At 37.0% G+C, this 72,089-nt stretch overlaps 2 protein-coding genes and 5 long non-coding RNA genes across 14 annotated transcripts in view; 5 read left to right on the top strand and 2 right to left on the bottom strand.

The window, feature by feature from the left end:
- The window catches only part of LOC141358890 (uncharacterized), a 6,312-nt gene extending 1,657 nt beyond the window's left edge, over positions 1-4,655 (top strand). The window contains exons 2-6 of the mRNA XM_073860774.1: positions 1-22; positions 1,847-1,954; positions 2,179-2,386; positions 2,503-4,436; positions 4,597-4,655. The exon at positions 1-22 is cut by the window's left edge and continues 147 nt beyond it. Coding sequence (XP_073716875.1) covers positions 1-22; positions 1,847-1,954; positions 2,179-2,386; positions 2,503-2,970 — 806 coding nt within the window. The 3' untranslated portion in view covers positions 2,971-4,436; positions 4,597-4,655. The remainder of the gene's footprint in view (positions 23-1,846; positions 1,955-2,178; positions 2,387-2,502; positions 4,437-4,596) is intronic.
- A 1,392-nt stretch (positions 4,656-6,047) lies between these two features.
- LOC141358889 (coiled-coil domain-containing protein 106-like) lies at positions 6,048-16,564 on the top strand. Its single transcript, XM_073860773.1, has 4 exons — positions 6,048-6,338; positions 6,499-6,666; positions 10,457-10,593; positions 15,599-16,564. The coding sequence occupies exons 1-4, from the start codon at positions 6,209-6,211 to the stop codon at positions 15,779-15,781; spliced, it is 618 nt and encodes a 205-aa protein (XP_073716874.1). The 5' UTR covers positions 6,048-6,208; the 3' UTR covers positions 15,782-16,564.
- Positions 16,565-27,446: 10,882 nt separating this feature from the next.
- Positions 27,447-31,940, top strand: LOC141358806 (uncharacterized). 8 transcript variants are annotated; one of them, XR_012365248.1, is made up of 8 exons: positions 27,447-27,583; positions 28,059-28,134; positions 28,695-28,817; positions 29,077-29,101; positions 29,186-29,268; positions 29,373-29,447; positions 31,514-31,586; positions 31,835-31,940. It is a non-coding gene; the product is annotated as an uncharacterized lncRNA (long non-coding RNA). The 8 variants fall into 8 exon arrangements; XR_012365247.1 differs by lacking the exon at positions 27,447-27,583 and having other exon boundaries at positions 27,994-28,134; positions 28,695-28,814; XR_012365246.1 differs by lacking the exon at positions 27,447-27,583 and having other exon boundaries at positions 27,994-28,134; positions 28,695-28,814; positions 29,186-29,283.
- Positions 28,122-34,088, bottom strand: LOC129440709 (uncharacterized). Its single transcript, XR_008643216.2, has 6 exons — positions 33,970-34,088; positions 31,844-31,898; positions 31,502-31,570; positions 31,324-31,361; positions 29,195-29,248; positions 28,122-28,869 (listed from the first exon to the last, which is right to left on the bottom strand). It is a non-coding gene; the product is annotated as an uncharacterized lncRNA (long non-coding RNA).
- Positions 33,796-34,418, top strand: LOC141358805 (uncharacterized). The gene is made up of 2 exons (XR_012365243.1): positions 33,796-33,864; positions 33,983-34,418. It is a non-coding gene; the product is annotated as an uncharacterized lncRNA (long non-coding RNA).
- A 480-nt stretch (positions 34,419-34,898) lies between these two features.
- LOC129440708 (uncharacterized) lies at positions 34,899-38,369 on the top strand. Its single transcript, XR_012365242.1, has 4 exons — positions 34,899-34,987; positions 36,040-36,366; positions 36,511-36,681; positions 38,041-38,369. It is a non-coding gene; the product is annotated as an uncharacterized lncRNA (long non-coding RNA).
- A 5,764-nt stretch (positions 38,370-44,133) lies between these two features.
- Positions 44,134-61,011, bottom strand: LOC141358814 (uncharacterized). Its single transcript, XR_012365265.1, has 8 exons — positions 60,869-61,011; positions 60,345-60,434; positions 59,997-60,029; positions 56,461-56,650; positions 54,859-54,964; positions 49,468-49,627; positions 44,805-44,948; positions 44,134-44,571 (listed from the first exon to the last, which is right to left on the bottom strand). It is a non-coding gene; the product is annotated as an uncharacterized lncRNA (long non-coding RNA).
- Positions 61,012-72,089: the final 11,078 nt, after the last annotated feature.

Genomic DNA, 72,089 nt, shown 5'->3' with positions numbered 1-72,089 from the left:
CTACAAGACTTGGTTATAGGTGGTAAGTATATAAGTAAATGTGTACATGATTTGCTTAGTTGTGGAATATTGATTTCCCTTTTCATGTATTAGTGCCCACAGTTTAGATAAACAGTGTGCATGCTACATCAGTTTTTCTAATTCTGACACAATGTCATTGTATGGTGACGTATCATGATCTGTCCTTCATAAGGTTACAGATAAAGCCAAAATTATTAATTAGATGAGTGTTTAGAAGCAAGGTGTCTATAGTAAAAATATTATGCTGTGGAAGATTTTGATTGGATTGCACAAAACCAAGAAATCAACCCCCAGGATTAAGATCTGTCCATACTGGAATAACCAAACCTGTTCATTCCATTTAGAGAGAGAAACATACACACATACACACAAATAATAAATATGTATTTACAACATTGTAGTAACGGTTATGTTTGTATGCAGTATATCACTGAGTATATTTTTCCTCTAACCCCGGCAATATATAAGCAGCTAGGCTATAAGTAAGCAATAAGGTACGAGAGGCTGTGCTGTATCGTGAATAAGTAACGGCTGAAGGGCGTTGTTAGGCACAACGCGAAGCGGAGTGCCTGCAACCCCTTCAGCCGTTACTTATTCACGATACAGCACTTGCCTCGAGTACCTTATTGCTTTTATAAAACGGTTACCACACAATATTAAAGTAAAAAAAATATTAGTGCAACTTTCATGAAGTTATATCAATAAAAGCATTCCTTCCGCTAGAAAAAATAGTGCCTGTCGCGAACAACAACATGAAAGCTCAAATAAAAACAACAAACTGTTCTCAGACTTTGTCTCATTATATGTTTATCTGTTGCTAAGGGTGTTGCTAAGGGCGCAGTGATATTAAATAGAACCGTCGGGTAAAGCGGTCATAGCAGTGTTTTATTGTGAATAAAGCACACCTGTTGACCAATCAGAATCAAGGATTGGAACTAGCCGTTTTATAAAAATAATAATAAAACGGTTAGTTCCAATCCTTGATTCTGATTGGTCAATAGGTGTGCTTTATTCGCGATAAAACACGCTTCACCCAACAGTTCTGTTTATCACTGCGCCCTTAGCAACACCCTTAGCAACCACACGTATCGGTTTGTTGTTTTTATTTGAGCTTTCATGCATATTACACATTGGAACTTTGTTGTTAACAGTCAGGGACTATTTTTTCTAGTGGAAGGAATGTTTTTTTATTGATTTAACTTCATGAAAGTTGCACTAATATTTTTTTAACTTTAAGATTGTGTGGTAACCGTTTAATAAAAGCAATAAGGTACTTGAGCCAAGTGCTGTATCGTGAATACGTAACGGCTGAAGGGTGTTTCGCGTTGTGCCTGCAACCCCTTCGGCCGTTACTTATTTCACGATACAGCACAGCCTCTTGTACCTTATTGCTTACAGAAATATTATTTATGCATGCGTGTCAGACAGAACAGTGTTAGGAACAGAGAGTTGGAAATTTTGTATCTGTCAGTGGAAACTTAGTTCCTTAGTGCACAGGCAAATATTGCTCAGATTTGTCATATGTGTCTTAACATTGTGTGGCACTGTCTGTATAGATCATGATTTTGGACTTATTTAAATATTCTTTTTAATTTAAATTGTGGATTTTCACCACCATAGAGTTGATTTTTCATGAATACATACCTTATTGTCGAAAGAGATGCAGCTCATACAAGGATAGCTTATTTGTGTAATATGATATAAACATAAAACAATATAAACTCTTTGAATCCTTGTTAAGGTTTATCTAAGTTGTATGCAATATCAAATGGTATGTTTTTATTATTAATATTATTTTCACATTTTTGTTTAATGATTTCCACAGGAGGTGTCGAAGAAGCTGCCACGGGGACATTTCAAGAACCATAAAGAAGGGTTCAGTTTTTGAAGGTTCACACATGGATCTGTCAACCTGGCTCAAGATTATGCACAAGTAAGCGTTTTTTTATTTTATTTTTATGAATGGACTTCAATGCATTTTTAGCATTTTTATGTGAAACAATAGTTATATTTTTACCTTTAGAGAATTGTATACTTTAGCTCAATTTGTCTCACAACCCTCTGACACAGCACATTCATTAAATATTATTTTTAATTCAACAATCACTAGATACATTATATGCGTATGGATTAACAGTATTCATTTTGAATTGTCAGTTTTGCTCAAGGTCTCAGAAAAAGACATGTGGACATGATTGAGGAAGGGGTTATTGGAAGCAGTGCATCAATCACTAAAGTGTATGATACACTTCGCCACTGCTGCGTTACTGCCATTCAACGACTTAAGAAGAGAAAAAAGATGAGAATTGGTGGTAGACACTCTTTTGTTGTCATTGATGAAAGTAAATTCTGCCACAAAAGAAAGGTACAACACTGAATGTCAGATGATGTTGACAAGCGGGATAAAAATATTTAAAAAATAATTTTCTTCCATTAATTAATAATAACATGGCTGTTTCATTTTTATTTGACTATTTGTAGTACAACCGTGGACGATTTGGGAGAGCCTGGAGACGACAACGTACATGGGTCTTTGGATTGCTGGAGGTGAGGGCTGCACGTCGAAGACCAGTTTTGAAGTTGGTCAAAAGCCGTTCCAGAAGGCATCTGCTACCCATTATACAAAAGTATGTAAGAACTGGGAGTCAAATTCTCAGTGATAGCTGGAGAGCATACAATACCTTGCAACAGCAGGGTTACATTCACTATCAGGTGAATCACAGACGCTTCTTCGTCCATCCACAATCGGGCGCACACACACAGCACATGGAGCGTGCATGGCGCTCATATAAAGAAAATATATATCGCTACAGGGGAAACCTCACTGAACATTCATTACAAAAAAATCTTTGTCTGATTGAGTGGAACTATTGGCTTGGGAAGAATCACAGACATGGACCCATTGGCCGCTTACTTCATGACATTAAAAAGGTTTATAAATTGAAATGAGACAAAACAAGACTGGTCATAACCAGAAGACAGTTGTTCGTCCTTGTGTGATGTTTTTGTAGGGTGGCCTTTCGTTTGGACTTTAAGCCACTTCATTTAATCTTGAATCATTTAATTCTGCATGTACAAAAGAACAGGATTTTATATAAAGTGCTGTTGTCGCTTGAGCTGCTGCAGAAGGTGAACTTCTGCGTTAAGAATTAAAAATTTGATTTTATTTACTTTTCGCATTCATTATTTGTTTATTTATGTATTTCTTTTATTATAGAAGTCCAGAAATGTTATGTTTTAGGGCACTGTGTACTTTGCAAGGTTCATCTCAGTTGTCAGTTTTTTAAACATACATCACAATGTCTTGAATAAATACAAATATTGTGAGCAAACACATTTTTGCAAAACTTGAATATTGTTCATTTATTTCAGTAATTCAATTTAAAAGGTGAAACTTATATATAGACTCATTACCTGCAAAGTGAGATATTTCTAGGAATGGAAAAAATTGTATTGTAGTTGCGAGTACACCTGAGTATTATGCAATTATTCTTGCCTCAGTAAGTACCGCAAAGTGTCCTCCTTTTTGGTGTTATGGTAATGGCCACCCTGTGTTCTCGGTTGTAATCATTATACATGTACTGTACAAAACTGTACTCACCCCAGTTAAAATGTTTGGTTAGTGTTATTTCTTGTACTAATTTTTTATAACGTTGTTTTTTACTTAAAATGCCAAATTACAGTAAAGTTGTGTAAAAACCAGAAATTATGAGTGTAATTTCATACACCATACAAACCTTTAACATGACATTTGAATCCTGGCATTTGAATTGTGATGTCTACACTTGTTGTTTATAAGTATGTGAATATTGCATTCATATACAAAATGAGTAAAGTACAGTGTTACACTAGTAAATTTATAGAAATAATAAACAGGCACAAGGCATGTTAATATAATTTGCTTTGGTCTGTTTTATAGATTTTAGTCAAAGTGCAGTTACTTTTGAATACTTAAGGTCAAATAATAAACTCAGATTTAACTGGATGTTAACACTTTCTGCTTTAACCTAGAGACAGTTTTTTTCAATTGAAACTGTATTATTCCAATACATTACAATTATTTAATTTTTTGGTTTAAACTTTTTTTTAACTTTTTCAACCTAGTTTAAAACTTTTTAAACATAGTTTAAAGGTATTTAAACATTTAGGTAAAATCGTTGCCCCCTGCTGGACATTATTTGATTACATGATTAGTAGTTGGAACGAGATCATGGAAACGCCAAAAAATATAATTGCGTTGCTGCGTGAGTCACAGATTCGAGGGGTAGGTCTGCATATTTTGCGCGAAACAGTCTGGGAAAACAATGATGAGGGAAGCGATATTACGCATTTTCTCAAAGTGAGGATTCCAGGAGACCGTGGTGAGTCCGTGATCCCCGTACTCCGGCCCACAGACATCGAAGCTTTGAAAGCAGGTAAGACGTTTTCTACACGGAGTAACACGTGCGTTGCTTGCGCTTTTCATTTTTTGTGTGCTCTAATTTAGCTGGATGCAAAAATTTTTTTTTATAAAATTTACTTTGAAATAATACATTTTTAAAAGTGAGATAGACAAGTTGTGGCATGTCATTGCAGCAGAAACAGTTCGTGAGGCCATTCCGGTTGACGACAATCGGTGAGTAAAATTTTGTTAGCCTTAGCATTTCTATATCGAATGTTGTTAAGAGGTTACATTAGCAACAGCAGATAATACAGTAGTGTTTATGATATTATATTTTTTGTTGTACCACATTATTTTAATTACTAATTAGCTGTTGTATGTTGTCTACGTTACATGCAATTAACGTTACCTAAATTAGGTTGAGTTATCATGACAGCAACTGTAAAGTTGCTTACTCCAGTAAGATAAGGCCAACTGGTTAGTGATTAACTTAACAGTTTCAGTCTTTTCAGTAGATTTACGATGGGGGACAGTGCACAAGACAATCCAGAATACTCCACAGAAGGTAAACAAGATGCTAATTTACATGTATTTCCAAGAACAGTACGCAATGCCACTACTTATTGTTATTATTATTATTGTTGTTAGCTGTGTCTGAAACGGCTCCCTATCCACTATATAATGCACTATATCGGGTGTCGGCCATTTTGTAGTGGTGTCCGAAACCCCAGTGAACAACTTTATTCCCCACATTCATTCACTACTTTTTACCCACAATGTACTCTCATTCGATGTACTTTCGTTCACTCATATTTCCCATGATGCAACGGGAGACGAACGCCTAACTTGAATCAGCTGAAGGATACTGACAGTAAACACCAAACATTTAGGTTTATGGACCATTTCAAAAGATGTAAACAAGCACTTCCTGTTTCAGTTTTTTAACACTAGATAAACATTGGATAAAATAAACCAACGGAACATATAAACCTGAATTAACTGAAGTTAAACAAACATCTTAAGGGTAATGATATGTGAAATAAAAAATAACTGTCACAAACTGTAACATGAAGTGTTTCTGGACCAGTGTTGTTTACATCATTTGAAATGGTCTATACACTTGTTACTTCTTTTTGTCAGTTATTTTCTAAATTGAAAATAAACAGATGTAAAATAATTGCGTTATCTTTTATTTAAAATCTGAAACACATTTTTATTAAACAAATATTTTAAATAAACAGCAGTAAATAAATATTATAAGCAGTTGTTTTGCTCTCTTTATTATAAACTAATAGAATAAACATGACAAATGTGGATAACAGTAAGAAAGTAAACTTTACCATTTCACTGCGCAATCAATAAAGCCACATGAATCTCTGTGACAGTTCTCTGACACATGATATTTACGTCAGTGTCCGAAATTGCTCACTCATTTTCATTTGCTTCTTCCCCATATAGTGGACTCAATTGTTATTCCCCATATAGGGAATAGTGAATGATTGAACAAGGGAACGGTTTCAGACACAGCTGTTGTTTTTCGTGTGTGTGTGTGAGCGCGTGCGTGCGTGCGTGTACATTATGTAAGTCAGCTTTTGTAAACATTTGCTGCCAATATCTAATTGTGGTCAAAAGTTTAAAAAAAAAAACATTTTCCAAGTGACAAAAAAACAAATTAAGATGGAGGCTAGTCAAAGCTGGTCATTAACAGGAGCTGTTATAACCAGTTGATTCCTCCTCCCCCCAGCAGTTGCATCTGATGAGGGAAGTACTCTTGCTCCTACTGGCTCTGTTCTCTTAAAAAAACTGATGGAAGAGAAGAGTGTGTTGATGGACCAGAGAGATAAGTTGAGAACAGAGCTGAATCAGTTGATGGATTCTGCTGCTGCTGCATCTGCCCCTGCTCCATCAACTGCACCTGCCCCTACTCACAGCTACAGTAAGTTAGATTGTTGTTTTTAAACATGATGTGCTTTAAAAATATTTATATTTCAAGTTTCCCCTACATGCTTTTGTATTGGTAGTTGATTTTTTTTTTAAATACATGTAAAGAATTAGTTTAAAAGAGGTTAAAGCAGAGTACATTTATTTTCTTTTAGAGAAACCAACAAAGAAAAGGATTAGCTCCTCATCATCTTCGTTGTCCACTTCCTCCTCTTCCACATCTTCTTCAACATCTTCTTCTGAGGCAGAAAAGAAGAAGAAGAAGAAGAAGAAGAAGAAGAAGAAGACAAAAAAACCCAACGAAAGAACATTTGGGAGAAGGAGTAAGTTGAAATTATAAAATGCTACTTAGCTAAAACCCTGTCAACTTCTTCACCTGCATTCTGCAAATTTTGGACATGATTTCAATGTTTCATTTTTTGTCACTGAAAAATTGTCAAACATTAATAATTTCTCACTGTGTATTTTTCAGCAACCCCCTAATAAGCGGTTTGGAAAAATAGATGTATTGTGTTAGGGTTTCCACATTTATGCTATACTCGGGGTACCACAATGTTTTAAAGGGTTAGTTCACTTTGCTGATAATTTACTCATCCCGATGTCACCCAAGATGTACATGTCTTTCTTTCTCAGTAAGAAATTAAGGACATTTTTGAGGAACACAATCCAGGATTTTTATTCCTTTAATGAACTTCAATGGCAACCAAATATTCCAATGTTCAAAGAAGGTTCAAATGCCTGTCTCAATGCAGCTTCAAAGTCTCTACATGATCCCAGTCGAGAAATAAGGGTCTTATCCAGTGAAACAATAGGTTATTTTCACCCAAAAATTCAATTATATACTTTTTAACCACAAATGCCCATGGTGTACCATCTCTGAGATGCGCCATGCACGCGTCATCATGTTGGAAAGGTCACGCGTCACGTCATCTGTCTTAAGTTATTTGTCTATTGTACTGTGGTGTGGTGAAGTATTGAGCCCCCCCCCCCCCAGTTATTGCGTCCCACATAAGGACCCTAGTAGTATGTCTGATCTAAATCTGTTATCATGATAACGTGTAGCTAATGTGAGCTGTTTTAGGGTTACATGGTAGCTTTATGTATATTAAAATGCTATATCCCGCTGCTATGAAGGCCTACAGTTAAATCCTGATGCTGTGTGCAAGATTATGTAAAACTAAAAGAAAAATCAGTTTGTTGCCATCAAGTAATACATTATTTTATAGTGCTTTTCATAGTAGGTTTGCCTGCATCAATAGCAGATGAGAAAGTCCGCAAAATTTAAAAATACTACTGATATTGTGTCATGAACTGTAGTTTAAGGAGTTTTTCAGTCGAGAATGTAGTTGTCTGAAGCGCAAATCTGTGGTTTATTTATAAAGATACCACCTTACCTAGGGTAGTCCTCCTGATGTTTGCCGCTGGTACTGAATCATTTACCTTTTAAGCTACTTATACTGTTATACTTTTAAATTCACAATATATAACTTCAGTTATATACTATTATATGAAACATATAAGTTAAAATACATTAATGACTCGTTATAAAGTAGGTCAAATGACATATTTGATTATGTGATTTGTCTGATTTGTAAACGGGCACTAAAGCGATTACCCTTTAAACGTGCTTTGAACCAGTTGGATTGCTTGGGTCCTTTGTTTTTTTTTTTTTTAGAAAATGACACATCGCTTCGCTGGATATGACCCTTATTTCTCGACTGTGATCGTGTTGAGAGTTAGGGGCCAGTCACACCAAAAGCGCTTTAAACGCTTGCAAACGCAAGGCGCAACGCACTGCCTTTTTTTAAAAAGAGCAGTGCGACGCGGCTTTTCATATTGCTAAGCAACCACCGAGTCAGCTGTCTTGTCAATCAAATATTGAAGCGTGAGCGCTCTTTTGCTGTTAACTGTCATATTAGCAGAAACTTTAAAAAGAGGGTGCTTGCTCTGACCTTGTTTGAGGGTGATAGGTGCACAAACACGCAGGAGAGAGTGAGCGAGTGGAGTCCGGTTCTTCAAAGCAACTGTAAACTTCCCTCACAACAACGTAAGGCCCGCCTCTCCCCTGATTCGATTGGACAATGGAAGACGCGAATGACGTCAGGCGCTTCTCCGCTCTCAGCGCTCCTTCAAAAACGCGTGTGCGGCAGGCGGCAAAAAACCGCAAGGCGCTCGGCGCGCATAAACAGCGCGCAAACGCGCCCTGCCCATAGAATATCATTCAATAATCAGCAATTTATTTTTTTTAAGCGAACTAATTCTTTAAAAGCATCAAATCTGTATATATATTTGCACTTGCATACACTGCACAAACATCCTCTTACCTTTACTACTTTTTCTCAATTTGAAATATCAACTTCAAATTAATATAACTTCAGGCTCTAAATAGGTGAAAGTGAAAACAAATTCTTTGTGCCGTACTGCTTAAATTTATCCAGCAGTAGGTCTCTGAATTAGAGTGTGAAGCTTGCACTGATGGTACAAAGTAGTCTTTAAACTATTTTATTTATCTTTAAACATGTTTAGCAACACCGTGACATCTCAGACGGGCCATTTCTGCTTCCTGCTTGTCATGACTCTTAATGACTGCGTCATTAATGAACATGCACAGAACATCCTCGTTTTTGGAAGCAATACGATCAAGTGTATACATGGCTAATGTTTTCTTAAAGGCGGAGTCCACGATATTTGAAAGCCAATGTTGATATTTGAAATCACCTAAACAAACACGCCCCTACACCAATAGAATCTGGACCCTCTGTTGATAGACCCGCCCCACACATACGCAACCCGGCAAGGATGTCAGTTAGTAGACATGCTCCTTACTGCTGATTGGCTATAAGTGTGTTTTGGTAGTCGGCCCGTCTCCTTTTCCAAAGCGTTTTTCAAACATTGTGGACTCCGCCTTTAACAAATGGATAGCAAAAGGTGGTCCCACTTTATATTAAAAGTGGCTTTAAGTACTATGTACTACATCGAAAAATAAGTACAATGTACTTATTGTGTTGTTGATGTATTGTAAAACACTTTTGCTGCTAGTGAGATGTGATACAGGTAAGGTTAGGGACAGGTGTGGTGGAAAGTTATAAGGGTAGGGTCTAGAGACTTGGGGGTGGGGGCGTTTTGAACGGGCCAGAGAGAGCTTTCGAAAGACACCAGCCCCGAGTCTCTACTCAAGTGTACTTTTTTCTCTGGACTCTCTGTGATTTCAGATGCTTTGCCGCGTCGGGGTCATTGCCTCGATCGCAACGAGGTAACTTTCGAGATTGTGCGACAAAGTTTGAAAATAACGGGCAAATGTAGGAAAAACGGGGTTGTGTACTTTTGGGGGGGGGGGTTCGGTAAGGCCCCCCATGCAAATAATGGGCAAATGTACGAATAACGGCTCCGTGTCATTTGGGGGTTGTTAAGGCCCCCCATGCAATAATGGGCAAATGTACAAATAACGGCTTTGTGTCGTTGGGGGGGGGGCATGGGGACGCCTCAATACGGCACCACCTGACCCGAAGGTCTGCCCAGAGGCGGCCCATTGGGCATGAAAAATTTTGGAAGGCCGGTGCGCAGCTGACACAAACCCGCATACTTTTCCAATTACCTAACAGGCTCATGTCACGGATTCCCTAGGCATGTAAGGGTCAACTGTGTAATTGCAAATGTAATTACATAATTTAATTAAACATGCTGGTATTTTTAATATATGTACAATGTAAAACATGTATGTACACTAAGTCCATTGTTTAAAATTATTAATTTCAATGTAAGTACATATAACTTAAAGCTACTCAATATAAAGTGGGACCCAAAAGGTTTATACCACCACTTACAATCCGAATAAAATTGCGTTCATATTGATGTCATTGGGATTATTAATGGCATTTACATGGTTTTCAATCAAATTGTGGTCTTAACCCAATTACTAAAGGATTATAAAGGTCCATGTATAAATCCACTGAGTCAGTGCAAAAATGCCTAGTAGGAAATAAAACACTAATTGATAACACTGTGATATCAATGTGTATGGACTCCATAATGTTATACAGTTATCAAACAACAACACTGTGCCGAAGAGCTGATAACAGTTGTAATAATGACTGAAAATGTCTCTCTGTCTAGTGACAACCCCGGAGCAGGTTACACACCGGTACCTGCAAATTCTGACAACATTCAGAAAAACAAAGAGCATCCCTGAATCCTTAAAAAAGCACAAGGTTGACAAAACTACCTTGGCCTTAACAAATATCATTGCAGAGGTATGTATCAGTAAATATGTAATCGTAATTGTACTGTTACTGTTACACAGCTTGCTGTCATGTATAACTGCGACCACTTACTACTATTACAATGTTAATATTAGTTACACTTAGTAAAAACTAATGCGGTCTAAACTAAATTATTTTTAATAATTTTAACTATTGTAGTCCTGTAATAAATCCTCCTTAATGAAGGTGTTAATTTTTAGGTTTTTTTTCAGATCATTTTTGATATATCTTGATTTAAACTGCATAATCATATTCGTAAATTGTAGGCCTACATAGTATTGGTGTTGAATTACAGTGTTATGTTAAAGGCTTCCCTATTGTTTTTAGGGGCAGTAGAAATCTCGTTTCAGGTCCTGGGGCCCTTTATGGTGCTTTTCTATTGCATAGTACCCCACGGTTTGGGTCAGCTCACCTCACTCTGGCTTGGTTAGTTTTTCCATCGAGTTTAGTAACACTTGAGTGGGAGGGATTATAGGCCTGTAGTTATATTTGCGCTACCTACTGCTGTGACATCATACATGTGAGAGTGTCGTTGTACATTCCCATACATTAATTTATTTCTCAGTCCGCCACAAAATTAAAATTGACCACAAATAGATGTTTGCACGTTGCATTTATCACTACCTCTGTCTCACATGACAGTCGAGGCACTCCACTGAGCCTCATTTAAGTTGCATTTGCGAACGTACAACTCGAATGTGCCGCCACGAACTGCAAGTCTGGAAAAAAACTGGTTTGGGGTTCCTGCAGGGTTTCCGCGGGGTTGTAAAAAGTAGTAAAAGGTAGTAAATTAAATTATGCCAAATTAAGGCCAGTAAAAAGTAGTAAAAAGTAGTAAGCGTCATCTAACGAGGTCGTAAATTTTCGATTGCCTTTTGTAATGTTATGATGCCTGGAAATTAGTTCAAATCACCTGCATATCTGGGCAAATAATCAAAGATCTTTCGTCTCTGGGATGTAATCAAAGCCTGGAGTGGAGCCAAATCACGTTCCTCTCTCCGCTGTAAGCGTTCTGTAATCACTACGGACCAGATCCACTCCGGGTTTTCTGACTGTATCACGTAAAGCTGAGGTAAAACTTTTTCAGCTAGCATGGTCAAACTTATAATGCAGGAAGGCTCCGATGTTTTGAAGATCGATAAAGGTGTAAAAGACGATTGACTTGGCTTAGCGAAATAATGAAGATTGGCAAGCCTTTCAGTTCGTGGGATAAGAAAACCAAACAGGTAATTGCGTGTCTTTGCACAGTATGACTAACGTAAGGGGTCCTGTATTTTGGGGGTAAATGATTTCTCACGTTACTGATCATCCGCGGCACGCTTTTACATGCTATGCTGATATAGCCAGTGGCTGGTACAACGGGTTTGTTTAACTCGTGGGTAAACATCATGTGGATCCACAAGAACCAAGAGGCAGATGACATCCAAATCCTGTGAGAGCGATTGACGAGGAATCATAAGAGGAGACTGCTTCCGAAATGCTCTCGCGGTACTTTGATGTCATCCACCTGTCGGTTCTTGCAGTTGCATTTGCGTGTGGTCACAAAAACGTAACATTTGTACATATATTTAAGCACAGCAATTTAAAAACAAGTGATTTTAAGCCATTCAAACACAAACAACAGTGCGTCCGCTGTTTCTGTGTCAGAGGAGCACGCAAGCCGCGCATTCGATTCTCATTGAGCATGTGTTGTACGTATTTTTGCCGCTTTATTGGCCTTAAATAACACATATGCGTCAAAAATCCCGTCTTTGCAAATATTCTCATATAAACACGACCATTTAGGTCTTAGGAGAAAGTAAACAGCAGAAACATTGCGAATAAACTAGCAGATCAGCGCTGCCTCTATTGTAACATAATATTTTGTTGATAAATGTACAGTCCTTCAATTAACAACATTCACTATGGTTACAGACATCCTGTGCGAATTCTACACGAGTTTGACTCGAGTTACTCGTTCAGGGTTTATATTCATACATAACGTTACTGTATTAGAGCTGTGACTGTAAGCTGTTGTGTGAACAGAACAGACCCTTGATTATTTGTTTATGTGTACTGAATAACATGATATTAAAAAGTTGTATTTGTTCACATTAGTAAATGCATTATATAACAAACAAACAATGAAAAATATAGAGTATATAAGCATTAATTAATTCTTGTTTATGTCATTACAGTAATTGACGGTGGTTCATGGTGCATTCATAATGTTAACAGTTTCAACTTTGATAAAAAAATTATTAGTAAATGCTAAAATAAATACATTTACAATTAATAAATAATTAATAAAAGATTCATTAAAGGTGGTGATATTCATGTTTTCTTTTTATACAGTATAGTGAGTTATTTAGCTGTTTCGCCTTAATCTGAAATGCCCTGCAAACTACAGCTACCTATATGCCACATGAGACTTCAATATGGAATTTATGGCAAAAAATCTCCCCTTAAAATGCTATTGGTCTCGCCTACATAAAGTGTTAGGTAAAGGAATATGACTTGCCTGAAAAATATTTCAGTCAGAAGAATTTTTTCACTTTAATTCTTTTTTTGTATGTAATATATTTCAAAATCTGTGTAAATAATAGAAAGGTCGCTGATTAACACTTGCAATTCAGTGTCGTGATGGTTTTAAAAAATATTCTGAAGGTAGTAAAAAAGGTAGTAAAAAGTAGTAAATTTAACTTAAGGATTTCTGTATAAACCCTGTCCTGATTCTCAATCTGTGGATGTTTTTCATCGCTAAAAGGGAGTTTGGAAACTTACAACAACGCACAGATGACAACATGCTCAGGACCGCGTAAGCTAGCTAACACATAGGTAAAGCTAATCTTTTACATTATAGCGATGACGCTGGCAGTGACGATTCTCTCAGACAAATCAGTGATCTACAGTGTTTTCGCGTCATGTTTTGGTATCAGCACAGCTCTCTTGGAACCCCAACCGAGGTGGTACTAAAAAAAGTATTGGGTACTACGTACTGCAACCAGTGGAAAAGCTCCCAAAAGTAAGCTGACCGACCCAAACCGTGGGGTACTATGCAATGGAAAAGCGCCAAATAGGCCCTCCTGGTCTCAGGGCCCCCTGTACACACTTCCCCTTCTCAATCTAAGTATTTTGAGTTTAAAAAGCTGTTCCAATATTTAAATGTAAAAATATATTAAGTTAAAGGAATAGTCTACTCATTTTCAATATTAAAATATGTTATTACCTTAACTAAGAATTGTTGATACATCCCTCTATCATCTGTGTGCGTGCACGTAAGCGCTGGAGCGCGCTGCTACACTTCGATAACATTTAGCTTAGCCCCATTCATTCAATGGAACCATTTAGAGATAAAGTTAGAAGTGACCAAACACATCTACGTTTTTCCTATTTAAAACATGTAGTTATACGAAAAAGTTTGGTGATACAAAATAAAACGTAGCGCTTTTCTAAGCGGATTTAAAAGAGGAACTATATTTTATGGCGTAATAGCACTTTTGGGAGTACTTCGACTCGCCTGAAAAGTCCGCTCCCCTTCTCACTCTCATAATGGGAGAGGGAGGGTGTTACTGCGGCGAGTCGAAGAAAAGCGCTACGTTTTATTTTGTACCACCAAACTTGCTCGTATAACTACTCGTCTTAAATAGGAAAAACATTGATGTGTTTGGTCACTTCTAACTTTATCTCTGAGTGGTACCATTGAATGAATGGGGCTAAGCTAAATGCTGTTGAAGTGTCACAGCGCGCTCCAGCGCTTGCGTGCACGCACGCAGATGGTGGAGGGATGATTCAACGGTTCTTGGTTAAGGTAGTAACATATTTTGATGTTGAAAATGAGTAGACTATTCCTTTAAGTTAATTACATTTTTGCATTTTTAACAAGATGTTTTCTTGCAGCGTTTCACATAGTTCATTTTATGATAGAACATGGGTGTCCAATCCTGCTCCTGGAGGGCTACAGTCCTGCAGAGTTTTGCTCCAACCCTAGTAACACACAACTGAAAGTCTTCAGGATTACTTTGAAAATTATGTGTTTTATCATAAATCAGATTAAATGATTGCTTAGTAATGGAGCTAAACCGTGCAGGACAGTGGACCTCAAGGGATTGAGTTGCCCACCCCTGAGGTATATATCTATCTATCTAATTATTTATTTTTGTTTATTTGAAGTTTACATTCCTAACCTGAATACAGAGAAAGCATTTTGTAACACTTAACATATTAAAGTTTAGGGCTGGGTATTGTTAGGAATTTCACAATTCGATTCAATTTCGATTCTTGAGGCTTCGATTCGATTCAATTCAATATTGAATTACTTGCTTTGATATCGATTCAATAATAAGTAAATACACAAGCAATTAAGTACCTGAGTATATTTTTAAATAATGTGTGTAGTATTACTAATGTTTGATCACGTTGATGGTGAAGGCTTGAAAGAAGTGCTGCTGTTTGCCATCTTTGATCTTTCTGTTTTGATAAAGCGCGTCTTGTACAACCCTGAATGCTCTCACTAGAGTGTTGCCACTTGCCGGGGGGGCTGAATCGATTCATAGGATTTGATGAATCGATATTGAATTGAGAAACAAATAATTGCAATGCATTGATGAATCGATATTTTTACCCAGCCCTATTAAAGTTAAATAAAAATGTAATAAAAATAAAAAGCAAAGCTTTATCACAGCTTAATCCATCTGTATTAAACATTTTATTTCAGTCTTTTGACTCATTTCTGCATTATGGTAACATCCGTACCTGTGTGTGTGTGTGTGTGTGTGTGTCTGCCTGTCTGTCTGTCTGTCTGTCTGTCTGTCTGTCTGTCTTGCACTCTTGATGCTTTAGAGTTTCACCCATTCATTCATGCTGTGTACTTATCGTGGCTGATTTGTGAATTGTACACTCACAAAAACATTTTTTTTCCATATTTTGCCTTTTTATTTCCTATTATTGTACTAAGTTTTTTCTTTTTTGACATTCTGCTAAATATCTAAATATTTCTCTCTTTGTGTGATTACAGGTGGCAATTGCATCAGATGGAGAGGACTTCACAGTGCCTCCCTATACTGCAGGGACAACCTTGCAGTCATATGCAAAAGATTTGCTGAAATTTCTTTCATCCTGCCCCCAGCTGAAGTCAAAAATTGAAAAAATGAAGGCAGCAAACAAGCTGTTGCCTATAAAAAACAAATTTAGGGGTTAATTATTTTCAAATAATTAAATTGATGTTCTTTTGTTAAATTGTTCATTCATCGTTAGTTGTTTTTACAGTTTCTTGTTATTCTTTTAAAATTGTTAGTATTTAATATGTTACAGTTTGGATAAATATTTTTGTTTTAAATAAACTTGTTTTGGGTTCAATTAAGGTGTTTCTACTATGCTTTTAAATTTGTAATTTAGTTCTTTGTTGATAACTTTGGCTGAAATTAGGTTTATCTACACCAGTACTCTAATATTTAATTTACCCTATAACTACACAGAACAAAGGGGTAACAAATGCCACTTTAATTTACAGCCCCGCAGATGTCGTACTTACTCTGTAACTATGTGAAACAAAGGCGTAACAAGTGCCACTTTAATTTACAGCCCGCAGTTGTCTTACTTACTCTGTAACTACGTGAAACAAAGGCGTAACAAGTGCCACTTTAATTTACAGCCCGCAGTTGTTGTACTTACTCTGTAACTACCTGAAACAAAGGCGTAACAAGTGCCACTTTAATTTACAGCCCGCAGTTGTCGTACTTACTCTGTAACTACAGGAAACAAAGGCGTAAAAAGTGCCACTTTAATTTACAGCCCGCAGATGTCGTATTTACTCTGTAACTACCTGAAACAAAGGGGTAACAAGTGCCACTTTAATTTACAGCCCGCAGATGTCTTACTTACTCTGTAACTACCTGAAACAAAGGCGTAACAAGTGCCACTTTAATTTACAGCCCGCAGTTGTTGTACTTACTCTGTAACTACCTGAAACAAAGGCGTAACAAGTGCCACTTTAATTTACAGCCCGCAGTTGTCGTACTTACTCTGTAACTACAGGAAACAAAGGCGTAAAAAGTGCCACTTTAATTTACAGCCCGCAGATGTCGTATTTACTCTGTAACTACCTGAAACAAAGGGGTAACAAGTGCCACTTTAATTTACAGCCCGCAGATGTCTTACTTACTCTGTAACTGCCTGAAACAAAAGCGTAACAAGTGCCACTTTAATTTACAGCCCGCAGATGTTGTATTTACTCTGTAACTACCTGAAACAAAGGCCTAACAAGTGCCACTTTAATTTACAGCCCGCAGATGTCTTACTTACTCTGTAACTACCTGAAACAAAGGTGTAACAAGTGCCACTTTAATTTACAGCCCGCAGATGCTGTTCTTACTCTGTAACTACGTGAAACAAAGGGGTAACAAGTGCCACTTTAATTTACAGCCCGCAGATGCCGTATTTACTATGTAACTACATGAAACAAGGGGGTAACAAGTTTGACTTAGACTGTAACAACACAAAATATTGTATATTTACACAGTAACTACAGAAAATAGTTCTATTTTTGCTTGCTTTGCTTTCACTATAGTTGCCTTGCCTATTTTTAATTTTGCTTGATGACCCAAAAAATTTCTGTACTCTTTTTCTTAAGGTAAGTAACCTTTGTAATATTAAAAATATAGGAATTTATAACTTCGTCACAATCCCCATTTCCATACTCTACCATCTGCATTACTGATAGTAATCACAGACTATTGTCACAGCTGTTTATTCAATACAGTGGGGTTAAAGGTTTGGTCTTCTGATTGGTCAGTTTAAATGTATCATGTTAGGTTTAGTCACATGGTCAAGGGATAGAGAATAAAGGTCTTGGTTTTCATGAGCTCTGGGCTTTTGCTTGCTGCCCTCTGCTTTTCTTCTTTACCTGAGTTCTTGAGTTTAGGCCATTAGGCCAAGATTTCGGTTCTTAATGGTGATTCTCTTTCTTCTAAACTTTCTTTCTCTGTTCTCTATCTTATCAGGTAATATCTCACATACATTGGAAACAGTTAATTGTTTGTATTAAGTACCATTTCATGCATTTATAGTGTAATCATTTCAATTGTTACTTTAAGTAAGTACTGTTACTAAACCTTTTCATTTACAAATCTGTTGTTTAGTTTTGATTTAGTGTTAATACTTAAATGCTACATATTGCAATTCAATATATTTATATTCTAGCAATGCTCTCCCACATATCTTGCTATTATAACTGCACTTATTTCCGTCATTAGTAGGTTGCAGAAGGGTGATAATTGACCAGAAATAAACAGTTTTATAATATCTTGCTGTTTTAACATTTCTCAGTCATTTCGGCGTTCCTACAGACTGAAACACTGTAGTGAATCCACCCTTACACCTTTATTGAAAATTCTAAATAAATTGTATTGTACTAATAAATAGCATTACACTTTAACTGAATTTCAAGTTTTCTTGTTCAGTAATCTCCATCATCATGCATCATGAAATTATAAAATATGGTACCCCGTGGTTAAAAAAATACTAAGCCTAAATATATTTTATTACCTATATTATTTCAAAAATATATGTGGTGTATGACTATGATTGAATGAAGACCCAGCGTACGTTACAACCATCTCAGAGGTATCTTCTGAATCAGCGCAGTTTGTGGAATCCATGTGAAAGCAGATGACGCCAGTGTGATCACCACGCACCAGCTATATGTGGAGAGGAGTGTGATCGAGCCAATTCAGTGAATGTGTTTTCTCGCTAAATTACTCTCAAACATAAAATTGTTTTGCAAGTAGCTTACGCCATATCACGTAAGCCTAATATTTGAATCGTTAGCCAGAGGTTACTTACTGTATAAATAATTTGCAATTTCCCACGTCTTTAGCATAATATGTAATATTACATAATGCCATGTAATATTAAAATAATTAGCCCTTAGTTATAACATACTTACTGCATATATTATTTGTATTTTTACTGGTTGTTACCCCTTTGTTCCCCAAATATTATAAATTGTTCCCTTATAATTACACGTATGCACTTCATAAGTAAACTATAATTACAGAAATGTATGCTGTAAATTCGCTGTACTTACGCAGTACTTTACTGCATATATCCTGGTTTTTACCCCTTTATTCCCCAAATATTATAAATTGATCCCTCATAATTACACGTATGCACTTCATAAGTAAACTATAATTACAGAAATGTATGCTGTAAATTCGCTGTACTTACGCAGTACTTCACTGCATATATCCTGGTTGTTACCCCTTTATTCCCCAAATATTATAAATTGTTCCCTTATAATTACACATACCTACTTCATAAGTACACTATAATTACAGAAACATACGCTGTAAATTCGCTGTACTTACGCAGTACTTTACTGCATATATCCTGGTTGTTACTCCTTTATTCCATAAATATTATAAATTGATCCCTTATAATTACATGTATGTACTTCATAAGTAAACTATAATTACAGAAATGTATGCTGTAAATTCGCTGTACTTACGCAGTACTTTACTGCATATATCCTGGTTGTAACCCCTTTATTCACCAAATATTATAAATTGTTCCCTTATAATTGCACATACCTACTTCATAAGTAAACTATAATTACAGAAATGTATGCTGTAAATTCGCTGTACTTACGCAGTACTTTACTGCATATATCCTGGTTGTAACCCCTTTATTCACCAAATATTATAAATTGTTCCCTTATAATTACACATACCTACTTCATAAGTACACTATAATTACAGAAACATACGCTGTAAATTCGCTGTACTTACGCAGTACTTTCCGGGCTGTAATCTAAAGCGTTACCGGTTAATCTCATATGGAACAAAGGCCATAGCCCCAGCACACCTAGAAGGCATAAGTAAAGCACCATTGCCACAAAAAGTAGGACAGATGATGACTTTTTTGGGCATGACAGGTTTCAATGCTGATTGGATAGAAGATTATGCAATCAGAACAGCACCATTGAGAGACATTATGAAACAGGCTGGGCTACAAAATCTTAGTGCTCCCTTAAAGTGGACTACAGATGCATTAGCAGCCTTTGAGTCAATTAAACAGGAGCTTCAAAAAGCACCAGCTTTAAGTACACCTGATTATACTAAACCCTTCCACCTGTTTGTTGCCAACAGAGCTGATGGATATGCTTCTGCAGTATTAATGCAAGAAACCTGCAGTGGTAGGAAAAAGCAACCAATAGCATACTACAGTACTAAACTAGACAATGTAGCACAAGGATATCCACCTTGTTATCAGCAAGGTCTGGCAGCAGTATTTCAAACATATGAAAAGGCCTCTTCAATAACTATGGGGTATCCAGTTATCATATATACCCATCACAAAATTGCAGAGTTAATTGAACAGGGAAAATTTGTTTTGACACAAGCCCGTATTTTGGCATATTCGTTACTACTGACACATCCAGATGTAACAATTAAACGGTGTAACACGGTGAATCCTGCAGAGTTGATTCCTTTGGCTTATGAAGGTGAGCCACATGAATGTGTTGCTGACTCGTTAGCATTCACCAGGTTACGACCCGATCTCGAATCTACCCCAATTACTGAAGCAGAAGTCACTTACTTTGTGGATGGATCAAGTTTCAGGGATCATTCAGGAATTCACACTGGTTATGCAATAGTGAAAAAAGAGGGAGAGGATTTTGTGTCTGTACTGTCCCAACACTGCGCACACCCGTGCTCAGCTCAATTGGCAGAATTAAAAGCTCTTACAGCAGCATGCAAATTGGCAAAAGGGCAAACAGCAAACATTCTGACAGACTCAGCCTATAGCCATGGCGTCTGTCACCACTATGGGGCAGTATGGAAACAAAGAGGTTTTAAAAGAAGTGATGGCACACCTATTCAACATGCTGAACAGATAGTTGAATTAATCTCAGCTATGATGTTGCCAAAAAGACTGGCCATTATCAAATGTCAAGCTCACAAAAAAGGAAATAGTTATGTCATCAAGGGTAATAATGCAGCAGATTTAGAGGCTAAAAAGGCCTCCGGGTGTCAGGTGGCAATAATAGCTCCAGAAGTTCTTATTGAACCCAACCCAACCATTGATGATATTGCTCGGATTCAACAACAGGCAGGACCATATGAGCAATCTATGTGGCACCGAAGAGGGGCCACAAAAGACTCCCAAAACATTTGGCGGTCGCATGAAGGTCACATTGTTGCACCAACAGCACTGTTAAATGTTCTAATCACAGACGCGCATGGATTTGACCACTGTGCTCGAGCAGAAGTGATTAGAAAAATTAAAGAACAAGGATATTGGTCTCCATACTTGTATGCAACAGTAGAGGAGTTTTTGTCAACATGTGAAATTTGTGCCAAGTACAATGTCAGAAAAGAAATAACAACAGCAATAGGTCATATTCCGGTACCAGAGGGACCATTTAAACACTTGGTTATGGATTATGTGGATATGATCAAGAGAGTGCAGGGTAAGAAATATTTGCTTGTTGTTATTTGTAGGTTTAGTCGTTGGGTGGAGGCTGTACCGTCGGCTGACGAAGGAGCCGGAACAGTAATCAAATTTCTGACAAGAGAGGTTATTCCTAGATTCGGAATACCATCAGAAATAAGTTCAGATAATGGATCAGCGTTCATTCAAAAAACAGTAAAACAAGTACAACAACATTTAAGAATAAAGCAAAGATTGGGATGTGTTTATCATCCACAATCTCAAGGGATGGTTGAAAAAGCCAATGGAATCATTAAGGCAAAACTCAACAAAATATGTGCTAGTACTAAACTTAACTGGATTGATGCTTTACCTCTTGCACTAATGAGCTATCGCATGCAAACTAATAGAACTACACATCTAACACCGCATGAAATGCTTACAGGTCGACCTATGCCCGCTCCACACTGCAGAGGTCCATATTCTGGGTCACCATTAGAGCAATTGCAAATGTCCATATTCTGGGTCACCATTAGAGCAATTGCAAATGGAATTAAGGTCATACATGAAAAAGCTAACTGCTATCCATAAAGCTATTTTTGTGCAGGAAAGGAGAAAGCAGCCGAGTGAGGAGACGGAGACCACATGTCCAATTGTCCCAGGGGACCAAGTCTATCTGAGGGTTTTCAGGAGGAAATGGAACGAAGCCAGAAGGGAAGGACCATATAAAGTGGTGGCCTCTACCCCAACAGCAGTCCGAGTAGAAGGCAGCAACACGTGGTACCACTTAAACCACTGCACTAAAGCTCATAAAGAAAAAACAGTGACTGGAGAGGACAGCCTTGGAACAACCAGCCAAGAAACTTCTGCTAAAAGCAATGAGGCACAAGATGCGGCATCAGGAAATGACCATGGACAGAACACATCTGACGACATGCCTGATCATCATATGCTTGTGGCTAGTTCATGCTTTAAACAACACCACGACTCCGCCTCCAGTTATTCAGGCCCGGAATCACACCACCCTGCCATTGACTTCAACACCTGTAACTCCAATGCTGAACCACACTTCCCTGTCATCAACTTCACTTTCAACCACACAGCCTTTTAATCTTACAACTTTTAAAGCAACGGAGCGTGCAACCGCACAGACTCTGAACCATACCTACTTTACATCAACTACGTTTGCAACCAAACAGACTCTGAACCATACCTCCTTTACATCAACTACGTTTGCAACCACACAAACTTTGAACTCTACATCCCTTACGTCAACAGCGCTTGCACCCACACAGACTTTGAATCACACATCCCGTATGTCAACGCCATATACAAACACAGAGACTTTGACGAACACATCCCTTAAGTCTTTAACGTTACTACCGTCAACACAAACGCCTAACCATACATACTTGCCATTGATTGTTGAACCCTCAAAAGGACTGAGGAACAATACAATCTCAAATACAACTGAACTAACATGGAGAGGAAAACAACGTAGAGATATTGAGGACGATTACAGTATGTACGGAGAAGATACCCAACTAGACATTTTATGGGAAACGGCAAAAAGTAATCAATGGTATGAATGGGCAACTTTTACAGCAACAGATTTACAAGGAAAGAACTGTTTGTTTTGTTCTAAATCACCTGCAAGTCAAGTAATAGTAGTGCCAAATCCATTTGATTTTGAAAAATGTGCGGAGATGAATAGACTCCATTGTAATGTGAAACTGTTCAGACCTATTTGTCCAGCAGAATGTTTGGGTTCTCTAAGTAATAGCAAAGAAAGACTTATGTATCGACACATACGATCATTTGCATCTAGATGCTGAGGTATCGATGTATCAAAAATTATGCAAGTAGGAAATGACCAAATAGAAATCCCACAATGGTACATCATAGATTATAGTAGCTTTGTAAAAACCACAGGGAATATTAATATGGGACAATTTAAAGGAAAATGCAAAGTAATTTGGATGTTAGATAAGACAAAAGTTCGACAAGCCAGTGATACCTTAGATCTCCCACCTATGAGGTCATCAGGAATAAGAAATGGGAAGAAAATAATTCCAGAAAAAACCTGTAAAAATCAAACTACAGCATTCCCTGATGTAGACACCTATACTGATCAAACACAAGCGATAGCAGATTTTTTCTGGGTTTGCGGACATAGAAAACTTTTACCTTCTTTGCCTTTAGGATGGAAAGGAAAATGTACAAGAGTACGACTAATACAGGAGATTCATATAATGGAATGGGATTTCGATTACAAGTCAGAACCAAAGGACACAAGTAACCGTAGAGTTAAGAGAGGTTACGAATCAGATCCTACAGTATACATACATATCAATTTAAGGCCCGAGATGAAGTTAAAGCAGGTTTTGAGTCAATATTCATTTGGATTTCACAAAATAAAAATACAGAATGGATCAATTATATATACTATAACCAGCAGAGATTCATTAACCACACCAATGAAGCTTTAACTTCACTTGGAGAGCAACTAGATGCAACCAGTAAAATGACATGGCAAAATAGACTCGCGCTTAATTGGATATTAGCGGATAAAGGAGGAGTGTGTATTTTATTTTCTAATTACTGCTGTACTTTCATACCTAATAATACAGCACCAGAAGGTACGTTTACAAAAGCTATGACCAAACTCAAAGAGTTACAGATTGAAATGGCAACTAATGCCGGAAGGGATGAGAAAATGTGGGATTGGTTCGATTTAAAACTAGGAGCATGGGGAGCTTGGTTAGCAAAATTAGGAATATTTGTAGGAGTAGCGATCGGCATCGGAGGACTATTATTTTGTTGTGTCATACCGTTATTAAAATCCCTCGTTATCAAAGCTACCGTTAAACAAATGGAAATGACAACTTATCAGGATGATAAAAAACTAAAGGCACAAAATGATCAGTCCGTGCATTACCAGGACTTACTTTACAGAACGGTAATGAACCTACAGTTAGTAAATGAATATTCAAGCACCTCTGAGGAGGATGAAAACGAATAAAAGCAAACCTCAAGCGCATGTAGGTTAAGTATAATCAAAACGTATTACACGAATCTTACTTAAAATGTATTATTAGGTAGTACTTCTGTTTTATTGATTTGAGTTTACTTTTTGTTTTGGGTTTTATATGTATGCTTAGCTTTAGGTTATATTGGGTTTTATATGTATGCTTAGCTTTAGTTTATATTGGGTTTTATATGTATGCTTAGCTTTAGTTTATATTGGGGAATTTTATATTCACTTGTGTTATTCAATTTAATTTACATGTCTCTTGTGTTTATCATGCATACATAACTTAGATTGTAGTATCAATTATTTCAATTTACTTATTTTATTTGGTTTGATTTAAATTTACATTTTACTTTATGGTTAACATACATACTTAGTTTTGTTGATTATTTCTGGTTACTTATTTTTTGATTTAACTTTATATTTACTTTATAATTATTATGCATGCTTTACTTAATTTTGTTTATTTCTACTTACTTGGTTTGATTTTACTTTACAGTTATTTGTTCTCTATGCATACTTTATTTTTGTTTTAATTACTTACTATATTATTGCTTTTCATTTGCCAACATTTATATATACGGTATGATTATCATATATTTTGTACCATGTACTTACCCAGTTTTACCACATATGTTCAATATAACTACAACAGCCGCAGACAAGTGCAGAACCAATTGCACACAAACTGTTTATGTAGGACTTAAGCTCTTTTACTTTTACATTCAAAGACAAAATAAGAATGGAAAGATGTTTGCTCTTATTGTCCATAGTTCGAAGTGCAGTGGCATAATTTAGTAATTGGTAATATATAGTGGTTTTCTTTAACCACAATATATAGTGATAACTGAGAAACTGAATTATGAAACGGCACTCCGGATTAAAATAAATAAACAGGAAAGTGAGGCTAGGTAAGCCTCAGAGCGGGGATTATGATGAAGTTTGTTTTAATCCGAATATAAAGGAATTAAGTATAATCTTACTTTACCATTATGTTTTTCTATATGAATATAACCATAGTTCACCATTGTGTGTATGAAATTTACCAGCATGCATTGCAGTATGTTCTTATACATGGCGAAGGTTGTTACATGTCGAAGGCTGAGACAAAAGACGTACTTTTGACAAAGTGATGCCATATGTTTTCCATATGATGCAAACCATTTGTTACTGAATATTAGACCATATATGGAGTACATGGGGTGGGGAGGCCCCCTTATATATATGGGTCAAAGACGAAAAGGGGGTTTAAAGCATAAAAAAAAATAAAAGTGTAAAAGAGCTTTAAATTTAGTCTTTTTCACATACATTAGAATATGTCCTGTTTAACTATATGTTTTTCTGAGCAAAAAATAATTACTACCATACATTTTTACTGGAATTCTACAGAAGACACCAACTAAAATGTCATTCAGTGTAACAATATTTTTATGCAAAAAAATATTATCAGACATTTTTCGAAAAACTATTATTTGATGACACATTACAAGACTCTATTTATAGATCACAGTGCAGACACCAAATACTAACTATTTGTCATTTTAAAGCATTTTACTTCGCCAATATCCTTTAAACCATTAGGTTTTACCCATTTGTCAGCAAGAAGTTTTTGTAAGGAAGTGAAAATCAATTCAAATCAAATAAAATTTTTGAAGGATCACACATTATTATACATATTTTAATATGTACAGCTCAGAATAAGTATATTGTTTAATTTCTACATAAATATATGTGTTACACCGAATGACCATGGTTTGTTACACTGAATGACATTTTTGACAAAAATAGTGTCATTGTTTCCATTATTGCAATGTTTTGAATATTATTCTGTATCATTTTATTCCTTAACAAATCACAAAAGTAGATGCTGAAATTAATAATCATTTTTATTCCATAATGCATATCATATTCGTAAAAATTAACTGAACAGGTGGTAATACTGTATAATAAGATCCAGAACTGCCCTTATACGTTTAGCTTCTGCCCTGTGTTTTCTTTGATTTTCCCGCCATTGCTTTCGCCTCTTCTCAGCTGCAGCATCTGATAAATTCCTGATTGACAGGTGATCAGGATTTGCAGCCAAGGCAGCTTGCTTTCTTCTCTGGTTGCTGAAATACAGATTCCATGTAATTATTGACATAAAATTATTGACAGATCTATATAAAACGTGTTATTAATTAAAAATACTTTCTGTTTGGCAACATAAATGACATGTTATCAGGATTTGTATTATGGGCGGAGAATCCCCTCAGTGGCCTCTCTTAAAGGGATAGTTCACCCAAAAATGAAAATTCTGCCATCATCCACTCACCCTCGTGTTGTTTCAAACCCGCATAAATGGAAGGAAGACATTTTGAGAAATGCCCGCAACCAAACCTTCCGCGGACCCCATACTATGATACTAACAATAATACTATGGAAGTAAATGGGGTCCACGAACGGTTTGGTTACAAACATTACTCAAAATATCTTCCTTTGTGTTTATCAGAACAAAAAAAATCATACAGGTTTTTACCAACATGAGAGTGAGTGAATAATGACCAAATTTTCATTTTTGGGTGAACTATCCCTTTAACTTGTGGTATAGGTAGGGTGGAGTCTCTATCTAAAAACAGCAGTAAACTATTATTCTGTAGGGCTAGGCTTGGACACAAATTTCACGATTTGATTCAATTTCAAATCAATTTGATATTGATTAACATCATCTGAAAACAGCATAGACTGAAAGATTGATTATTGTGATTTACAAATCACTATTGTTTCTTCAAAATTAGAATTGATTAAAATCGAGAAATCTATCTTTTAAACCCAGCCCTATTATTTTTAATTGCACTCCTCAATACTTTTCTCGTCTCCTTGCTAAATGCATTGCCCTAGCTACTGGGTCTGCATTAACTTTCTGCCAGTGCCTAGAAACTTTCTCTTTGTTTGTGGGCATCTAAAAGAAATCAGTGCCAAAACGACAAAAATACATTAAAACATTAATATTGATAAAGTTTGATATATTTTTTTGTGCTAAACATCCCTCATTTATCTGAAATAGAAATAAAATGCTAAAAATGTTATCTAAACAGTGACACTATCATTCAGGATGACACTGTGGTGTAACATACAATTTGCATTACACCGAATGACAAAACATTACCCTGAATGACAAAACTTTTACTTAAGCTAATATTAGAAGTTAACAACTACCCAGATAGCACACGTACGTCGCGGAGATGTCTGCGCGATGTCTTGTTTTTCGTCTGGAAGACGTATTATTTAGGGCGTTTGCTCATCTGGAAGGCGTCGCCGAGACGTCCGACCCAGCTGTTTGCAAGACACCCAGCAGATCTTTACAAGATGTATGTGATTTAGAACGATGGCGAGCCGCCGTTTCCCAGATCTTTACAAGATGTTAGAACGGCAAGCCGCTCTTTCACAGATCTTTAGAAGAGCTTTAAAAGATGCGGAGCCGCTCTTTCACAGATCTTTAGCAGAGCTTTAAAAGATGCGGAGCCGCTCTTTCCCAGATCTTTAGAAGAGCTTAGAAAGACGGTAAGCCGCTCTTTCCCAGATGTTTGTAAGATTACAAGATCCCTCATTAACAAATTGAACTGCCCTAAACTACAGCAAATTATTTCTACACACATCTACACATGCAAGCTGTGTCATCGATATTAAGTAATTAAAACAGCATTTTCAATTGATCTTAAAACAGGCAGTTGTTGATTTTATAAAACACATTTATTCAAATTAAACAATGAAATCTTTCATTCATTTATCTTTAAATATATTTTTTACATGACAGTATGCGAAAACAACAACATATAAACATATTTAAAATAATCAAAACCTTTCCGCGTCTGCTTTATTAATCTCCATTCTAAAATAAAACATTTCAAAAACTTACCAGGAAATAATCGTGATAGGCTGCTCTTTCTTTATAGCTTTAATTAGGATCTAGAAGATAAAATTTCCCGAAAGTGTTATCATTGTTAAATAAATTACGGATGTGCGTCTTTACGTCAAGGTCGTGATTCTACATAACAACATCCGCTTGACCTCGCAACGCCAAGAAGAAGAAAGGCGTGGAACACATGCTTAAGGTATGTAGTAATAATGCATTCAAATAATAAACTGTTTGGTGTGGGATCATTTAAATAATACATTGAAATTGGGTTGATAACAGTTATTCATGCTTTAATATTATTATTTCGCCCACCTGTCTGACGTTAATTTATTTTGATCGTTCATGTAACTGAGTCTTGTGTAAGATTCTAGAAAGATATAGTGACTTACTTTTTTTTAAAACGATCAGTATTATGGTTGATATTTGTATTGCACTTGTTAAAAAAAATGTTGCCCCCATTTTTCATTTCATGAGCTGAACTTAAATATTTTCTATGTCCCCAAAAGGCCTATTTCTCTCAAATATTATTCACAAATCTGTCTAAATCTGTGTTAGTGTTGCGTTTATAATTGTGGTTAGTGTGTGTGTAAGGCACTGCCTGTGTAAACCCAGCTAAAGTCTTTTTTGTGATGTATTGTTTTCTACATAAAATCATCCTAAACAATGAAAATAACATTTTGTAAAAATATCTTATCTTTAATATTGGCTGAGTAAGATTCTTTGTATAAACCCTCAGTCTGTTCATTTTGTCTCCAGCCTGTCAAGATCTTCAGATGATGTTTGAGAAAAAAAGTCATCATCCTCTTCGTCACTCTTCATCCGTATTTGGGGTAACAAACAGCTGCTTCCCACAAGAGACTGGACCGCTGAAGTCAGGTGGTCAGTCTTTATTTGCATTCATCCTAGAACCGTCAAGACTGCCTTTTTGCAGCTGCAATAGCAAAGATAAAGGAATTAGGAGTGTAGCTTTTAAAATGCTTTTACTATTAAATGCATTATTTTGATTTATTTAAACTTAAGAATCAAATAGGTGTGTAGTTTAGGTAAAATTCTTATAACTGCATTTGTCTGTTTTACAACAGATGTAACTAAGTATAAATTTACTGTTTTTTTTTTTTAATGTTGGATGGATCATCAGACCTGCACCTTCCTTGAACATGTTGGTAAGGTAACACTTCATCTGAGTAAATGATGATGCTTTTTTATAAGAACTTTTTATAAATAAATATTATTAATGTTTTTTTTAGGTAACTTACTCTGTATTTGTTCACGGTGGTCACCCCAGGGTCTCAGGACTCAAAACGAGTGATCTATGGATTGAACAGAAAATGTAGTATTAACAAGTGTTAAGTTATGTCTTTAAATGCCACTAATAATGTGTTTCTGTTTTCTTTCTCATTATGCTAACAAGCGCTCTTTTATCCCTCATGTTAGGTGGATCAACACTCCAACCATCTGCATTAGGGACTGAATAAAGGATGCCCTCTGTAGCTGGGAATGTTAGATCAGGTAATTTGCATTTGATATATTTTTAAAGACACACACGTATGCTGCTTGTACACCGCCAGCGACTAGCAACACAATCTCGTTCATTCCAATGGAAGCTTTGCCCCATTCAGCAACATGAGCAACTGTGACCATCGACAACAGGAAGTGGGCATGTCCAGCTATGCCACAACGTTGAGGAAAGTTCAACTTGATGAAGGACTTTTGGGAGCAACTACCAATGAGAGTGAAGCAGTGAAGTTCGTGTCATCACTCTTTTGTCATTTACTGAGAGGATTGTTACTCATTTGTTTGTAGTTTTTACTAGGACAACCAGAATTGGGAACGCCTTCTGATAAACTCATTAAAAGAAATGGCTGACACACAGTGACTAGGTTGTTGGCGGTGTAAATGCAGCATAAGGCCTTAAACTGTCTGTGGCAAATATTTTTAGCACCCAAAATAAATAGGGGTGCTGCTTTTAAAGGAAAACACCACAGTTTTTCAATATTTTACTATGTTCTTACCTCAACGTAGATAAATTAATACATCCCTATCTTTTATCAATGCATGCACTTAATATTTGTACAGCGCGTCGTGAATGTGTTAGCATTTAGCCTAGCCCCATTCATTCCTCAGAGCGCAGTAACATCATCACTCCTGACTACTCCCCCTCTTTTGAGTTTGAGCGAGAGGTGAAGTAATCAGGAGTGATGATGTTACTGTGCGCCGAGGTCGAAGTGCTGCAAACTTAGTGCTCTTTTGCCATACAATATAGTTCTCATTTTTAACCGCTTAAAAAATTGCCACGTTTTATTTTGTGCCACCATACTTACTCGTGTAACTACTTATGTAAGAGTCTTTAAATAGGGAAAATAGAAAGGATTGGGTGGCTTCTAAATTCATCCCTGTTTGGATCCTAAGGAATGAATGGGGCTAGGCTAAATGCTAACACATTCACAACACGCTGTACAAAGATTAAGTGCACGCATTGAAAAAAGATGGGTATGTATAAATTCGTCTAAGGTAAAAACATAGTAACATTTTGGAAAGCGGTGGTGTTTTCCATTTAAAGGGATAGTTCACTCAAAAATGAAAATAATGTAATTAATGACTCACCCTCATGTTGTTCCAAACTTGTAAGACCTCCGTTCATCTTCGGAACACAGTGTAAGATGTTTTAGATTTAGTCCGAGAGCTTTCTGACCCTCCAAAAAATGTATGTGCTGTATACTGTCTAATTTCCAGAAAGTTTATTAAAACATCATCAAAGTAGTTTATGTGACATCAGTGGGTCAGTTAGAATTTGTTGAAGCATCATTAATACATTTTGGTCCAAAAATAACTATTTATTCAGCATTGTCTTCTCTTCCGGGTCTGTTGCGAATGCGCGTGCACAATTGCGCTGCTGACGTGTTATCCTCAGAAATGTTTGCGAAGATTTTGTTTGCGAAGATTGTTTGCGAAGATTTTGTTTACAGGGTCTCCCTCAGACTGTAAACGAAAAAAAGCTTGGGTGCACCAGATAACACGCCAGCAGCGTCGTACGGCAGCAGTGTCATGCACACGGTTCACAACAGACATGAAAGAGAAGACAATGCCGAATTAAGTCATTATTTTTGGACCTAAATGTATTTTTGATGCTTCAACAAATTCTAACTGACCCACTGATGTCACATGAACTACTTTGATGATGTTTTTATTACCTAACTGGACATGAACAGTATATCGTACATACATTTTTAATGGAGGGTCAGCAAGCTCTCGAACTACATCTAAAATATCTTAAACAGTGTTTCCGAAGATGAACGGAGGACTTTAAGGTATTATTTAAATCAACTAAAAGAAAAACAATCCTTAAATGGTTACTAAAATTGAGGTCAGATTTTTGAAAACTTACTGTCTTGATGGTCATCCAAAGTTCTCGGTACAGAAAATCTGTTTTGTATGGATCAAAGTTAGACATTGTCATGTAATATATAACAATGTAATAGCAAGTGTTATGTTGTTTTTGAAAATGCTGTGAAAATGAAAAAAAGCTATTTGTTTATCCACTATGCTATTAAATGCTCTTTTACCTTGCATGTTAGGCGGATCAACATTCCATCCATCTACATTAGGATCTACCTTAGAGACACTCACTGGAGCTGTAAAGGGAAGCAGGTAAGTTGCACAACCCATCAAGCCTTTGTGGGGAACAAGGTTTCTTGTAGAATTCTTAGACTAGCGATTTTTGTGTGAGAACTTTAACATGATAGAAATTGTTAAACTTCAAATATGGTCAACCATGAAGCCATCTGAGTCTATATTGTCTGAGAGAAATTCTTACTCAAGAATCTGCATATTGCTATAGATATGCAGAGTACTTATCTTGAAACAGTCGTAAAATATTAATGTTTTTTGTTTTGTAGGTCACTTACTTTTCATTCGTCCTTGGTGGTCACCCCAGGGTCTCTAGAGTGAAAATTACTCAATCTATGGATTAAACAGAAAATGTAGTTTTATGAAGTGCACTCTAAAAAACAATTTGTTGGCTGAACAACCATAACTTATGAAAGTAATTGGATTAAACACAAAAAACTTAGTATTTATAACTTTTCAACCTCTACTTAACATATTTAGTATGTGTAACACAAACATTTAAGTTACCAGGTGAACTTAAATGTATCCAAAAATAAAATGAAAAAACATAAGTAATGCTAACTACTATAACAATTGCATCAAAATTAAGTAAATCTAGCATAACATTTTAAGTAACTATAGAGCCACGTGATTTCCCATGATGCCTTTCCAGCCAAAAATTGACATCTGTCGTAGCCATTTTCCAACTTCAAAATGTTCTTTTAACAAAAAACAAAGTTTTTCTTGTTGAAGGGCATCAGTTCAATATTTTGTGTTCACTGAATGAAAAAAGCATAATCATCCTGCTAACAAATATCATTTGTTGACTGGAGTTTTAAGTTTTTGTCCAATTTGTTTACCCGACTTGCCAAATTGAGTAATCTGAACAAGCAATTTAAAAAAACAATGGTCTGAATAGTTCCCAGCATGCATTGCGACACGTTCACTTCTTTGGTTAATATTTACTAAAAAAGATGACTGTTTTAATGTTTGCTGGGTTTATTTATGTTGATATGTTGTTAATGTTAGTTATATGTTGTATTTAGAGTTATTTTGAAAAAATGATGTTTGTTCATTGTTACCATGATTGAGAAGTGTGTGCTCAGTGTAGAGGGCAACACAGTGGGTTAGCGCGCATCATTGTTTCCTCACAGCAAAAAGGTCTCTGATTCAAGCAAGAGCTAAGTCATACAAAGACTTTGTTCAGGAGACCTTTCTGTGTACACTCTCGCAGTCCAAAACATGCAGATTAGCTTAATTGGGTATACTAAATTGCTCCAACTTCACTCTAAAATATGTGTTGGATTTACTTAAAATATATATGCACCATCTTTGCAGCACACTCCCCAAGTAATCCCAACCTGGAATAATTTTACTTAAAATAAACAAGAAAATATGTGTCATATGAACTTAAATATTTGAGTTCATCATCATCATTCTTTACTTAAAATTTTAAGTAAATAAAACCCAGGTTTTCTTGTTAATTTTGAGTAAAACTATCAAAGTTGGGAATACTTAAAAGTGTGATGCAAAAATGGTGCATATATATTTTAAGTAAATCCAACACATAATTTTTTAGAGTGTGGTATGTTGTCTTTAAATGCCATTAAAAATGTGTTTCTGTTTTCTGTCTCATATAAAAAATACTCTTTAACCTGCCCACTGGAGCTGGGATTGGTTAGCTGCATTTTTTACATTAACAAATAAACACACTAAATCCTAGGCTTGAACCTGCCTTAGGTTTTAGCATCCAAATTAACTAGGGGTGCTGATTTTTAAAGGAACATGCCCACATTTTGGGAATTTAGCTTATTCACAGTATCCCCCATAGTTAGATAAGTCCATACATACCATTCTCATATCCGTGCATGCTGTAACTCTGTCTGACGCAGCCCCCGCTAGCTTAGCTTAGAACAAAAGACTGGTAGTGAATTTGACTATACAAATCACAACACATAATAGGAAAATGTTTGCGTTATTTTGTCATGTTTGGAAGCCGTATGCTAGATGGAGCCATTCACTTCCAGTCTTTGTGCTAAGCTAAGCTAGCGGGGGCTGCATCAGACAGAGTTACAGCACGCACAGGGATGAGAAAGGTATGTATGGACTTATCTAACTCTGGGGGATATGGTGAATAAGCTAAATTCCCAAAATGTGGGCGTGTTCTTTAAGGATTTAGGGGTATTTTTGAAGTTAAATGAAGCCGTTTTACCTTTTAAACTGTCTCTTTAATAAGGACTTACTGAATTTCTTTTTGCAATTTGGGACATTCTTCCAGTTGTCGGCAACTTTGTGAAAAAGGCTGGAAACTAAAATGCAGGTACTGTTTCATTATTTTGTTTTTTACAGCTATGAAAAATAATGTGTTATTAATTGTACTGTCTATTAATTAATGATTTTATACAGTGTAACTGATTCTGCTTACCTGACTCATGCAGAATTCTGGCCTGGTGTTTGGTCCGTGCTGTCTTTGGCTCTTGCATCTCCATCATCCTGACCCTCTTTAGCAGCCTGTCCATGTATTTATTTGGAGGCCACCATGAGCACCCATCTGCATAATATGACTTTGTTACTCAGTTGTCCATGCTCCTACAAATTCTACATTTTTTGTAAAGCTGCAACAAGTTGAAACCCTATAATTATTAACATTTGATTTTGAATGATGTAATTCAAATACATGAATAAGTAACAAAAGCAAAAATATATTAATTAAGACATTACCTTTTTGTTGATTGTTTACTGATCTATAAATCATTTTGCATTCTCATAATTGATCATCATAACTTGGTATACAGTGGATGTGTGGCTGTAGATAACTTTCTGAAGTCAATTTAAAAAGGCAAAAGTTAATAAATGCTAAATTGGTCAAATATACATTGTTGTATTTTCACCATTTTGATCTTATTTAGGCATTTCATAACTTGAGGGAAATTTACGTATACTGATGTTTCAAATCAAATATTAATTTATTAATGACAGCTAATCATTTTATAAAGATTTTTTATAACAATATTTATTTATATAATATCAATTTAATACATTTATTTCGTTACACCTACATCACTGAGCGCAAGGGAGTGCAGCCAACAAATACATTCAGGTGTGTTTGACTTAACACCGAGATGCGCAGACAGCACGTGGTATGACATCAAGTACCGCGAGAGTTTGGGAAAGCCCCGGAAAAGGTTTGAACTCGCGGTACTTGATGTCACGATCGGTTTGCGAGTAGATCGGCATGAAGTCAAACACATCTGAGAGATGTGTGGGCTGCCTGCACTCAACGTTGGGATCATTCAATAGAGTGTAACCTCAATCGGTTTTTGCAGCTTCTGGGTCCCGTGTAACGATTTTTGTTCTTTTCCAACTCGATTTTTAACTTCCTTAAACTTGTAGGATGTTCCAACGGGTGAAGCAACAGTGCTGACGGCAGTTTCAGTGTCAAGGTAAGTTAATATGTAATGCATGGATGTAAGTTAGTCGATCTACAGAATCATCGTCTTATATTAATGTTCTATACGCTATTAAAAGCTTATTAACGTTTATCAATGCAATGCTATTCAGGTCGCTGCAAAGTCCCAAAGCCACGTTGTAACGTTAACTTTACATGTTACGCACTGGTGTGGATAAACCAGCCAGTTTAATAGAGTTATTAAATGCCTCAAACCTTTCCCGCCCTGTAATGTTACGTTAAAGTGGCCCTTATACGGATTACGTTCATTTCAGTCAGACCTTTTCCTAAAAACCACTCAAAACCGTTAACGTTGTTCTATTGGAGTGGTTGAATAATTGTATTTATTAATTGTTTCAGTTATATCAGTTATATCTGTTCTTAAATTCGTATTTCTAACAATTAAAACCAGGAATGACAAGCTATAAGTTACTTACCAAGATTTTGACGATCAAGCTGACAGAAAAACTAACTTAAAGCCGACTATTAAACCAAAAACATACTATTACAACGTGAAAAGGAACGTAATGTGTACAAATTTTATTATTTACAGGTTATTAATAATGTTATTTGCGACAAAAAAGTTGAGGGAACTCGAGCAAATAACGGTCTTCTGGTAAATACTGTGGTCACGTGAAGGCCTCGCGACATATAAGTCGTTTCCGGTCGTTTCTCAAACGCACAGCTGCGTTCTTTTAAAAATATTTTTAATATATTTTTTTAAATAATAAGAAATACAAGTTCAGTCAGGGGGTACATTATACATATATAAAATAAAAATAAATAAGGCTGCGTCCATTTTTTTTTTATTTTTAATAAGGCTGCGTCCTAGAATGCTGCATGTCTCGGCTGCCACGTCTTCAAGCATCGTTAAAGGACATCTCAATCTGCTTGTTTGTTTTCTCTTTTGTTGTTTTAATTAAATTACAAAAGGTTTAACTGTCCATGTTGTAAAGACTGTTGATACATGACTTTTATTCACTGTACTACAGTATTGGATTTTTTTTTTGGTGATGCATTGCTAATTTTCAACTTCTCTCTTTAAAGTTTTCATGCCATGACCACTGGGGCGGAAACCATTATGACAGTGCCTTGGACATCAAACTAAACCATCTCATTCTGGCTTTTGAGGTGGATTCTAACCTCGAAATCTCAGAAGGACAGGTCTAAGATGGACGCAGCCTCCATAGGATGCAACCTTGCATTTGAGAAACACCCATAGAACGGTCAACTTACCCCATACTCTAACCTGAATGCAGGGATCATAAAACTTTATCTTTTACCTTAATTGTTAGATGGGTGTTGATACCAAACTTTTTTTTCTCGTCTACCCAGGAGAAAGTCATGGTGTTCTGCTGCTAAGGTTGTCATAAAGTATGCTTTTTTCCATTTGTTGCATTAGGCAATAATATCAAAAGACATAAATTCTGAAAGAAATAAGATAATTTTCAAAGCATTAACATGAATATAAAAGCATTAAGTCATTAATGACCATCTTTTATTATTGTTTATTTACAGCGTCTTTTATTCTGCTTACCTGACTCATGCAGAATTCTGGCTTGATGTTTGGTCCACCTGTTAGCTGGCTCTGGTGCTTGGTAGTCTTCTCAAACCTCTGAATCAAGACCACCATGAGAGGCCTTCTGAAGACCATCATTACGCTTCAGATCCAGTTGTCTTTACTTTGAGGTAAATCTTTTTTAACTGCAGCATTGAGCGTTATGTGCGTTGTTAATGGCACTGAACGCCTTGCATTTTTGCCCCCTACTGCAACATGCGTTTTTGAAGGAGCGCTAAGGGCAGAAAAGCACCCGACGTCATTTGTGTCTTTCCATTGTCCAATTGAATATGGGGAGAGGCAGGCCTTCCGTTGTAGGACCGATGTTTACAGTTATTAACAAACATACTTCAGTTACTTACTGTCTCCTGTGTGTTTATGCACCTCTCACCTTCGATCAAAGTCAGTGCAAGAGTCCTCTTTTTAAAGTTTCTGCTTATATGACAGTTAAGAGCAAAAGAGCGCTTACGCTTAGATATTTGATTGACAGGACAGCTGCCTCGGTGGTTGCCTAGCAATATAAAAAGCTGCGCTGCACTGCACTGTTTTTTATAAAGTGACCAAATAAAGGTGCACCTTGTGTTTCCACGTCTTTAAAACGCATTTGGTGTGATTGGCCCCCAACAAGGGTTTTTTCTGCCACTTTTTATTTTTTTTCAGCTTTTGCCTTGATGTTGTATTTTACATTGGTAAATGCCTATGGACATTGGCTACTAGCGTTCTGCACGTGTAAATGCACATCGATGCGAACAACAACGCAAACGTGTAAATGAAAAGTGCCGCATAGCCTACTTGTGTAGAGGCATTGGGGTAGGTCTGACAAAATCAGCCTTAATGACAACTGCATCAGTCTTCAATGTTGGTCTGACTTTTACACAGATAAACACTCACTTTGTCTATCCAGACCTCAATGTTAGAGTTCAGACAGATTCAGATAGTTGGTTTTGTTCATTTTCTAAGTGTTTTGTTGATATTTTAGTTAGTGATGCACCGATATGGAAATTTTGGCCGATACCGATAACTCTTTATAGTTAGGGGCCGATAACCGATATATATAGGCCGATAAATATTCCTATTAATTTCACAATTAAAAACTCCCAGACTGCGGACATCTTGTCTTTGCGCTAGACTAGCATACTCTTCTTAAGACATGTGTCATCTTCGTGCTATGTCACAGAAAGCACCAATCAAAACTCCACATGGCCAGCAATGAGCAAGTGAAGTGGTTCAACAAACCAAAATAATCCATAATTTATCGGCTTTCATTTATCTGCCTAATTGTGCTATCAGACCGATAACCGATAATATAATAAAAATGAGCAGTTATCGGCCAATAACGATATGTCGGCCGATATATCGTGCATCCCTAATTTTAGTCCTAATTGATTATGACAGGTTTGTTACAGCCTTATCTGTCAAAATGAAAAAGCTTAATTCAACCTCTGTTGTAAAGCAGATTTTTAACTAGTCTTCTTCAATTGTGTCACTAGCCTACCACAATCCCTGTGCACCAGCTATGGAAAGTGCAGACCAAACTTCTACCTCCACCTGTGAGTCTCTTCCCATATTTAGTAAAGTAATGAATGCGGTCTTACTAATGAAAGGTTTTTTAGGGTACATTATTTTAATTACCAAATGATTTCTCGGATGAATTGGATAAAAAGACAATATTTTATTTTTCATTTATGAAAACTGGTTGTTGCTGCATGAACTCAAGCACATTTATTTCAAACACATCAACGCAACGTCATTGCTAAAAACCAATGCAGCTATTTTGGATAAAAGATAATGCGCCTCAGGTCACACAAATCAAACACGAAGAGTTGTCATACACAGTGTGTACAGTCAGTCATTCAAATTGTATATACACAAAAATCAGATTTAAACTGACAGTGTAAACATAGTCTATGAGATAAAACAAAATTTTTTAAATGTAAGCCTTGCTAAATACCTTATTACCCATAGTTTATCCTCTTTATACTATGGTCACTTGCTTTTGTTTATTTTGCAGTACAAAATAGGACAGGACAGATAAGAAAAAAACATTATTTTTATCAATTATTTTATCTAGGGGTCAATAGATCTAGTTCAATCAACACCCTCACCATGCTCTCCCAGCTTTAGGTGCTTAGACCTGTTTTTCTAATCAAACAATACAAGGGCAGATGTTTCGGCGTTATTGCCTTCATGGCATGAAAGATTAAAATCTGCCCAAAGGGGATATGATCTTTAAATAAAATTGCATTGTCATTTTCTTGATTACAACCATAATACTGAACAACTTTAAAGGTCCTGTTTTTCCTGTGTTTTTTGAAGATTTGATTGTGTTTACAGTGCGCAATATAACATGTGTACATGTTTCACATGCGGTATTTTTCACCGCATGTGTAGCTTGTTTAGTGTGTTGTGATTCAATAGCAGCTTATCTTAGCCAGGACGGAGTTTAGTCAAACACACTTGCTTTGACGTCATTCAACCGGGAAGTAGAGGGCTGTAGTACAAACCGGCCGTTCGCTGTATTGGAAGGGGGATTCTGTTAAAGAAAATACATCGCCTGGCTGGCAGTGAACTTTGAGCTTTATCATTTACAGGTATTATTTATGCTATTACAGCAACATTACACACTAACTAAAGTTTGAAAAATGGGATCAGGAAAAACGTGACCTTTAATGTTTAAGTATTGAGAAAGAAAGAATTCTTACTGTGGTGGAGATATTGAAAACTCTTAAAAAGAGGGGCATTTTGGGTGTTTTATTTAAAGACCATGTCCCCTTTTAGCCTGACTACATCAGACTTTGTACTTCCGCTCAAGCAAAGTAGCAGAGAATGGTATTACCAGGCTAGTCCCCTTTGGGTTTAAATGAAGATTTTGATCTGTCATGTTTTTAATATTTTGGTTTTTCTTTGGGTGCAATTTAAAAGAGGAACTATATTTTATGGCGTAATAGCACTTTTGGGAGTACTTCGATTCGCCTGAAAAGTCCGCTCCCCTTCTCACTCTCATAATGGGAGAGGGAGGGTGTTACTGCGCCGAGTCGAAGTACTCCCATAAGTGCTATTACGCCATAAAATATAGTTCCTCTTTTAAATCCGCTTAGAAAAGCGCTACGTTTTATTTTGTACCACCAAACTTGCTCGTATAACTACTCGTCTTAAATAGGAAAAACGTTGATGTGTTTGGTCACTTCTAACTTTATCTCTGATTGGTAGCATTGAATGAATGGGGCTAAGCTAAATGCTATCGAAGCGTCGCAGCGCGCTCCAGCGCTTACGTGCACGCACACAGATGATAGAGGGATGTATCAACAATTCTTAGTTAAGGTAATAACATATTTTAATATTGAAAATGAGTAGACTATTCCTTTAACACAACAATTGATTGGTCACACGGATGAAGGCACCAAGCAGAGACATTTGTCCTTTGTATCTCTCTCAAAAAAATTAATCTATATTTAATGTTAAAAAAAAACTTACAGTAGACTGTGTTAGATAACTGTGCTCTTGGAAGTCAGCTTAAGTGAACAAATTGTAATGTTAATGAAAAGTTCATTTTTGTCACTGTTGCAAACTAACCACCACACAGAATATGAAGAATAGCCAGAACTGTGGTAATAAGCTAGCCCTAAAATGTTGTGAGAATCTTGATGTATTGGACACAGGTGTGTAGTATCTGTTATATATTGACGCTTGACAGGTTTGTTTGCATGTAATTGCATTATTATTAATTTGGTGTTGATAGTCCAATGTTGATTTGGGAGAAATATTTAATTTCTTTTCTTTTTAGATCCTTTCTCTTTTTAATGCAGCACTTAAGGATGAACCACCCTGATCTACTAAGATGCACAGATTCAACTCTGGCCCAGCATCATCCCCATACCTCATCTGCCATCAGTTCAATTTAATGTCTGTCAATTGCAAATGGTATTTATTTCAGTTATATTACAGCTTAATATTAAAGGAATAGTCTACCCTTTTGCCATATTAAACTATGTTATTACCTCAACCTAGATGAATTAATACATACCTATCTTTTTTCAATGCGTGCACCGTACAGCGCGTTGTGAATGTGTTAGCATTTAGCCTAGCCCCATTCATTCCTAAGGTAACAAAAAAGTTTTATTTTGTGGCACCATACTAACTGGTATAACTCCTCATGTAACAGTCTTAAAATAGGGAAAACACGGAAGTGTTTGGTGGCTTCCCTGTTTGGTACCATAGGAATGAATGGGGCTAGGCTAAATGCTAACACATTCACGACGCGATGTACAGTGCACGCATTAAAAAACAATAGATATGTATTAATTCGTCTAAGTTGAGGTAATAACATAGTTTAATATGGCAAAAGGGTAGACTATTCCTTTAACTTTAATTGAGACTAGTATTGTGTAAAGCTGGGGTTTCCAAACTTCTCATTTCAAAACCTATTAGACAACTGTAATCTATTCTAGACCCACTAAAATATTTTTAAATATACATTTTTAATGGGGTAAAACACATTTGTTCTCTTTCAGTGGAGTCATTTTATTTTCATAATATTTCATAATGTAAAGTAAATATAAGTTTATTTGCAATACCAAATATTTTATGGTATATTTCAAAACCATTGTCATTGTTAATTATTAATTTGGCCAAACTGTTGTTGCATCATTACGGTGTGCAACACACCTTAACCTACTGTGTGACGGACAAGTAGGTCCTCCTGACACACAATTTAAAATCCCCTGGTGTACCGAATGTTGTATTGTAATTAAAGTTGCATCTAAGTCTTGTGTAACAGTCTCCATTATTTGTGATTATATTCATAGTGTCACATGGTACTTTCAGCACTTACTACATCACAGTGTTTTTAATGCTTTCATTTTTAGGGTTATTATAAATTCATTCATTTTTAAAGAATTCCTTCTTTATGTAGAACATGCAAAGTCTAAAATGTGAAGTGTCATGATCAGCTCTGGGTCTTGTGCAGTGATTAAATGAGCAGGTAGTAAATGTCATAGCTTTGCAGTATATTGGTTAAGTTCTGGATGTAATGAACATTCAGCACATAGGTTTCATAAATTTAATTTGGTAAACAAACTTGTCGAAACAATTCATGCTGTGATGCTGGATAATACCTGGTCAAATGAATACATGTATAATGTGTTTTAACATTGTATAAGGTTTCTTCATCTATATAGATATATGTTAAAGAACGGTGCAGAGACTGCTGTCCATTATTGGTTACAGTGTATTTGTTAAAATGTTGCCAGTAAGATTATTTCTGTGTACAAGGTACTTTGAGTACCTTTATGTGTCTTATTCTGCACTTAAAACATGAACGCAATTTATATGCAGGCGTCTCGTCAGAACTGCAAAATATGCAAGTGAAACTGGACTAAACGCAAATAAGTGTATGATTTCATGTTTCTATGTTACACGTGATACGAGGTAGGGTATATAATAATTATATTTTATGAATGCAAATTAAATGCAAAACTCTTAAAAAACTGGCTAATTATATGCAGCTGAGGTTTTTTTTTCAATCTTTTTGTTTGTGTTCAATACAATTAAACAAGAAATGAGTGTAAACAATGAAATGAGTTGAGCATTTCGGTCAGCTGATTCGTCTGCGTTTGCTCGGATTCAAGATCTCCAGAAGATGTATGCAGCTCGTAAAAATTTCGAATGTTTCAAGACATCGCCAAGACGTCTTGCAGAGATATTGCAGACGTCTTACTTTTCAATGTTCGCGGCCGATCTACAGAAGATGAAGCGATATTTAGCAGACGTCTCCGCGACGTACGTGTGCTATCTGGGTAGATACCTATATCAAACAATGAACTTGACCAGAAATGTTTATCATCATTATTCACAACATCTACTTATTTTTCAAAAAATCTATCAATAAAAGTGTTTTTTTGCATTTCACTGAATGACAGTCGTTTTTGTAACTCAAGATACCACACTATGAAAAGGTGAAATTATCAAATATTTAAGAGCAATAAACTTACCTTGCTGAATCACCACATGGTCTTCAGGGAGTCTTTTGATGATGTCACAGACTGCTTGATGACTATTGTTTGTTTATTTAATTTCAAAATGGTTTCCTGATCCCGTTACACTGAATGACCTCTGACAAACTGCATATTCGGGACAAAAGTCCCCTAGTTGTTTCAATATTTAACGAAAAAATAACACATAGTCCTATTAATATAAAACAGCCAACACTTATGTGAACATGCCAAGGAAGAAAATATTTTTTTAACATGGTATTTTATACGTTTATTTAAAAATCTATTAGTGAAATCATAGTCCGGACCATTACGCTGAATGACGATTTTACACTTTGATTCATTATTAAACTTATATTTGGTCATTGTATTTTCACAAAAGTTATTTGAAACATAAAAGTAGACATTTTACTTTCATTTTATAGGTGTTTTTTGTATGTAAAATCACTTTTGTAAATTATATTTGATGCGGACACCAAAATGGTGACGTCTCGTCTTTGACCCATATACCACTTGGGGTACAGTAAAACTTTAGTGGATCTTGCAAGATCTCCTCACGGCTTTATTTGGCTGACAATAAAGTCCATCTTTGAAATCAAAACCTAAGATTGAAGATTGTTTCATCTGAAAAAGGGAAACCACAACATCGCTCCCGAAATTCGCTCGACATTTGCATAAAGTTAAACTTTTCTTAACTTTCTCGAGTCGCTGGACACGCCCATACGGTCGCCAACCGTCACTTTCGCTCGTGCCGCTGGAAGTCACCCGGTTTCCATTGAAATTAATGAGATCACGTCGCTCTGCTACACTCTAGATACACTTTATTTTACGTAGCTTATCCCCGTGTAATAGTATGTAATTTTAATGTAATTAAGAAGCTAATTCATGTATTTAAACTGTGAACCAGTGAGTCGATTCACACTTTGTTACAGATGGATAAGGTATGTAGAAACACATGAAGTACACTTAAGTACACTCTAGATTTACACTCACTTTATTTTACGTAGCTTATCCCCGTTTAATATTATGTAATTTAAATGTAATTAAGAAGCTAATTCATGTAATTAAACTGTGAACTAGTGAGTTGATTCAAACTACGTTACAGATGAATAAGGTATGTAGATACACATGAAGTACACTTAAGTACACTCTTGATACACTTTATTTTACGTAGCTTATCCCCGTGTAATAGTATGTTATTTAAATGTAATTAACAAGCTAATGCATGTATTTAAACTGTGAACTATGTAACTAGTAACATATGTAGGTACTTGTTATTACATAGTACTACACAAAGTACTTTCAATATGATTACATTGTAACACATATGTAACAAGACCTTTTATTACACCAGTAGTTAGCTTTGTAACAGACTCAACCTGTTACATATGTGTAACAGTTGCAGCTTATTACATGTGCATAATTACAATCGGTAAGTACATGCTGTTCCATAACTTAGTTACATATTAAGTACATTTAGTTGCATGTAATTACACAGTCTACTACTAAGTATTTAATGAGGTAATTACTCTGTATTAAGGACACCTTAAAATAAAGTGTTACCAAAATGACAAATGGTCTTACAGCAATAAATATTTATGAAATACCTGCTTTATTTAATAATACTGACTATAACAAATATTTTTTGTAAATCAAAACCAAAAAATTATAGATAATGAAATAAACAATCATAAAGCAACTTAAAAAAAATGCAGGTCCAGAAAAGTAAAAAATATAAATCACAAAATGAACATTATAGTTTTATGTCTAAAACCGCTTTATAAAACACTTCATATACAAGAAAAAAAATGTGTAAGTAATAAAATAAACAAACACAAAACACTTGATCCAACAAAGAAAATAAAACAGAGCATGTAAAAATAAAATAAAGACAAAACAACTTTATAAAAACTCTGAACACCAGAAAACTCTAAACACTATAAAATACAAACTATGGAAAACAAAAACAATAAGCATATTAACATATTAACAGTTGTTCTTGATTAGGCCCATCAGTGTCATTGTGCAGACCTTTAAAGAATATGCAAATAAATAAACTGTTTAGTAAAATAACAGATTCAGTTAGAAATAGAAACATTGCACAAAAAAAATAATATTTAAGAATTTTTTAAAACAAACTTACAAAATAAAATATAAAAACATAAATACATTTTATTTTCAGGTAACCCAAAAGAGAAAATGTATGCATTGATTCAACATTGTATGGATGCCCTACTACAAAATAGATATTTCAACTGACTTACAGGTTTGATTTTGAGTCCGTCGTCGCTCCTCCCTCTCTCTTCTACCACCATCCCGGTCACCTGCGAGGTGCAGCCATCTCTTAATATGAGACTCTATCTCCTGATCGGTGGCTGTTGCTGTGAGCCTGTTAGTTCTCACAGTACCTAAAAAACAGAAAACATGAACAGAACTTTCAAAATCTAATAACCTCATCTTATAGACGGGTTCAGCAGTAACAACATAAACAAGCGGCTGTCGTGGTCCCCACGTAACTTCCGGTAAACTCCGCTAAGAATAAATAACAACAAGTGCTTTAAACATAGTTTTTTAATATAACAAGCAAAAAACAACACATAGATTACCTAGGAAACCAAAACATTGGTTATTTTCGACGAGGCATCAGAGTTCAAGAGATCAGTTTAGCAACTAGTCAGACCATAAAAAAAAACGAAACCGGAAGTAAAGTTCGGATCCAGACATGTATCGGGTTCGGGTCTAAAAGTTTCACGCGTGCCTTGGACACGGGTCGAGTACAATAATTGCAGCATTGGGTCTCGGGTAATTTAAAATAAATGTGTTTTTGCCGAACAGACACAAGACGACCCAAACTGTCTCGCTTGTGTGCGTCAATGTCCTTTTCAAACTTCTCCTGTTTACATTGTGTGGCTGGTGGTAGGTTCATTTTCGTTGAGACAGATATGTCAGATCATTTTAAATACACATTTTCCTTTTAGTAGTATGAATACTATGAATACTTAAAGAATAAATTATTATATTATTGTTAATATTTTGTTAATCTGGGAAACATGTATTTTGTAGCTTTTAAAGAACATAACCAAATAATTAATACAATTTATAAACAAATTAATAACATTTACCATACATAAATGTACTCAAATTTTTATATATCCCTGATCCTAAATGTATTTTACTCCGTGTGTCTCAATCAGCTCCCTTGTTCAGTAGTCAGGGCACTGATCAGGGAGTCGGCCATTTTAAGGGCTGTCTCAATCGCAAAATCCGTTCAGGGCACTGGAATGTTTGTTCCCTAAAAATTCCCACAATGCAACGCAAAAACCAGTGAGCATCGATGGTCCCTGGGTGCGTTCCACTCCAGTTTTAGACACACACTCACAAACTTCCTTAAACACTTCCCCTCGGGGGAATCCCTGTCGCCTTTTTTGAAGTGCGTTCCATTTCGTCAAGTGGAGGAGGGAAGTTTGTATGGACAGACCCTCGCTCCCTCGATTTTGACCGAGGGCGCGAGTCTGCTTCATATGTAAACTTAATCCAGCTTCATATCCCACAATGCAACACGATTGTGACTTCACTTCAGCAACTCGCGCTTTGCACATGGAGGGGGCGGTCTCCACTTTCCATGTGATCAAGGGCTTAGGGCGATCCATTTGAACCCACTTCAAGTGTTCTAGCAGTAGTGGGCATTGTACAACGTAAGCAATGACGTACATCCGAGTGAACGAGACTGAGGGAAGTTAGCGAGGGAAGTTCATAAAAAACGAACTGGAACGCAGGGCCTATGTTCCCTAACCGGAAATCACGTGACCTTTTCTGAAGCTCGCCAACTGAACATCACATGATCCACTCAATAAACTTTATGAACTGTTACAGAACTTTTATAAAGACAAACGTTTGTTTTAGTTGTAAATATAAACACACATTGCTACACAGTAAGGAACCACAATCTACTCAATATTTAAAATAATAACATTTATTTAAAATTGTAAATATATTTATTACATTTAAAACGTAATTATATGCCTCCGATTTTATGCACAGATATGTAAGAGAATAATGACAGCATTTTTCACAATGTACTGTTTTTAAAATTAAGTCAGAGATATGTTGGTTTTGCTGGTTGTTGATGAGTAACAGCTGTGAGTGATTACAACACGCTTAAGCAGCCACGTGACAGAAAAATAAGTGAACATTGTCCCAATGTGAAGTGAGCTAGGGTCCTTACCAGTGCCCGAACCTGTGTACACGATATACTGATTCACAACCTCGGGAGCTAGGGAACGAATTGAGACACACGGACTGACTTTCCTGTGACTTTTCCATGTATTGAATCGGTTAATGTACACGAATAATATAATTAGGGCTGGGCGATATGGCCAAAAAAATTATCAGGAAAATGTTTTCTATATCAGTCAATATCGATAATTATCATGATATATAACAAATCTTTATTCCTGTCAAATTTAAAGGCAGATTTTTGCTCCTGAGTGATAATTGTAAAAACCAGACAGTTAATAATGGTTTTAAACTACTCAGAACATGAAAAATGCAAATACCAAAATCTTGTTTTAATGTTCAGGCATCTGTATTAAATGTAAATATATTTGTTATGAAATCAACACATTTCTGACACAGAAAGCAGCAGGCTACTGTCACAAGACAGACTGCTTTACGTTTCAATATACTGAGCAACATCCAGCTGTTTATGTTCACTTAAACAAAAAAAGAAAACTTAGTTCAGTGATCACACGTGTGTTATACATATACGAGCTATACACGCTGATAAATGGATGTCAAGAGCATCACGTTGCTGTGGGAACGCACACACATACAGTATATTCACTGCAGTGATCTGCTGTTTTTCCTCAGTTTCCTGAATTTGTAAATGTCCTGTAAATATACTTTTAAAGCTGTGCAGATGTGTGCGTGGCTGATACATGGCGTCTGCTGTGTTCGGCGAACCCTGTTTGTGCATCCAACATTACACACAAGAAAATGTTTCCGCGCTTTCGGATTCCGTGATTTTGTCCGCGTTATCCGCATTGCGAAAATCATAGGGCTCTACTACTCTAACTCAGTGTTTCCCAATCCTGGTCCTCGAGGCCCCCCTGCCAGAAAGTTTTAGATGTCTCCTTATTTAAAACACCCGATTCAACTCACCAGCCTCCTTCAAAAATGGTAAACATGTCTCCCTAACGAGCTGCTGAGCTAAATCAGGTGTGTCAAACAAGGAGACATCCAAAACCCCCCGGCAGGGGTGCCTCGAGGACCAGGATTGGGAACCACTGCTCTAACTGACACTGTGATTGTAAACCAAGAGCGTGTGCCACATCCGGAAGTGCTTGTGCAACATTACACACAGTGCATAAACATTATCAATCACTTATCGGACTGTCCTTATCGTTTTATCAAAAAAGTTTATATCAGTAAAATTATTATCGAATTATCACTCAGCACTAAATATAATAACACCTGGTAATCTATTTCTAGTCAGATAAGGTTAGAATCAGCACTGAAACACAAGTCATATTATTTAAAGGGATAGTTCACCCAAGAAATTCTTTCATCATTTACTCACCTTCATGTTGTTACAAACCTGCATACATTTCTATGTTCCAATAAACACAAAGGAAGATATTTTCAGAAATGTTTGTAAGCAAACCGTCTGTGGACCCCATTTACTTCCATAGTATTCAAAATAAATGTATGCAGGTTTGTAACAACATGAGAGTGAGCAAATTATGACAGAATTTTTATTTTGGGGTGAACTATCCTTTTAATTAAAATTTGCACAAGCTCAATATCTCAAAACCCAAAATACAGATAGAACTAGGGGTGGGAATTGTTTGGACCCTCATGAATCGATTCAGAATCGATTCTTAGGGCCCCGATTCGATTCAGAATCAATTCTTGAGGTACTAATTAGCATATTTGTGACATCATTATGTCACATCTGCTCTCAAAACCAGACTAGTGTTTAAGTTTTTGCTACTATCTGAACTGTCATTTACTGTACTTTAATGCAACATCAATGTCATTCGCCATAAATGTTCTGTTTCTGTTGTAAGACATTAAAACCAGTTAAAAATAGTAATTAAATGTGACATATTAATTCTATATGTTAACCGGCATTACCTTCCACGAACTGACTAACGTTAAGCGTCTAAGCCTCATCATTATATAGCTACAGTGATTTGGGCAGTATTACTGCATTTATCTAGCCTGGCTAACACCAAACCCGTCTCATTGAAGTTAATTTTTAATAAAGCTTTGTTGATTTTTTTTCCGCTTCTGGGTCCTCTAAGTTTCAAACCCTGGCAAATGCTCGGGTAAGCCACGTGCTAAGTTGGTTAAATTCTCCCGAAATAGATTTTTGCCTTACAAAACTAAATTTAAGGATTGTTTCTCGCAAAACACACAGTATACAGTCAGATCACAACACCTGAAATAGCTAATGGCACGATTTGGGTGGATTATGACAAAGTGCGAAAGGTTTCTTTTTAGAGAAATACACTTTCGGCCTCTGCCACTGGTTTAGTTCTTCAGCGTTTTAAATTACTATTTTATTTTCTGCGGACAACGCTTTTCGGGAATGAACGAAGGTAAGAAATTTAAGAATTGGGAAAATTAAATTTGAGACCTAGGATAAAAAAGATTTAGATTTTTTTAAGGCCTTAAAATTAAAATTCTGAATTTTAGACTTTTTAAGACCCCGCAGGAACCCTGTGTATTGAAATAAGCTGTAAAGTTGATGTCACATATGGGACAAACTTCTGTCCAGCAGCATCAAAAGCACTTTAACAACTATCTTGTTTGTATTCAGTTTTTAATACAATGTTCTGTGTATTGTTAACAAATATGTACTCCATCTAACATGCAAGAGCAGAATAATGGACCCATGGTGACATGCATACATGTGACACTTACTTGTAATTACATGTTTCATTTGCAGTCCATGGAAAGCTGTTTTTCCATTGATGCCACGCCAATTGAGCTGTTTGGCAAACGAGTTGGTAAAACAGTGTTTCATAAGTCGCCAAACACTGTCCTTAACGTCAACTCCTCCAATGACACTCAAGGTAGTAATCTGAAAAAGATAATTGAAAAGCCATTGACACTTATTTCAATACATTACACATGAACCAATTTTAAAAAAGGCATTTTAGAATTCCCCAGTTAGGACTATTTCTCAATGCTGCATGCTGGCTGCCAAAATGCTGCTAGACTGTCGCTGTTTTCTCCAAGCCACAGCATTGTGGTCCTATTTTTGACCCTGCCTATGAACACCAGTGTCCAGTTGCATAAACATAACCACTAAGTTAAGACAAATCTGACAAACTAGAAATAAGCTAGGACTAATCAGTCTTACTTCTCAGCTTCAAATTAGACCAATTAAATTTGACCAGCTTGAAGAAAAAAATAGATAACTAACTTTGTAAAACTAAGCAGTTTACGCAACAAGCCACAGGCTTATTTCTAACAATCTAATAATTAGATAAGCATCAAAGTTTGATTTCACCCATTCATTTTACATGTTCTTACATATTACAGATATGAATTTTGTATTTTCTGAGAATGTTCTTCACATAACGTATAATGACATTCTTTGCATAAACCCACAATTTTTATGGTTTTATGCAGCCAGTGAGTCACAAAAAAATATTTTAGGTAAGTTTTTAAAATCACATTTAATCACTGCAAGTTAAGTAGCACTGCTATGGCAGTTTGGCATTTTAGAATGGCTAAAAATAGTGATGACCAGCTTTGTCATCACTAAATTTTAAATGTTGTATTACAAAATAGATGACTTAATTGTAAAATAATTTGTTTGTGTTTAGCTGAAGAAAAAAGTAAAATACCTGTATAGCATGAGAGCGAGTAAATTATGAATTTCCGTATGTGGTTGACACTAGGGATGCAACAATACAGGTAAATCCACGGTTTAATGCGTATTTCAGTTCTTTGCAATGGTTTACGGTTGGTTCTAATGAGTTGGCCTATTAATGTATTTTTATATTATTCTATGCTTAAGTAACAGGAACAGGGAGAGTGAAAATGGTTTTAATTGCAATTCTCTTTTATTTTATGTAAATGCAAAAATCATCTTAAAGGAATTGTCTACTCATTTTCAAAATGAAAATATGTTATTTCCTTAACTAAGAGTTGTTGATACATCCCTTTATCATCTGTGTGCGTGCACGTAAGCGCTGGAGCGCGCTGTGACGCTTCGATAGCATTTAGCTTAGCCCCATTTATTCAATGGTACCAATCAGAGATAAAGTTAGAAGTGACCAAACACATCAACGTTTTTCCTATTTAAGACGAGTAGTTATACGAGCAAGTTTGGTGGTACAAAATAAAACGTAGCGCTTTTCTAAGCGGATTTAAAAGAGGAACTATATTTTATGGCGTAATAGCACTTTTGGGAGTACTTCGACTCGCCTGAAAAGTCCGCTCCCCTTCTCCCTCTCATAATGGGAGAGGGAGGGTGTTACTGCGCTGAGTCCAAGTACTCCCAAAAGTGCTATTACGCCATAAAATGTAGCTCCTCTTTTGCATGGCGTGTTTGTTTCACAAATCCGTTTTTCGGCTGATCCGAGGCGCGTCTGCATCAGATCGGGATATGGATGTTTGTTTGGTGAATGCTTCCGGGGAAGAGATGTACTTTGCCTAAGGGCGTGTTTGTGTGCAGGCATCAGCATCCTGGATACATATTTTAAAATTGTAAACTGGAAGCCAAAGCCTGCAGTAACGAACGGACATCTGACTATAAAGTGAGTGTTTATATTCACTTTTTTATACTAACGTGGTTTGTATATACACAAAAGAATTTAGCTAAGGGGTATTCAGATTAATGGGGGTGGCTTGCAGAGCTGTGCATTGTGGTAGTAGTTTTTTTTAGTAGTTGGTAGAGTTTTTAATTTGTTTTCACCCTAAAGTCATGTTCTGTCTTTTCTCTGTCAAATAGGCACCAAATTTTAAATTTATGTTACATTTCGACTACAAATATGACCCACTTTCAATAAAGATTAATGTTCAGATCGCCGAAGTTGCCGTTTAAATAAAGATATAAATATATATAAATTATATTCCATTCAAACTGGGGAACACGTAAATTCTTACTTTTTGAAAATAAAACACAGGTAAACATAAATTGGCAATTTTATACACCTGTACTTAGTAAATTAAACTTTACATTGTAAATAAAGGCTATACCTTATTGCACTACTGTTAAGTCCAACATCATTCTGTGCTGTTTAGAAACCAAAAAATGTGTTCCTCAATAAAGTTTACTGGTGGGATTTACCTTAAGTATCATGCAAATTCTCTTCTTTTCTACTTTTTGGAAGACGTGTTTGAGGCCAATAACCCGTGTTTGCGGCAATAACAAATCCCAATTTGCGTTATTCGCATTGCCCCACACACATTTGCATCTTTACATTCACGTTGTATGTAATCGAAAGGTTGACCTAGTAGTGGGAAACAGCAAATAAAACTATGTTATATCAGTCAATTAAGAATGCATTTCAACATCATTATATACAAAGCAGTATATATATATATTATATCGTCGCTGCCCGATGAAACTCATGTATGTCCGAAACGGTTACTTTTCAAGAAGTGAAAAAAACACAATATTTCAAAAGCAGTTGAATGTAGTGTTGTCATACTTGGTACGGCATCTTTACATGTAACCATATTCCTGCCAGTGTAATGAAATAATCCACATTTGACCAAAATTAAGTTTAAATGGACATACGTGCATATTTTACAGTAACGGTGGTCGATACGAGTTCTTCCGATCATTAATTAGAATGGCCAAGTCGCGTTTCATATTGACAGATGAATACGCTCAGTTCATTATATACGCTTAGTTTATTTAATATTAATTATAAATGTATTAAATGTCTCTTGCAAACTATGAAGGGACAATGATTCAATACACTGACATGGTAATGCTAGACAGATACTTTCGCTGCGTCCCAAACAGCCTTCTTCCATACTATATAGTATGTAAAAAGCACTACTTCGCCTATTATATACTATAGAAGTAGGCGGTTTGGGACGCAGTGGTCGTTTGCACAGTCCTACCGTAATTTTGTCACTCCTAGACGTACGTCTGGGGTCAGGGGGGAAACGTTTACCCTGAAAGTCATTGTATCACCAGGCTGTTTATTCGGCTATCCAGTGCTGAGCTTCAATGAAACTTCACGAGACCGGCGAGATGCTTCCACAGGGCGGGAGATACGCAGCGTGATTGACAGCTTTGATACCAAATGGATATACGTGAAAATCAGATGACATGATTTCACAACTTTTTATTGGCCATTTAGATATGTGAAGCATACTGTATACGGAAATGAACCTGGACATTCAATCCGTCATAAGATCTCAAAATCGGCAGTATATATATATATATATATATATATATATATACATATATATATATATATATATATATATATATATATATATATATATATATATATATATATATATATATATATATATATATATATATATATACAGCAGTACTTCATATAATTTAATCTGTTTAATTAAATTAAAATTTTTAAGTGTTTTCTGTCATAATTTTTCCTTTCGGTGAATCCCTAGTGTTTACAGTATGCAATAAACACGTTCATGTTAAAAAAAACACATTATTTTTCACACAATTGACGTATCTCTATAGCACTGTTTTCACTGTCAGAAATACGTAATGAGTTCTGATTGTGTAGTTTGTTTAGTGTGTTGTGATTCAACAGCAGCTTAGCTTAGCCAGAGCCGTTTGAGCATAGCTGGTGACTGACGTATTTCTGTGGGTAGTAGAGGACTGTAGTCTAAACCGGCCATTCGCTCTAGGATTTAAACAGGAATTCTGTTAAAGAAAATATATCACCTGCAGGGTTTCCCACAGAAAATTTGTTAGTTAAGGTGGTAGGGTTGTGTGGGTGGCCGGGGGCATGGCAATCAAAGGGGCGGGGCGTAGACATTATGATGAAAATATTTTTATTTAAAACACTCAAAAAAACTTCATTTTGAAGAAACTATGTCAGAAAATGAACAGATTAATAATTAATTAAATGTTTTATCAACTGTGGCGCGCGTGCCCGCTCGCAGTGTGAAGCGCGTCCACACTATTCTCCGAGATGCACTTGACGGCCTTTTGTGCAGCGACATTTTTTGGGGGACAACCTAGTTAAGGTGGTAGGGTTTCCCAGCTTAGGCGGGCCGCCCAAACTGAAAAGTGCTGCGGGAAACCCTGAACTGGCAGTGAACTTTGAGCTTTATCATTTTACAGGTATTATTTATGCTATCACACAAACTTAACACTAACTGACTAAAGTTTACAAACGGGATCAGGAAGAATGTGACCTTTAAAGTCCCACACACTACAAATACTTGCTGAAATACTTAAATCAGACACAACATTTCAGTCCACTGGCCTTCATCAGGCATTAGCAAACATAATTTTTTTCTTGTCACAGTTAATTGTAGTAGCCTTTTGTTTTTGATTTTCTGCCAATTACAAATGAAAATGAACAATACAATAAAGTCTTTATCTGCATGCACACTTAGTGCCAGAGTATTGGTTCTTCTATTTTAAATCATTGGCTCTTGTTTGTCCTTTGTGTATTTTGTCCATTTTGCGAGAGGATTCCTGTATATACTTTCTGGTAAGGATGCCTGAACTGTGCTTGATTTTGCCTTAGTGGATTTATTGTAGTTGTGGACTGTCTCTCCTTGTCCCTCCTGATCATGACACCATCTCCTGGATCTGACCCTTGCCTTCTCTGACCACTTTGCTATTCTATTTTTGGTGATTCAGGATGTGCACTAGGCTTTTTGTTTTTGTTTGGCTTTTCTCATTAATCTTTTTCATTAATAATGCCTGAATTTCTTCACAGATTATTCCATAAAACAAATGTCAGTGTTTCCTATAAATTGATTTATGGATTTATAATCAACACTGGCCGCCACAAATAGATTTTTCATGATTCCCATTTACATTTTAATTTTACTATTTAAAACGTCTTAATTCAGTGTAGCGGGCGCTCAGCACGCCTCGCTCCTCGTTGCGTGCAGTGCCTTAACAGCGTGCACCCTCTCCCTTCTCTCTCATGTTGCATGCAGAAATAGCATGAAATAGCATTCAGTTGTGTTAAAATGCAATATAGTGTGACAGATCAAAGAGTAAAACATGAAAGAATGACATCACATGCTAATCGGCATGTGACGTCATCACCGCCACAGTCTCTCAAAATCCTGTGGGAAACACTCAATGTTTTATGGAAACATTTAAAAGAAGCAACTTACATTCACTTTCGCTTTTTTGGATTGTCATCTTCATCTTCTTCAGCAGTCTGAATGTCAGTGTGGGCTTCTGCTTCAGGTAGTTTAAGTCGAGCAGTTTTGTAGTTTGCTGTAAAATAAGAAAAATCTTTTAAGATGATTATTCACATTAGTGAATCCTAAGAGGTTGTTTTCACCTGGTATTAAGATGCATTTTGGTCAATCGGATCACAAGTAGACAAAAGAGGCAAATAATCATTCATACCTGGTCTTTAAACCTGTCTATTATCTCCACTTTCGACCATTTCTATCCTGATTACTTCAAAAGAGGGTATATGGGCGAGTTGTTAAAACAAAAGCAAGAAAAATGACAAGTTAAAACTAATGTGCACTTATATTATTATTATGTAAGGAGAAGCACTACCTGTGATGCTACACTCTTAAAATGAATGTGTTAAATTAACACATCTTGTGTCTAGTTAAGGACAACACATCTAGTGTGTTGTCCTTAATTTAACACATCTCTGTGTTATTTTTGGAACAACACATCTTGAGTTGTCCCTTTTATTTTTTATAAACTTAAATGACACATAATGTGTTAAAAACAACACATAATGTGTTAAATAGTTTAACACAAAGCAATGTGTTAAAATTAACACATCCAGTGTGTGTTAATTTTAACACATTGCTTTGTGTTAAACTATTTAACACATTATGTGTTAATTGTAACACATTATGTGTCATTTCGTGCTGATTTAGAGTTCATATAAATAAAAGGGACAACACAAGATGTGTTAAAACAACACAAAGTGTGTTGTTCTAAAAATAACACAGAGATGTGTTAAATTAAGGACAACACACTAGAATATCCAGGTGCCCCCCGTGTGCATAAAAAAAAACACACCGTAATGGAGATTCAATCGTAAATGTATTAGTGACAGTCATAAACAGGACTGTCTGGATTACTTATGAATAACAACTTATATGAAAAAATATGCCCAAACGGAATCCGCGCCTGCAGATTTCAGCGGAAAACTCCGCGAATTTAACGCCCATCATTGACAAGCACACATATCCCGCACTTGAGCGTGTTTCGTGAGAAAGAATCTTATTGACAACAAGCACACATACATAGCCTATCCTGCGCGTTTGTGAGCCGTCATTCACAAGTACATTATCTCTGCGCGTGCTGTTTGCTTGACTGTTTTTAATGATAGAGAGCACAAACCATTTGATATTTGAGATGAAATTAAACTTTGTCGCCTGTGTGATGCGCGACAGTCAGCACATGATCATTTCAAATCCGTTTACAAGACAAATGCTGTTGTTGTTTAATATAAAGTTTACGTTGCGTTGTAAAAATTATGAAATAATCTTCATACATGCTAATTTCATAATGCGAACGTATTAACACAAGCTTTTTATTCTGCAATAATATTTAACACTATAAACAATATGTCATTTTATATAAAATCTATGATTCTATCTTGACATGCACATTAGGTTCATATTCGAATATCGAATAAAAAGTGACAGCCCTAATATGTAATGTCGTCCACTATGATTGACCAAAATGCATTTTAATGCCAGGTGTAAACAGCCCCAACGTAAATGTGATATGCATACCAGCTGAGTATAAAATGCAAACACGAAAGACATCCCACATGTGTCCAGGCTGTTCCTCATTTCGTATGGCCTTCCCTAATTCTTCGGATTTGTAGTGAGATGGCCAATGACAAACTTCATCTGCAACCCAAAGTGCTGGCACCACTTCAACTTCTTGGGTGTCCAGAAACTCAACTATGTGAAACATGGTCTGACTATAACAGAAAAAGAATCCTCTTAAGAATATGAACATCATTATCTATAATAAAAAAGTTAACTGTAAGTGGTTTAAAAGGTGAATGGTGGCTTAAAGGGATAGTTCACCCAAAAATGAAAATTCGGTCATATTTTTTCCTATTATGGAAGTGTAACAGATGGCTCGGAGTCAGATTGAGGCCATTTGGCGTCTGGATCGTAAACAGCCCTAAAATTGTGACTTTAGATAACCCTGTGTCCTGATAACACAATCACCCAGATATCTACCACCTATCAAGGCTGTAAAGTGGGCGACAATTAAAACAAATGCAGTCTTCAAAGGAGCTTCAAAGGAAACCCACCAGAGAAACCTGAGAGCCGTTCGTTCGACGATCGCCAGAGACACAGCTGGGGTCACAGACTATACGTCTGTGATGAAACCACATTCAAAGATCACAATGAGCTGTTTAAATGTATATATATGTTATATCCCTTTACTGCATGATCATGCATGTGTGATGTAACTGTGTGTTAACACTTTAGTTAGATTTTATTCACTGTAGCATGGTTCATATCTTAGGTATGAAATTATTATTCAACGTGATCTTAAACCCATGTCTTGTCTAGTATCAAATTAATCTACTCTTTATTTCCCAATCATTTCTATGTATCATATTACCATAAGCCGCATCAACGTCATTTAATATCGATTTGAAGAGTTATGGGAACAAACTTGTATCATTATGCAATTACGCAAATGTGTTGTCTGAAAGAACAAAGGCTTGTTTCCCCGCGCAATCGAACACTTCACACATTGGCCGTACACCCAAAATGGGCTGGGCGTGTGAAAGGTCAAAACGGCCTATCGCCCAAGCCATCATAGCTCAATTGCTCAGTTCGCTCAATAGCTCAATTCGAACGATTCGCTCAGTATCTCAGTCAGTGGCTTAGTTCACTCATGAGCGCCCAGTCGCCCGGTTACCCAGGTAACCCGCCAGCGCAGTTTGGAAACTCGCTGAGACTCAACCAGAGTCCCTCGGATTCATCATCTTTTCTCTGAGCCCTGTCTTTCTTCGGGACAGTCTTCCTGGCTTGCACTTTGCGCTAGAGTTCGGAAAACCACGCGGACCAATCCGCCCTACGAAACAACTTAACGGACTACATCTTACGAACACATCTGGACTCTCTCTCTCTCTCCTTGCTCGCACCGCGTGCAGCAGAAACTTCGCAACGAAAACACAAAGAGCCAAATACTTATAAACTTGTTTTACTCGCTGATGTTTAAGCTTTACCCCTTATAAAATTAAGGCGCTACTTAGAGATTTTCCGATGGTTTGTGCAGATGTTAAGCAATAGTGCTTTGCCAATCTTTTACTCTCTCTCTCTCTCTCTAGCTTTTTCAATCTTTACTTTCTCATCTATGTTTTATGTTATTGTATGTGTGTATGTTTAGTTAGTCGTTATGTGTACTTCATTTTATAGTTAATAAACCGGTTTGCATTTTCACAATTGAATTGTTTCTGTGTTCAATGCTCATGAGATTAAAGTCACTATTTCTGCCTTTGATCCAGCTACACGCTGCGAGTAGCACTGTATATCAGTGAGAAGGTTAATTTTAAAGGCCATGAAATTAACAATTCTTAGACGTTAATATACGATTATGGATATATGTCTTCGGTGGACGAACATATTAATTGATTGTTATTATTAATTCTGCTACGCCAGGTAAAACCTGATAAACTTGTATAATTAATTACAGTTAATTATATTCCCTTTTGAGCTAAAATCTAAGATTCCCTTGGGAATCCCCGTAGTGTTTCGGTCGGAGGTTCATAGTGTTTCAAATAACGTTATTTCCCTCCTCCCGCTAATTCGCTACAGAAGTCAATGGTTTACACAAGCTGTGTGCTTCACAATCAGCATTCATCAAAATGTCAATTTTTGGGTGAACTTATCCCTTTAAGTGCACATAAAGTCCGCATTAATACAAATTCAAAACCAAATATATTAGTATAAACATGGAATACACACTTACAGGCAGAGCCGGATTAAATAAATGGTCATCAAGGCCCCTTTGCCTTCTAGCAAATTCTGAAGGGATGTAACTTCTGAGAGCAAGCAACTTTTCTGAAATGAGCGCCACCTGTCTGGATGAAATCCGATAATGCAACTTTCCACAAGTGCCAATCCACAAGTCAAGTAGCCGACGCATCACACCTAAACACACTAAATGCATATAGTCATGGGGAAATCCACTGACCATAGGGAGAGACGCTTCACAAAATGGGGAAGGCTGTATGTGATGGTCTTCATCCTCTGCATTTGAAAAGGATGTATCAGTTCTCACTGTAGCATTAAGTTCTGGAAATGACATCCGATTATTAAGGTAAATGCCTGTCTGTAAACATTTATCACACCCACTGTATCCATTGTGTGATTTAATTCCCTTAATAAAGGCCCTTGCAGGTGCATCACATATTACTGAAGACACAGTTAAAAAAAGGTCTTGCCATTTACAACAAATCCAGCACTCAGAGATTTCAACTCACAAATCAGATCTTTCAGATATTCTGACAATGACTGAGGCTTTGAGTTCCCACAGAACAAAGCAATCACTACAGGATTCTTACTGTAACCTTGGAGCATTCCCAGAATTGGCCAGAACTGTATACCGGAACTTTTAAAAAGTGGAAGGCCGTCAATGTTTAACTGTAATCTGAAATTGTGATGATTCTGAACTGACTTAAGCTTGTCAAAAATTTGACTGAACATTTTTTTAATGCCAAAATAGAAAGATCCACTCCCTAAGGAAGCAACACTATGGCAAGTCTGTGTTTTAAGTAAAGTTCTGGCATCTTTTGGTAAGGAAGGATGATGGACCTTTAGTATGGACAAAAGGGCAGACAAAGCAATCAATGAAACTCCAAAATTTGTTGCCCAGTCTTTTAAACAACCTGCTTAATCACCGTTAGCAGGATATTCCCTTTCATCAATATGACTATCCTCATCAAATGATTCACTTTCCTCATTACGGTCTGCTACAGAGATGGATGGCAAATCAAAGCCTGAAGTAACTCCTTCATGTTCAACACAACTTTCTGAAGTATGATGCTCAACTGCAGTATGATGCTCAACATTAATGTCCTCATTATCTAAAGATTCAAACAAGCGTCTGACTCTTTTAACAGCCCTTTTCCTTAAGTTACTTCGATTAATATTCCACTTGTCCCTTTCCATGACACACACCAACAGTTACTCTTAGATAATTAGAGTACAAAGTCAATGGTGAGGTATTCTGAAAAAGAAATGAGAACCAACATTTTAAATTGGTACAGAATAAAATGTAGAAGCATCAAATGTACCTTTATGTAGACAGTACGGCTCACCAGGAAAACCTGTAAGATAAGCACATGTTAAAATTTGAAATAATATACTTATAGTAAAAATACTAAAATAAAATATCTAATATGTACAAATTAGTTCACCTTATTTAGTTACATTGAGTGATTTTGTTATCTGTGCTTAAAATGCACTTAATAACATTAACGTTACAGATAACAGATAACATTACAGATGTTTTCAACTCCGAAGGAAGGTTATTATTCATGTGTTCAAGTAATACGATGAGTTAATGTATTTCCTCAAAACTGATATGGCATCTAAGAAATGTAATTATATATCTAAGGTTATTTTGTTAAAAAATAACTTACCTAAATGTTAGCTCCTAAACAGCTCCCGATCGATGGCCTCTGGCACTTTCCTGCTTTCCTGCGTTTTAGGACTCGAGCTTAAACAACCGACTGCAGCAAATACAATCGTGCAAAACATGTAAAAATACAGAAACATGTTTGCTTAAGCTGAGAAAATTGGTTATATTTAAATAATATACATTATATAAATTGTATTTAAGACAAATAATTCGTATTTATGAGGTTATTTTGTTAAATATTCCAAGAAATTAACCAAAAAATGTTATAAATGTCCAACTTAGACACCCTCTGGCACCTTCCCGCTTTGCTGCGTTTAAATGTAAACAGATCGCGCCTAACCGACTACAGCAGGATTAAACAATAACAACATTCGTGCAAAAATATAAAAATATCTATATTACAGAAACGTATTTGCTTAAATTGAGAAAAATAACTCCTATTTAAATAATATCCATCATATAAATTGTATTTTAGAAATATAATTTATATGTTTAAGTTGTTAAAAATAACAAAAAGTACCTTACTTCAACTACCAACTTCCAGGCAGCTCCACTAGCTTCTGACCTAAATTGGCGCTGGTTCTGACTAGAGACGATACAGTTACGTCCAAATCTCGCGAGATGTTCGGTTTCGGGTTTGGGGTGAAACTGCAGCCGTTTCTCAATACCAAGTACGCCAAGTTCGGACTTGTGTCCTTCCTAGTTCTGACTTGCAAGTTCAGACTCGGAAGAACGAACTTCTGACGCGAAATGCATTCTGGGAAACTTCGCTGTCATAAGTCCACACAAGTCTCCTCTAATGCAGCCTCGATAAAATGGGCGGATCAAGAACACATCCGGGGATTTTATGTGAACTTGGGCTTGATGCGAACTTTGAATTGGAACAGTACTTGGGCCGCGACTGATGACGTTTCACAAGTCCACAAGAACACAAGTACAGACAAGAACGCATATTGAGAAACGGCTCGCGTTTATCCTGTGAGATTTTGCGGGATTTTGGCCGTAGCTGTATTCCTTCAAGCCACAACCTTAACACCTTCCCGCTTTCCTGTGTTTAAATTTGCAGCATGGTTATAAAAGCGCGCAAAAATAACATAGATACATTGCTGTATCCTTGTTTTTTATTTCTAGCTCAGAGCTGGGACAGTTCACTTATAAAAATAACTATGGTTTTAATACAGTTAAAACAAAAGACATAGCTACCATGGTTTTGCATCATTTTGATGCATGATATTATATGCAGCAAAACCATTAGCTATATACATGTTTTATAAATGCACCAAAAATATAAGGTAATTACTGAAATATTTTATAGTATTACTATTAATATAGGCCTACCCTGGTGAAAAAAACAGCATCAAACCAGCATGGGAATTATGCTGGTATATGCTGGTTTGATGCTGGTTTAGCTGGTGGTCACCAGCATACCAGCACCAAAACACAACATATGCTGGTCTTGTTGGTATGACCAGCATGCGATGCTGGTGCTAATGTTGATTTAGCTGGTGCTTATGCTGGTTTGGTGCTGGTTTAGCTGGTGCTTATGCTGGTGCTGGTTTAGCTGGTGTTCAGTAGCAAACCAGCATCAAAACACAACATATGCTGGTCTTGCTGGTATGCTGATTTTTCAGTAGGGTAATGATATATTATTAAATTAATAATGAAAATTTTGCTATATCAGCTAAGTTTAATTATTTGTAAATTAATCCAATTAATGTCATTTCATATCTACCCTACCATAAAATCCAGCATAAGCTGGTAGCTGGTTTAAGGTGGCAGTAGCTTGTCTAAGCTGGTCCTCCCAGCCTGGCAAAGCTGGTCAAGCTGGTGGGTCAGCTGGTCTTCCAGCCTGACCAGCTAATTCCAGCTAGACCAGTTTAAAAAGTGACCAAAACACAGCTAGACCAGCTTAAAAAGTGACCAAAACACACCTAGACCAGCTTGCTACACCAGCAATACCAGCTAACCAAGCTGGGAGACCAGTTAAAACCAGCTCACCAGCTTATGCTGGTCCTAAGACAATATTTACCTAAAAAGCTATTTAAAACTAAATTATTATAGCATACAGTTGTCACATCTGGCAGCTAGGTTTGGTAGTAGCCTATAGGCCTACTAATTGGTCCTTCGCTAAGCTATGCCTGCAACCGCAACTAGCTTGGAGTGGGAAGTCTGTCAAGCTTTCGAGCTAGGGAAACATATTGTGCGTATGTAAATATGATATGGAATCATAAAAGTTTGTAAGGGGTGGATTTTTTCATTTCCCAAAACTTAAAGGGGAGAAATGCCGGTGGATTAAGGAGTGTGAAAGGTCACATTATAACTAAACGTCAACAGGATTAACAAATGTTAAGAGCACGCTAATAGCTAGTAGCTAATCATTGCTTGGAAATGCATATATTTGAACGTAAAATTAAATGACTAACAGAGGGTGACTGATACTTTAAAAAATATTTTAGCATTTGTTAATGGACGGCTGAGTACCCCAATCCGATCGCGTCTCTCCAGGGGGTTAGTGAGAATAAAAACATAACAAAGTGGTCAGGCTGTCTTGTATTTATTCCACAAGACTGATAAGATGTTTCATTTATTTTCACAAATTCCACTTGCTGTGCATAAACAAAGCTGTTCAATTTGTGTTTCCCATTTGAATGGCAGCGAGGCGGCTGATGCCTGCTGGAACCTAGGCGTTAGCTTTAAGTTTGATTTAATTATTTTCAAATCGGTTGCATATATGTCGTGGATATCCCTAATGCATACTGCAGTCCCTTCTTGCTCTTTCAGATATTTAACCCGTTTAACCTGTTAGCCCTCATTCCATTTTCTGAACCCCCCACAAAAACTGTCATAGCCAAACTAAAATAGATACAGTTTATGAAGTCTTTGCACTAAAAGCATAAGTTTGGTCTCATTTGAAAGCAGACACTTGGAAGTTTATTAAGATGTGAACATTAGTTACTGTCATAATGAAAAAAGTTGTTATAGAGAGCTTAAATTATACTTTTTTATAAACTCCACAAAACATGTATGAAATATTGTTATGAAAATCTAAATGAAATTGGCCTTGGAGCAATCTAGAAATGCTCTGCAGTTAAAGCCACAGGTCTGACCATGTTCTGTTTTAAATCTGAAGATGATACCTCTAAAACTCTGTATTTTATGAAATGTTTTTTAGACCCATGTCATGTAAATTTATTTAGAGAAAACCGCAAAAATGCTAAGCTAATGTTTGTTTATTTATATCTCACAACATCCTTTCAGTTTATTGTCCTATTGCTCCGTGTTTTAAACAGACTCATTAAATAAGCATCCGGATGAGTCATTAACAACTTTTAATCCTGGATATGGCTGTCTAAATGTTTATTTTATTATTATTATTAATAATTGCTCATAATTTCTATTTAGTGTTTTATTTCCTCCTTTTGTCTCAATTCACTTTCTTTTTATTAAAGTCCTTTCTTACAAAAAGAAACTTACCTTAAAGAAGCTTTACCAGTCAAAATTATTCCTAGAAACACATATCTCATATCTCCAGACAGCAGATGTTTACAGAACAGCTAGTACGTTAGCTTAGCATACCATCAAAACACTACAAATAAAAGCATTTATAATAAAACTCACATTATAACATCAAAAGTCGAGTGCTTAAACAATCATGCGTGATCTGATGTGGCTTTGGATCATAAAATAAGACCGAAAATAAACAATTTTATGTTATTTATGCTGTTAGCTTAGCATAGCATTATAATATACAGTACTGTTATGAAAATAACAGACATAGCGTTAAAAATACAGACAAACCATATATAATCTTAAAGGGAAATTCCGCCTTGAAATGATCCTAGGGTTGGTGGCAAACGTGTGCCGAGTTCGACCGTTCACTGGAGTTTGTTTTCATGCTAGTCTAACGTGACCAGTGTTATTGCTAAACGCCAATTAGCATGTTATGGTAGCCTTCGGGGCATCAGTGCATTAAAAACGAAATCGCTATGTCTATACTACTAATAATGCTCAAAATAACCCCACACTTACACTGTAGCACAATGAGGGTCTCTATATGTAAACCGAAGCATTGAGAACTTTGCAAGTGTACAGGCAGTTTATTAAAAAGAAACATTTACCGTTCACGTCTGGATCACATATCCATGCGGGCGCCATCTTGGGAAAACTGAACTCTCGCGTGAAAGCACAACACCTGTTCAGGGCAACAACGTTTCACGCGAGAGTTTAGTTTTCCCAAGATGGCGCCCGCATGGATATGTGATCCAGACGTGAACGGTAAATGTTTCTTTTTAATAAACTGCCTGTACACTTGCAAAGTTCTCAATGCTTCGGTTTACATATAGAGACCCTCATTGTGCTACAGTGTAAGCGTGGGGTTATTTTGAGCATTTTTAGTAGTATAGACATAGCGATTTCGTTTTTAATGCACTGATGCCCCGAAGGCTACCATAACATGCTAATTTGCGTTTAGCAATAACACTGGTCACGTTAGACTAGCATGAAAACTAACTCCAGTGAACGGTCGAACTCGGTACACGTTTGTTATTAACCCTAGGATTATTTCAAGGCGGAATTTCCCTTTAATCGTGTTTATTGTCTCCATGGTTTTAAAACATCAAAACATCTTTATTTGCATGTTATTAAAAAAACAGCGATCGCTCGTTGCAGGTCACTGTTCAAGTTCACGTCTGACTGACAGCTGCTGCTGAGCTCTGACGTCTTATTCTTTCTATGAAAGTTTTCATATTGAGACTTTAGCGCCCTCCGGCTTCACGTATGAATGAAACAAACTGAGTGTGAATGGCTGCAGACTCCAGCTTGCTCATATCGTCATGTTTGCAATAAAAATTGGTGAAATATTACCCCCACTGCAGAAATTTGAAGTAAACATATAAAATTGAAGTAATATTTCTCCAAATATGCATACTTTGAATTAAAAGCCCCGATAGATGTTGTTTTATCGAGTGCTTTCATGACGATCACGGAGGAGTATTTTTATCAATGAGTGCGGCTGAGGGTTATATTTCAAATTAAAGGTATGTACCGTTTTTCATTTTCATAACGCCTGACAAAAATGAAGAAATTACTGTTACTAGGATTCTCCGATTAAAATAAAGGTCAAAAACTAAATCTTAAATCAAAACACTTTTTAATGATGTATAGTTGTTTAATGTAAGTACATTTAAACTAACAGTAATTTAAATTATGTAAATAAATAGCTCTTCAGTACGTCCACGCCCTCGCGCAGTTGGCAAAATTGACTATCTCCTTGGGAATGTATGACACCGGTGTAAACATACTTGCCAAATAGACTTGCCAGGCGCGAAAGCTTGTCAGGTACTCACTTTTTAAAGCAGCCCTGCGATTTTTGTACTGATTCCCCTGCATCTGTAAAGCTGCTTTTGAAGTAACTGTACAAATGTAATGTAAATAAAGGTATATTTTTACATTTTTACACATTGTAATTGCATTTCTAGCGAGAAATAAGTATTGTAGTTTTCAAATATATGATTATCAGGCGCTCTCTGTTTGTATTTCAAACACGCTGCCTATTAAATGAGTCCGAAAACGTTAATGCCTCTGAAGTCATTGCCTCATAAGGCAGAGAGAAAACGAGTCACTGCCTTAGTTTTCAGACGCAGCCAATCTTTCATTTGGTACTTAGTGTCTATGTCAAGGCTCTCAGCCCTGTCACGACTCTCAGCCTACTGTTTGTTGATTGGTCCGACTGTTTTTGAGCCGGAGGAAAACGAATAGAAGGGATGATATTTTAGACTGCATACAGAAGCGAACAGAATAGCGGAAGTATGAAGTTTGACATAGACTAGGTCTAAAAGCGTAAGGCCTTTCCCCACTGTTATATGATTTTGTATCAGAAATGCAACAAGCACAAACCCTTTTTGATAGTCTATCGCGCACGAACAGTACAATGTTATAAACAGTGTTAAATCTGCAGATGAATAGAGGAGACTATGCATTAGAGAAAATCACAAGGTTTTAAAGTTGCACATTACTGTCCCTATTACATTAATTGTCACGCCTGTTATTTAGTCAAAACACATTGTTCTTTCAAATGAGGGGCATAATCACTTGATATATCTCGCTGTCTTCACTTATTTAGTTGAAATTACGACAGCAGATAAAAAATGTAGCGCATTCCAAGGAATTTCAGTGGGCCTTTGAGGATTTTTCTGCAACCTGGCCCAGGCCATTTACAATTTCAGATGTGGTTCAATGATATGTTAGTGTTGCCTTGGATTTTTTTTGTTTTGTTTGGAGTTACGTTTTTGTGGAAAGTTATTTGTGAAAACCATTGTTATTTTTGTAGGTTATATCCGGGCTTACACACCCATCAGCTAGTGCTTACTCTACTGTATCTAGTGTGTGTGTGTACTTTAGTGTGTACTTTAGGCTCACACAGATTATATCTGGGCCACTTTAGGCTCACACACCTATCAGCTAGTGCTGTCTGTGCCGTATCTTTGCCAAAACTGACCCAAATGTGTTTTAATATAAGTGGGCCACATTTGCTACATTATATCTGGGCCACTTTAGGCTCACACACCTATCAGCTAGTGCTGCCTGTGCCATATCTTTGCCAAAACTGGTCCAAATCTGTTTTAATATTAGTGGGCCACATTTGCTACATTATATCTGGGCCACTTTAGGCTCACACACCTGTCAGCTAGTGCTGCATGTGCCGTATCTTTGCCAAAACTGGCCCAAATCTGTTTTAATATAAGTGGGCCACATTTGCTACATTATATCTGGGCCACTTTAGGCTCACACACCTATCAGCTAGTGCTGCCTGTGCCGTATCTTTGCCAAAACTGGCCCAAATCTGTTTTAAAATAAGTGGGCCACATTTGCTACATCATATCTGGGCCACTTGAGGCTCACACACCTGTCAGCTAGTGCTTACTGTGCCGTATCTTTGCCAAAACTGGCCCAAATCTGTATTAATATAAGTGGGCCACATTTGCTACATCATATCGGGGCCACTTTAGGCTCACACACCTGTCAGCTATTGCTGCCTGTGCCGTATCTTTGCCAAAACTGCTCAAATCTGTTTTAATATAAGTGGGCCACATTTGCTACATTATACCTGGGCCACTTTAGGCTCACACACCTATCAGCTAGTGCTGCCTGTGCCGTATCTTTGCCAAAACTGGCCCAAATCTGTTTTAAAATAAGTGGGCCACATTTGCTACATCATATCTGGCCACTTGAGGCTCACACACACCTGTCAGCTAGTACTTACTATGCCGTATCTTTGCCAAAACTGGCCCAAATCTGTTTTAATATAAGTGGGCCACATTTGCTACATCATATCTGGGCCACTTGAGGCTCACACACCTGTCAGCTAGTGCTACCTGTGCCGTATCTTTGCCAAAACGGGCCCAAATCTGTTTTAATATAAGTGGGCCACATTTGCTACACAATATCTGGGCCGCTTCAGGCTCACACACCTATTAGCTAGTGCTTACTGTGCCGTATCTTTGCCAAAACTGGCCCAGATGTGTTTTATCATAAGTGGGCCACACTTGCTGCATTATATCTGGGCCACTTCAGGCTCACACACCTATTAGCTAGTGCTTACTGTGCCGTATCTTTGCCAAAACTGGCCCAGATGTGTTTTATCATAAGTGGGCCACATTTGCTACATTATATCTGGGCCACTTCAGGCTCACACACCCATAATCTAGTGCTTACTGTGCCGTACCTTTGCCAAAACTGGCCCAGATGTGTTTCATCATAAGTGGGCCACACTTGCTGCATTATATCTGGCCGCTTCAGGCTCACACACCTATTAGCTAGTGCTTACTGTGCCGTATCTTTGCCAAAACTAGCCCAGATGTGTTTTATCATAAGTGGGCCACATTTGCTAAATTATATCTGGGCCACTTTAGGCTCACATTCAGACAACATATAGCCATTAGGACCGCATAATCGCCTAAAAAGGCCCACATGTTTTTTGAGATATTTGGGCCATATTTGCTATTTTATATGTGGGCCACTTCAGGCTCACATCTGTTTCATCCGGGCCACAAGAAGGCCAGCAGTGCCGCATCATTGCCGGAAGTGGCCCACATCCGTTTGCTATCTGGGTTTCACTATAGTGAAACGAATGCCCGAGAATTTGGGGGAGTGCCGGTAATTGTATTTCGTAACCGAGGCGGATAGTGTGTAAAACCCAACGAGACGGGCTGGGAACTGAAGCGAAGCATCCAAGGACCGTACGAGGAGAATTAACGACACTACCGAAGTACCCGCGGTGGGGCAGCGAAGCGAGACAGGTAGGACTGCCGGTGCGTCTGCTGTGCCAGCATAAACATCTACAGTATGTGTGTGTGACACTGACCTGAGCCCGCTAAGGGTGACGGTCGTCTGGTCTCCTGTGCGGAGAGCGCAGACTCCGGAAAACACCCGCTGGCGATAGTGGAGAGGTAGGGTGAGCTGGTGTGTGCCCGCTCACGGCTCTCTCGATCCTCCAGAGACCTGGAGAGGGAAGAGGAATGCACTCTTATGTGTGGTTAAGTGGGTACCGGCTGGACAGCCGGTGGAACAGATGTAAACCAAGGATTTTCCACCCGACCCTCTACCGGGGGAAGAAGCGAATCACCGTCTCCTGAAGAGTGATCCTCTGCCACTCCGGGTCGCCCGTCACTGGCCACTTAAACTCCCGATTTTCACGGGAAGCGGCTAAGCGGGCGGGGCGAGCTGCTGACGACCGGTTCCCCTGCGCTGCCGAGATGGGGTCCGAGGAGGGAAACGGAGGTGGCCGCCGCAGGACGCCGACGGCAAGAGGCAGACTGAGGAGCCGGCGTTGGTGGACCAGGGCAGCTCTCTTCCGCCAGGGCACGACCTAGGAGATCGCCTCAGTCTGCGCAGCGGAGCTGTACGACTCCCCGGGCTCGCCGAAGAGGCCGGTCTGTGAGACAGGAGCATTCAGGAAATTGTTCTCATCTGCGTCCGTCATGTAAGCAAGACACAGCCAAAGGTGGCGATCTTGAACCACTGTGGTGGACATCGCACGACTGAAGGTCGCGGCCTCACTCGTAAATCTCTAAAGCCTTCCTTGGTGAACCTGCAGCAACGTTATTGTGTGCAGGGCTGAAGCCGCGTCTCCGCATGCCTGATAGACAGTGCCGTAACCGGACGACTGTCTATACAAACACGGGAGGGAAGGGTTTGGTGGTCCCTCCAGGAATGCAGCTGCATCGCAACCCCCCGCTCCACTGAAGGGGTCCCCGCCCTTAGCAGCTCCGTTGGTGAGGGAGGTGAGGGGTGAAAGCTGAACGGCTGAGACGGCCGCAAATCACGTCAGCTCTTCGTGGCGTCTGGGAAAGGCAGGCACAGGAGGTGAGGACCGTAGAGGCCCGGGCAGCTCCGAAGTACCAATCATGTGGGCGGGACGGTTCGGGAGTTTAAGCGGGACTACTCCGCCTCGAAGGAAAAAAATGGGCACCCCTGTGATGCTGCAAAAGTGACGGGACCAGAAGGAGGTCATTGGACGGAGGATGCGTCCTTCACCTACCGGCCTTCTCATCCTCAGCCGGTTGAGGCTCCGGTGGAGACTGCAGAGTTGTTTTCTACGATTTCTGCCGAATCCATTGGGCATCCTCCGTCCTACTCAGCGTAGTGATGCAAAGAGCGTCCTGCGAGCGCTTGACAGCCGCACCATGGCAGCGTCAGCACTGCAAAGGCGCAGACATCATTTCCCGTAGAAACGACAGTCGTCTCCGCAATCCAAGAAGGGTTATGCTCTCACAGAGAGAACCAAAAACTCTCCACGAACGCAGCCTCGGAGTGCTCGATGCCCAAGCACGAATACAGCGCTCGTGCCCTTATACTTCTCGCATCCAAGATCGCACGGATGAAAAGCTATCCTGAAAAGGACGCTGATCTCCGAATATACGAGAGAGTGTCTGTCTTTAAAAACACACAGAGCTCTCACGTATCACTCTTTAGGGAAATCACTCTTTAGGTGCTCAGCTGATGATGCACACAGGGAGAAGCAACGCACACACTAAACTCAAAACAAAAAAGATGCAGAGCAGTGGAATACTGCGTGCGTCCGCTGTGTCAGTACTACTTGTCAATCAACTTCAGCAACCGTTCCCAGAAGAGTAAGTAGCTTCTCAGTAGCAGATAATGCCGGCTTTCGAAGCGAAAAAGCTAATTTCCACATTTGCACCTGCGGCTTATATGCGCACCTGGCGGGGCGGCGCCAGCATTATGCAAATATCTCAATGCCAAGTTCATTGGTGTTTTAGTAGTTTACGAAGCAGATTGGTCTCTCTAAGCGAGTTCCCAATTCGTCTGTCACGACGTGACGTCGTAGTGACCGACTGAAAGGGAACCTTAAGTTTGCAAGACCACAATAGACAAACAATGGAAAATGATCTAGGTTCAAATAAAACACAATTATCAATGTAAAACATATCCTGTAATACACACAGGTTGCTTTATGTCATGAGCCTGTTCTAATTCTATCTTCATTCCCACTTGTAGAGTGCTCTGACAGATAAAACTGACACGCTTGATGAGGACACAGTCAAAGCTTTAAAAGGTAAACTGAGAAGTTAACAAAACTTCCATACATGCATATATATGCCAATTTATTTTAAAAATGGATAGCCAAATGTTCATTCATTATTGGTTAATTGGTATATTCTGTTTCCTTTTCACAGACCGTGTGATAAAGCAGTCTTCAATTACTACGGTGTCTGAATTGCAAGAAGAAGTGACCCTCCACTTAAACACGTGACATCTAAACTGTTTTGTGTTTTAGTTCAGCTTTTTATAGGTTTATCTTAAGTTGTTTAAAGGCGAAGTGCACTATTTTTGAAAGCCAATGTTAACATTTGAAATTACCTAAACAAACATGCCTCTACCCCAATAGAATCTGGACCTTCTTTTGATAGAGCCACCACACACATACGCAACCCCGACAAGGATGTCGGTTAGTGGACCTTACTGCTGGTTGGCTACAAGTGTGTTTTGGTAGTCGGCCCAATTTCCTTTTCCAAAGCGTTTTTCAAACATTGTGCACTCCGCCTTTAAATTGCACTTAAAACAATTTTTTTCTCAGTAACTTTTTATGCAGAGAATTACATTATGATTATTATATAATCATTGCTTATGAATATTCAGTGATTGCATATTCATAGTGTACTTTTCATTATTTTAATGTTAATGTTGTACAATTTGATAGAAGTAGCTCTGTAATTGCATTTCTCTGATATTTGTTTTATATTGTTTCTCTTTGGTCAAGAGATTATGTATGTCTCTGTGCTTGCTTAATTTACTTTAGATATTTTTGTAATGTACACAACACAATATGAAGTATATTAAATTGTTCTGTATTCAAAATCTGTGTATGTGTCTTAATATTTAATGATTTTAATATAACATTTTAAATATTAAAAACAGCTTTATAATAAAATAGTAGTGTAATGCTAATACTTTTTTATTAATGTAATGCTAGTATATTTCTAATATGCTGAAGTACTATTAAAGTGTTCTTAAAGCACAGTTAAATTAAGCTTTAAATGTATTCTAACTGTATTTTTAAGTGTATGAGAAGTGCATTTCAAATGAATTTTAAAGAAGTACACTTAAATTGCACTAAATATATTTGAAGTTGTTCCAATTTAACACAATTTGAATATATTAAATATAATGCAAATAAATTAAAATTGACTTCAAATATATTAAATGCATTTCAAGATATATTTAAAGT

This window comes from Misgurnus anguillicaudatus, chromosome 22 (assembly GCF_027580225.2).
Source record: "Misgurnus anguillicaudatus chromosome 22, ASM2758022v2, whole genome shotgun sequence".
NCBI lineage: Eukaryota > Metazoa > Chordata > Actinopteri > Cypriniformes > Cobitidae > Misgurnus > Misgurnus anguillicaudatus.
The sequence above is the reverse complement of the archived record's forward strand: the minus strand, read 5'-3'. Positions and strand labels throughout refer to the sequence as shown.

Coding starts and splice junctions, on each gene's coding strand:
- LOC141358889 (XM_073860773.1), top strand. CDS start 6,209: ATGGAAGAGAAGAGTGTGTTGATGGACCAGAGAGATAAGTTGAGAACA. Junction 6,667..10,456: donor AAGAACATTTGGGAGAAGGA/GTAAGTTGAAAT, acceptor CTCTCTGTCTAG/TGACAACCCCGGAGCAGGTT. Junction 10,594..15,598: donor TAACAAATATCATTGCAGAG/GTATGTATCAGT, acceptor GTGTGATTACAG/GTGGCAATTGCATCAGATGG.